The 71,295-nt window shown below is 47.0% G+C and overlaps 1 protein-coding gene and 4 long non-coding RNA genes across 37 annotated transcripts in view; 1 reads left to right on the top strand and 4 right to left on the bottom strand.

Moving 5' to 3' along the window:
* LOC127325562 (uncharacterized) overlaps positions 1-2,566 on the bottom strand; it is a 3,609-nt gene extending 1,043 nt beyond the window's left edge. The window contains exons 1-6 of one of the 10 annotated variants that reach the window (XR_011754510.1): positions 2,244-2,564; positions 1,204-1,370; positions 773-838; positions 488-683; positions 280-375; positions 36-192 (exon numbers count right to left, since the gene is read on the bottom strand). This is a non-coding gene — a long non-coding RNA (uncharacterized lncRNA). Of the gene's footprint in view, positions 1-3; positions 193-279; positions 376-487; positions 839-1,199; positions 1,371-2,243 lie in introns of all 10 variants that reach the window. The other 9 variants (XR_011754504.1, XR_011754511.1, XR_011754506.1 and 6 more) reach the window with 9 other exon arrangements.
* Positions 2,567-21,020: 18,454 nt separating this feature from the next.
* LOC127325563 (uncharacterized) lies at positions 21,021-29,321 on the top strand. 2 transcript variants are annotated; one of them, XR_007867250.2, is made up of 7 exons: positions 21,021-21,668; positions 22,391-22,634; positions 23,227-23,365; positions 25,000-25,442; positions 27,316-27,909; positions 28,117-28,393; positions 28,958-29,321. It is a non-coding gene; the product is annotated as an uncharacterized lncRNA (long non-coding RNA). The 2 variants fall into 2 exon arrangements; XR_007867251.2 differs by having other exon boundaries at positions 21,023-21,668; positions 25,250-25,442.
* Positions 29,322-35,156: 5,835 nt separating this feature from the next.
* On the bottom strand, positions 35,157-39,779 carry LOC127325560 (uncharacterized). 14 transcript variants are annotated; one of them, XR_011754499.1, is made up of 6 exons: positions 39,708-39,779; positions 38,678-38,744; positions 37,565-38,572; positions 36,937-37,481; positions 36,587-36,793; positions 35,157-36,339 (listed from the first exon to the last, which is right to left on the bottom strand). It is a non-coding gene; the product is annotated as an uncharacterized lncRNA (long non-coding RNA). The 14 variants fall into 14 exon arrangements; XR_007867238.2 differs by having other exon boundaries at positions 38,710-38,744; XR_011754500.1 differs by having other exon boundaries at positions 38,710-38,733.
* A 5,639-nt stretch (positions 39,780-45,418) lies between these two features.
* Positions 45,419-49,708, bottom strand: LOC127325561 (uncharacterized). 10 transcript variants are annotated; one of them, XR_007867247.2, is made up of 8 exons: positions 49,264-49,700; positions 48,509-48,663; positions 47,660-47,826; positions 47,229-47,294; positions 46,944-47,139; positions 46,736-46,831; positions 46,492-46,648; positions 45,420-46,341 (listed from the first exon to the last, which is right to left on the bottom strand). It is a non-coding gene; the product is annotated as an uncharacterized lncRNA (long non-coding RNA). The 10 variants fall into 10 exon arrangements; XR_007867242.2 differs by having other exon boundaries at positions 45,422-46,341; positions 47,656-47,826; positions 49,264-49,696; XR_011754494.1 differs by having other exon boundaries at positions 45,423-45,921; positions 46,249-46,341; positions 46,460-46,648; ... (1 more) ...; positions 47,656-47,826; positions 49,264-49,708.
* A 9,705-nt stretch (positions 49,709-59,413) lies between these two features.
* LOC127325583 (probable disease resistance protein At1g61300) lies at positions 59,414-65,099 on the bottom strand. Its single transcript, XM_051352363.2, has 3 exons — positions 64,427-65,099; positions 62,036-63,236; positions 59,414-61,929 (listed from the first exon to the last, which is right to left on the bottom strand). Exons 2-3 carry the CDS (start codon positions 63,215-63,217, stop codon positions 59,671-59,673), a joined length of 3,441 nt encoding a protein of 1,146 aa, XP_051208323.1. The 5' UTR covers positions 63,218-63,236; positions 64,427-65,099; the 3' UTR covers positions 59,414-59,670.
* Positions 65,100-71,295: the final 6,196 nt, after the last annotated feature.

Below are 71,295 nucleotides of genomic sequence, written 5' to 3'. Positions count from 1 at the left end.
AACCATGAACATAATTACGCTTGGAAAGCACCTACCCGGTACTCCGGGAGTAGCAACTTTAATACGAAGAATCACCCGTGTGCGTTGGCACGACGATGAAGCCGGTGACGCTCAGCTTTCTTTCTTCCCTCAGTTTTCACAGTTGCCATACCTCCAGCGGTGCTCCACCATCTTGTGTGCATGAGGCTCCACCTGCAAGATCACCAAAATCACAATCACATAAAGAACTGACATACCTAGTAAAGCGATAATCCACCTTAAGCACAACATTGATCTCACCATCACACTCAATGCTTGACGCGGCATGCAGATCACGAGCAGCTTCCTCCCACACGCGGAGCAAAGCATTAGCCATTCCACGGGTTTTGCAGCCTTCTGCAGAGTCAGGGTTGATCTTTAGATGCAAGGACTAGTTAATCACAGGGAGCAACTCTATAGGCTAATGAAAACCTGCTTAAGAACACCTGAAACTAAAGGGGATAGCTACCTGAGTTGGGCCATACCGATGACATTAGCAGTGTCCCCAATCCAAAGTGAGCAAAAAACTTCATCCTTGATTGTCTGCTCAGAGCCGACACCAATACCCTTGTATGGCTTAGAGAGCCAGCCAGACTTGATTATCTCATCCTCGTTCTGAATAAGCAGCTTAACACGCTCAATGGGAGCTGCAGCAGTCTTTCAAACTGCAGCTGACAACCCTCCCATGAGAAAACCAATCGCAAACTTCCACTACATGCTTGTGAGGACTGAGTGATGCAAATTTGGCAAGTACCTTCACTTTAGTGTTTTCTGTGGCCAATACTACTGCACATGTTCTGAAATCCTCCAAGTCATCATCCTGGTGCTCAACATTTAAAGAAAATGTAATGATATTAGTAGGCAGTAGCAACATAAATTCCACAAGTAACACTTAAACTCCTTTAACAAAAGTGTTAACAGAGACGGAGAGACCGCGGAATCAAACAATTTTTGTGGGTTTCCATCAAAGTATCAATCCAGGCTTGCCCATTAGCATCACATCTATGTTTCATATCACTAGTTGTTCATATTCTTGCTAGCATTCATCGATTAGCTCCGTTAATAGTTCATATCAGTAGAACTAGTGAAAATATTCATCACCATTGATATACACGCAAAGTTTTGCACATGAAAAGAACTCCACTCGCTGAAAATGAAAAGGCGAGGATGAGAGGTCTCACCTACATATGATCTGCATGGTGTGTTTGATGAAGCCAGTATGGTTGTAGCCGAAGAAGAACAACAGTGAGCACTTGAGGAGGACACCGTTGTATACAGCACCCATAACACCAAACAAATACACGGTTACTGAGTTCGGGTTCAGCCTTGGCCAACATCTTCTTCAAGTTTCCCTGACGAAAAAAGAAAAAGGCACGATTAGAGTAAATTCCACACAACAATTCAATCTTGTTGAGTAAAAGGGGAAGTTTATTGGAACAAGACATATCAAGCAGAATATATCATTAGTAAAAATAAACAGCCCCATTAATCAGCTTCCGCAAAGCACTTAATAAGAATTACCTTGAAGAAATAGTTTGCTGTAATGCATAGACAAGGGGGCGATCTTCAGAAAACGATATTCACTGTTCACTGTATATATCAGAAATTACACACTAGCATTTTTTGCAGCAAGGTTGGCTCCTCGAGTTAATGAACCTCAAAGCTTGTTCTGATCTAATATGTGGATTAACTAGTCCTACTGGACATACTGAAAAGATATTATTGACTACTCCTTTGAGTTAATTAAACAGGCAAGATTTAACGTTCCAGTTTGACAAAGTACTCACACTTAGCAACAGTGTACTGCTGCAATTTGAGTCAAAGCACACAGGAACCATTAAATTCAGAAATCAGATCATTTGAACTATTGATGCTTACTTGCTTTGCTTCTTCCAGTTAATTAACCTCAAAGCTTGAAATGATCTAATCTATGAGTAAACTAGTACTGACAACAAACAAAAATGCTTGCAGATGTATCATCATTTCAAGTTCAGGAAAACCACACCGCCATGCTTACCCGTATATCACAGCCACTCGAGCACTCAAATTTGAGGCCCTACTGGGTCAGTATGTAAAACACGCACTGATATTGAGTTTCTAGCACACACGGACAGCAATTCCCAAATCAGAGTTTCTAGCTCCAGTCAAATCGAGATGAGCAAAATTATTTACTGGTTCCTTCGTTTCAGGGATTAGAGAGAGGGAGAAGAGGAGGGGCGCCTCACCGGTCACTCGGGGGCGGACTTATTCCCGGCGAGGTCGTCGGAGGAGACCGCCAGGACGCAGCACGTCGGAGTACTGCCGCGGAAGGAGGACGCCGAGAAGGAGGGATCCCCGTGGCGCGAGCTGCGCGTGGAGGACGACGGCAGCCAAAGCCATCCATGGCCCTCGCCGGCGCGTCCTGGTGGCCGGCTCGCCGGCCTACAGCGGCAGCCGCCCTCGGCCACGCACGTGACGCAGGCAGGCGAGATCGACCGGCGCCGCCGTGGTTAGTTGGCGACCGGCGCCGCCTCTGTCGCTGGAGATGCGAATTAGGAAATGGGGGGAGGCGAGAGGGGGAAATTTCGTTAATTTGGGTGATTCAACTTGCCTTGCAATTCTGCAACAGAGGGCGCAGCACGCGTGGCATCGGCATAACTTCGTTGGTAGAGGTGGGCGGCGGCCGCTCGGCAGGCGAGCCATTGCCATTAACGTGGCGCAGACTGCCGAAGCGACGCCCCATCGTCAGTACTGGCGCGGCTGAGAAGACGCATCGAACCAAGGTCGCTGCCAGGCGGGACCGACGAAACGTCCGCCCAAACGCAAACGGTCACTTGACGCGTCCGCGCAGCGTCCACGAAGACGCATCCAAGGCGCATATTTGGGCCAAGTTTGCGTCTCCGCGGACAGGTTGGTCACTATGCGTCGGACCGCTAGGTCCAGACGCATTTTTCGACCGCGCGGACGCAAACGGTTGTTCAGCGTCCATTTGCGTCGCCTCGTTGGAGATGCTCTTAGGGTACACGGGACATGGCCCTCTTTACTTTTGCATATGACTTGGACCCATTTCCAGTCAGCTAGCTAGCACTTGGTTGCGTTTCAAAAAAAAAAAAAAAAAAAAGCTAGCACTTGGTTGCGGTGCTCTGTGGTGCTCTGTATCTTTTTAGCTCTTTATTTATTGTTTTGAGAAACAAGCTACTAGCTCGTGATCGTCGCGCCCTACATGTTGTTCAGGCCTCCGCGTCCAAACTGAGCTAGTTTCATTTTTAACATGGAAAAAGGTCGAGCTAGCAGCAAAGATAAGTTCATACCTGATTTTGTAGATGTGGTCGTGCATGCATATGCAAGTCCCATTCCGTCGGCAAGTCGCGAACTAGATAGAGGTGTTCCTATATATGCACCTGTGTATAAATAAATAGGCTAATTTTGGATGTGTCTCCCATGACGGCGCGCACACTTAATCGGCAATCTCCGGTGTGTTGGGAATGGTTGTTTGTCACCGTGGTGCATACCGTCAAGGTGGGAGACGACATCGGCCGGTTTATGTCCTCACCGGCTTGCCGTTCCTATGCTCAGGTTAGCAACCCGAGTAATACTAGAGGGTGCAAAGTTTCGAAAATATTTCAACCTAACTATAGTGAATCCTAAAAAATGAGTATCTCCATATTTCCCGACCTTTTTCTTGGATAAGAATCAAACATGATTTCAATTTGGTCAAAATCATTGAAATTACATTACAAACAGGAATTGATGGAATAGTTCCCAAATAATTTTTGATTTTTTTATTTCGAAGAGTTAGTACCTTTCTCTAAAACTGAAATTTAAAACATGGTATAACCACTTCTATACATATACTCCACATTTGAAGCAAGTATATCTAATTATGCATGCAGCCAATTAATCAAGGATACCATTTGAAATACTCCCCCGAATTGGAAGGTTAGAAGGTCACATCCCGTGAACCAGGAAAAAAATTAATTATCACCAGAAAATTTGGTTAGAATCGGTAGAATTTAATTCGTGCCTAAAATGTAGGAGAATTTACCAAGTGAGCAAAAAAAATCGGGGAATTAACTTTGGAGCGGAATTATAGGAGATCCAGGTTGGCGGTTATTCTCCTACCCAATCAACTAGCATGTTTGTAGGAAAGTAATAACGGAGATTAATTAGGGGCGCAGATATTTGGGGAATTAAACGTCTCTCCTACTTCCTCCTTTCCGATTTAATTATCTCCTTGTAAACTAGATTTAATTGCCTCTAATCGGCACCATGGTTTGCTCATTGTCTTCTCTCCCTCACGTTAACTAAATAGGACGCAATGAAATACCTTATATATAAACCCCCAAAAAGGGAAAATGCTCGGGAGAGATGATCAATTCGGGAGTAGTGAAATCCCTTTCACGTGCCAAAATGAAGGGTTATATTGCAGAAGGATAACTCAAGAAGGCAAACTCTTGGCAGTTTAAAAAAGACATAGTCATAGTATACTCCACTTAGTGGCAATTTAAGAATACTATGCACTTGCTCCTCACTGGAGTGGGTACTCCATCATGAATCTAGCAAATGAATATATTTTAGACCTACTTAAAAATAGAGATGTATTTGCTTGCACTTGTATTATGCAAATAATCTATGATACACCCTCCATCCTAAAAATGACGTCTGAACTTTGTCTAGATACGCATCTATTTGGACATGTTTCACTGTGTAGATTTTAGATATGTGGCGCTGATAGTGCAGCTCGGCAACCGGTGTCGAAATGCATGGCTCGTCCGAGGAGGGTGGGCTTGGAGGTTGGTGTTCAATGGATGGTAGTGTGAGGGCGGAAGATGGTTTATTTGATGGGAGGCCCCTTCCCGCACCTTGAAGGAGCATACACGCATCCTTCGAGGCTAGTAGTTCTCGTCTGTGGTCTCCTCGTAGTCATTGCGTGTGTGACTATCAACTGACACCGCCACAAGGTACTCCCAATATATCCACATCATTAGGCAACCTCGAGGCGACATCTCTAGTGTGAACGTGCTCGCTTCATCGCCGTCCCCACCCCCTCACGCCCTCCGCATTACCAAAGTAGGCGATGGAGTAGAAAATTTTGATATCCCGTTCTGATTATCATTTTGTATATTATTTAGTTGAAATTTATTCTTCTAGAAAAAAATTAATTAAATTTCCCTGGTTTTAGTTGGCCGGTCTAGGTAGAAACTAGCTTAGTTAGTGAGCCCTAGATGATTCTATCTATATCACTTACTAAGCTAGCCAGCTTCAAATTTGATGTCTAAGTTAGGCTTGCAGCTAATGAATACAAACGAGCTAGTCGGCCTCCTGCCCAACCTGGTCGCGTTCTGCACATTGTAACTCCCAGCAGCATGCATGTATTATCTCATCTTCCTTAGCTAACATGTGTGATTTAACTAACAAGAAAGTCCATCCACTTGAATATAGCTAGGTACTAGCACTTTTATTTTATGCGGAACGGGCCTTGGCCAGGTTGTTGATGCTTCTCCGATGGAACTTGTCCTGCCTGAGGGCTCTGGTGGTACAGGTGACAATGAAGCTTTGATTTGAGGAGGCAATGAGATTAGAGATGATAAAGAAGAAACCTGTCGAACTAGAGATGAAAGGGGTGGAATGAAGAGTGCATCCGGATATGCTGGGTGGCGTCGATGGTGACATGGTGAAAGGAAATTGGTGTCATGGGCAGTGAGCCAGGGACTAGCCATCCATCGCTATAGGAGGAGCCTAGTTCTGAACGATACTCCCCCCCCGGGCCTAACCCTCTCCACCCTCGTGCGGTGGTGCACTGAGCTGCACCGGGGTGCCCAACACCTTTAGTGGTATCAGAGGTTAAGCCTAAATAAGAAAAAAAATTTGCTAAATAATGTGAGTTTAATTGATGGGGTGACCTACGGACTTCTATGCCTTTTAGGTCAAACGGGTTAGGTTATGGCCAACGGGCATGCATAGTTTGCCGGAACGAGGCCATATCGCGCACATGCGTGTGCCCTGGGATGGGAATCAACGCTATGTGTGGTGTTTTTCCATCGTGGCCACGGAAAACCCGTTTTCCATTTTCCGATTGCTGAAACTGTTTTTTTGTGTGAAGCAGGTACATGGGGCGCGAACTAGGGTTGTGGTAAACCTGTGCACGATGATAGAAGTACACATACACAATGCGCTCCACACACCCGCCCCACGCGCTAGCTCTCTGGGAAGCCGTAGGATCTTCTGACATGTCTGTCTTGTCATCCACTCCCACTATGTTTCTTTTCCCAGAAAGAACTATGTGGCGCTTTGGCTCCTCCGTTGATGTATTATTTTGTTGATTTCTTTTTCTCGATTTGCTAGACATGTCCTTCACGTAGAAAACTTGAGCCACCTCGTTGGCTAGGACAAATGGCTCGTCCATGTACGCAAGATTGTTGGGATCCACTGTTGTCATACCGTACTTATCGTCTATATGTACACCGCTGAGCTTTACCCATTTGCACCGAAACAAAGGGACCTTAAAAGTGGGTCCATAGTCAAGTTCCCATATCTCCTCTATGTATCCATAATATGTGGTGGTTTGCCCATTCTCGTCTTTTGCATCGAAGCGGACACCACTGTTTTGGTTGGTGCTCTTTTTATCTTGGTCGATCGTGTAAAATGTATTCCCATTTATCTCGTACCCTTGGAATGTACATATGTTTGAAGATGGTAACCTGGCCAACAAGTACAGCTGCTCTACAACAGTGGTGTCCGCTTCGATGGAGAAGATGAGATGTCTTTGCAACCAACTGCCGAAGGTATTCATGTGTTGACGTGTAATCAAGGACTCGGGCTGGCCTGGGTTTATTTCTCGTAAAACATTCTTGTGTTTCTCGATGTACGGAGCCACCAAGCTGGAATTGTATAGAACTGTGTAGTGTGCTTGATTGAAAGAAATCTTGTCCCTGCACACCGTTGCTTTCCTTCCTAGTGTGCCTTTTCCAGTCAGCCTCCCCTCATACCGAGATTCAGGAACACCAATCGGCTTAAGGTCAGGAAGAAAGTCAACACAAAACTCAATGACCTCCTCAGTTCCGTAGCCCTTTGAGATACTTCCTTCCGGCCTAGCTCGGTTATGAACATATTTCTTTAATACTCCCATGAACCTCTCGAAGGGGAACATATTGTGTAGAAATACAGACCGAGAATTCTAATCTCTTCAACTAGGTGAACGAGGAGGTGCGTCATAATATTGAAGAAGGATGGTGGGAACAACAACTCGAAGCCGACAAGACATTCGACCACATCTTCCTGTAATCCCGACAAAGTTTACGGATCCATTACCTTCGAGAAATTGCGTTGAGGAATGCACATATCTTCACAATGGCTAGTCGAACATTTTCTGGTAGAAGTCCCCTCAATGCAACCGGAAGCAATTGTGTCATAAGCACGTGGCGCTCATGGGACTTTAGGTTCTGGAATTTTTCTCCTTCATATTTACTATTCCCTTTATATTCGACGAGAAACCGTACGGAACCTTGATACTGAATAGGGCTTCAAAAAAGATCTCCTTCTCTTGTTTGGTAAGAGCGTAGCTGCCAGGCCCTTCAAACTTCCCTGGATGATTGCCGTTTCGTCCTTTATGTTGTTTCTGATCCTCCCGTGCTTCTGGTGTATCTTTTGTCTTCCCATACACGCCAGAAAACCTAGAATATTCACACAAAGATTCTTGGTCAGGTGCATCACGTCGATTGCAGAGCGGACTTCCAAGACTTTCCAATATTCTAGCTCCCAAAAAATAGATTTCTTCTTCCACATGGGCGCGTGTCCGTCAACGTCTTTCGGAACAGGTCGACTGCCTGGACCCTTTCCAAAGATAACATTTAAATCCTTGACCATGTCAAATATATCACCACCACTACGGGGGACAGGTTTCGGACGGTTGTCTGCCTCGCCATCGAAATGCTTGCCTTTTTTCCTTAAGGGATGCTTGCGCGGAAGGAAACGGCGATTGTACGGGTAAACAACTTTTTTGCTTTTTCCCAAATATTTACCTTCAGTCTCATCTAAACAGTGTGTGCATGCGTTGTATCCTTTGTTCGTCTGTCTCGAAATGTTACTAAGAGCAGGCCAATCATTGATGGTTACGAATTGCAACGCTCGTAGGTCAAATTCTTGCTCGGTGTGCTCATCCCACACACGTACACCTGGTTTGGCCCACAACTCCAAAAGTTCATCAACTAATGGCCTTAGGTACACATCAATGTCGTTGCCGGGTTGCTTTGGGCCTTGGATAAGCACTGGCATCATAATGAACTTCCGCTTCATGCACAACCAAGGAGGAAGGTTGTAGATACATAAAGTCACGGGCCAGTCTTTGACTGCAGCTCTGCTCCCCAAAAGGATTCATGCCATCTCGTACTTAGACCAAAGTATAAGTTCCTTGCCTCACACGCAAAATCCGGGAACTCTCTCCCGATGTTCCTCCACCGCCGACCATCGGCGGGGTGCCTCAACATCGCGTCTTTCTTACGTTCTTCCATGTGCCATCGCAACAACTTGGCATGCTCTTTGTTTCTGAACAAACGTTTCAACCGTGGTATTATTGGAGCATACCACATCACCTTCGCAGGAACCCTCTTCCTGGGTGGCTCGCCCTCAACATCACCAGGGTCATCTTTTACGATCTTATACCGCAATGCACCACATATCGGACATTTATTCAAATTCTCGTACTTCTCACCGCGGTAGAGGATACGGTCATTAATGCATGCATGTATCTTCTCGCACATCTAATCCTAGAGGGCAGTACAAGCTTCTTTGCTTCATATGTCTTGACGGGCAATTCATTATTTCTTGGAAACAGCTTCTTTAATATTATCATCAATTTCTCAAATCCCGAGTCAGTCACACCGACCTCTGCCTTCCATTTCAGCAATTCCAATATGCTACCCAGCTTTCTCTGCCCATCTTCACAACCTGGGTACAACAATTTGTGGTGGTCCTCTAACATCTTGTCGAACTGCAACCTCTCCTTATCCGTGCCACACTCTCTTCTTGCATCGAAATGGCCCGACGAAGATCATCATCAACAGGATCATCTGATGCCTGTTCTTCACCTCCTTCTTCTTCATTGTCGTCCATTGCGGTATCATCGCATTCAGAGAACATAGATCGGTATTGGTCATCATTATCTTCTTCTTCATCGCCGTCTTCCATCATAACCCCTTCTTCTCCGTGCTTGGTCCAAACATTATAGCTGGACATGAATCCAAACCGAAGCTGTGGCTCTTAATGTCTCTTGAGCAAGAGTAATCCTTCTCGTTCTTACATTTTAGACATGGACAGCACATAAAACCTTGCTCCGACTTGTTGGCCTCGGCCACAAGCAGAAAGAATTCACGCCCTCTCTGAAAGCGGGAGCACATCGGTTACCGTACATCCATGGATGACTCATCTGCATCATAAGTACAATTATATATGTATCGGATGCAATCACCTTGCTAAAATTAGTATTGTACGGACTATGCATATATATAGTCGAGAAAATAGTTGCTAACCTTTTAGGATCAAAAAGAGGAGAAATCTTATCAAATAAAATCAAGTGGCATCCCTCTCACAAGCATTCCATCAAACACCTCTTGTGCACATGTAGAAAAAATGAGCTAGCATACACCTCCACCTTAACCACCAAGGAAAAAATGAGGTGGGGGGGGGGGCTGGCTGCGTGTCTATATATAGGCATGGCCTTTTGTCGCGGGCCGTATTACGACCCGCGACAAAAGGTGCCGACCCCTTTGTCGCGGGTCGTAATACGGCCCGCGACAAAAGGCCGCGACAAAAGCCTCTGCCGGCTTCGGAGCGACGTGGCCACCCCATTTGTCGCGGGTGCAGGCGCGCCCGCGACAAATGGCTCCCACGGAAGCCCTATTTTCCACTAGTGGGAGCACCGGGACGTCCGGTGCATCACATTCTAAGCACAACTAATTAAAAAAACAATAAAAATGTGAGACCTTCGGGAGGTATCATTTTATGTGACCAAGTTGCGAGGAAAAACAATTCAAACTTGGAATAAGACAGTTATTCCCGAAAAACATAAACGAAATGAGTTACACATACGGAGTTCTATGGCTTTTAGGTCAAATGGGTTAGCTTATGGCCAACAGGCATGCATAGTTTGTCGGAACGAGGCCATGTCGTGCACATGTGTGTGTCTTGGGATGAAAATCAATGCTATGTGTGGGGGGTTTTCCATCGTGGCCATGGAAAACCTGTTTTCCATTTTCCGAGTGCCGAAAGGTTTTTTTGTGTGAAGCAGGTACATGGGGCGCAAACTAGGGTTGAGGGAAACCCGTGCGCAACGATAGAAGAAAACATACGCAAGGCGCTCCACACACCCGCCCGACGCGCTAGCTCTTCGGGAAGCCGTAGGATCCTCCACCGTCTCCCGCCGATATCGCTGGTTGAACTACGTGTCCACTTTTCCCTGCCCTGATTTTCTTGAAAAATCAGTTTTAGCTCCGAAACGTGTCATTTTATGTGCCCATCTTTTTTGGTTTCACGCACCACCGAACAGGAGCACCGCTGCGCTCGAAGCGGCGAAACGGGACGTCCGGGGCGTCCCATTCCGAGCACAACTAATTGAAAATAAAATCGTGAAAATGTGAGACCTTTGCGAGGCATCATTTTATGTGACGCAGTTGCGAGGAAAAATATTCAAACTTAGAATACGGCAGTTATTCTCGAAAAACATTTACGAACTGAGCTATCACCTACGGAGTTCTATGGCTTTTAGGTCAAACGGGCAAGGTTATGGCCAATGGGCATGCATAGTTTACTGGAACGAGGCCATGTCTCACACATGCGTGTGCCCTGGGATGGGAATCAACGATGTGTGTGGGGGGTTTTCCATCGTGGCCACGAAAAACCCGTTTTCCATTTTCCATGTGCCCGAACGGATTTTTTTGTGAAGTAGGTGGCGCAAACTAGGGTTGAGGGAAACCCATGCACAATGATAGAAGAACGCATACACAACGCATTCCACACACCCGCCCCGCATGCTAGCTCTCCGGGAAGCCATAGGATCCCCCGTCGTCTCCAGCCAATGCCGCTAGAAACGGGCCAGATTTGAACTATGCGCCCACTTTTCCCCGCCCCTGATTTTATGGAAAAATCATTTTTAGCTCTGGAACGGGTCATTTTATGTGCCCATCTTTTTTGGTTTCGCGCAAGTCCCAACACGTTAACCGCCGCGCTCGACGCGACGAAACAGGACGTCCGGTGCATCCCATTCCGAGCACAACTAATTCAAAAAAAAATATCAGAAAAGTGTGAGACCTTCGCGAGGCGTCATTTTATGTGACCCAGATGCGAGAGAAAAAATCAAACTTGGAATACAACAGTTATTCCAGAAAAACATTCATGAAATGAGCTATCACCTACAGAGTTCTATGTCTTTTAGGTCAAACGGGCTAGGTTATGGCCAACGGGCATGCATAGTTTGCCAGAACGAGACCATGTCTCACACATGCTTGTGCCCTGGGACGGGAATCAACGTTGTGTGTCGGATTTTGACATCATGGCCACGGAAAACCCATTTTCCATTTTCCAAGTGCCGAAACGGTTTTTTTTGTGAAGCAGGTACATGGACACGAACTAGGGTTGAGGGAAACCCATGCACAACAATAGAAGAACGCCTACGCAACGCGTTCCACACACCCGCCCCATGCGCTAGCTCTCCGGGAAGGCGTAGGATCTCCCGCCGTCTCCCGCCGATGCCGTTAGAAACGGGCCGGATTTGAACTACACGCCCACTTTTTCCATGCCCCTGAATTTCTGGAAAAATAATTTTTAGCTCCGGAACATGTGATTTTAAATGCCCATCCTTTTTGGTTTTGCGCCTCCCAACAGGTGCACCGCCGCGCTAGACGCGGCAAAATGGGACGTCTCGTGCGTCCCATTTTGAGCACAACTAATTGAAAAAAAATTAGAAAAATGTGAGACCTTCGCGAGGCATCATTCTATGTGACCCAACTGCGAGGAAAAAAAGCTAACTTGGAATGAGGAAGTTATTCAAGAAAAACATTCACGAAATGAGCTATCACCTGCAAAGTTCTATGGCTTTTAGGTCAAACGGGCTAGGTTATGGCTAACATGCATGGATAGTTTCTCGAAACGAGGCTATATCGCGCACGTGTGTCTGCCCTAGGACGGGAATCAACGTTGTGCACGGGGTTTTGCATAATGGCCAAGGAAAACCCGTTTCCATTTTTTCGTGTGCCGAAACGGTTTTTTTGTGAAGCAGGTACATGGGTACGAACTAGGGTTGAGGGAAACCCATGCACAATGATAGAAGAACGAATACACAACCCGTTCCACACACCTGCCCCGCGCTAGCTCTTCGGGAAGCCGTAGGATCCACCGTCATCTCGTGTTGATGCCGTTGGAAACGGGCAAGATTTGAACTACGCGCCCACTTTTTACCGCGCCTGATGTTCGGGAGAATTCATTTTTAGCTCTGGAACCGGTCATTTAATGTGCCCATCATTTTCGGTTTCGCGCGCGTCCCAACAGGTTAACCGCCGCGCTCGACGCGGCGAAACAGAATGTCATGTGCATCCCATTTTGAGCACAACTAATTTAAAAAATCATAAAAATGTGAGAACTTCGCGAGGCGTCATTTTATGTGAAAAAATCAAACTTGGAATACAACAGTTATTCCGGAAAAACAATCATGAAATGAGCTATCACTTACAGAGTTCTATGTCTTTTAGGTCAAACGGGCTAGGTTACAGCCAACGGGCATGTATAGTTTGTCGGAACAAGGCCATATCGAGGACATGCATGTGCCCTGGGATGGGAATCAACGTTGTGTCCGGGGTTTTGACGTCGTGGCCACGGAAAATCCGTTTTCCATTTTCCGAGTGCCAAAACTTTTTTTTGTGAACCAGGTACACGGGGTGCGAACTTGGGTTGAGGGAAACCCATGCACAATGATAGAAGAACGCCTACGCAATGCGTTCCACTCACTCGCCCCGCAGCTAGCTCTCCGGGAAGCAGTTGGATCCCCTGCTGTCTCCCGCCGATGCCGCTAGAAAAGGGCCGGATTTGAACTACACGCCCACTTTTCCATGCCCCTGATTTTCTGGAAAAATATTTTTTAGCTCCGGAACATGTGATTTTAAATGCCCACCCTTTTCGGTTTTGCGTGCCTCCCAACAGGTGCACCGCCGCGCTCGACGCGGCGAAACGGGACGTCCCGTGCATCCCATTTTGAGCACAACTAATTGAAAAAATCAGAAAAAGGTGAGACCATCGCGAGGCGTCATTCTATGTGACCCAGCCGCGAGGAAAAAAATCAAACTTGGAATCAGGAAGTTATTCTGGAAAAACATTCACGAAATGAGCTATCACCTACAGAGTTCTATGGCTTTTAGGTCAAATGGCCTAGGTTATGGCCAACATGAATGGATAGTTTGTCGGAACGAGGCCATATCATGCACATGTGTGTGCCCTGGGACAGGAATCAACGTTGTGCACGGGGTTTTGCATCGTGGCCACGAAAAACCCGTTTTCCATTTTTCGAGTGCCGAAACGGTTTTTTTGTGAAGCAGGTACATGGGCGCGAACTAGGGTTGAGGGAAACCCAAGCACAATGTTAGAAGAACGAATACGCAACACGTTCCACACACCCGCCCCGCGCGCTAGCTCTCCGGTAAGCCGTAGGATCCCCCGTCGTCTCGTGCCGATGCCGTTGAAAACGGGCAAGATTTGAACTACGCGCCTACTTTCCCACCGCTGATTTTTTGGAAAAATCATTTTTAGCTCCAGAATGGGTCATTTTATGTGCCCATCTTTCTCGGTTTCGCGCGCCTCCCAACAGCTTAGCCGCCGCGCTCGACGCGGCGAACCGGAATGTCCCGTGCATCCCATTCTGCGCACAACTAATTTAAAAAAATCAGAAAAATGTGAGACCTTCGCGAGGCATCATTTTATGTGACCCAGATGCGAGGAAAAAAATCAAACTTGGAATACAACAGTTATTCCGAAATGATCTATCACCTGTAGAGTTCTATGTCTTTTAGGTCAAACGGGCTAGGTTATGGCCAACAGGCATGCATAGTTTGCCGGAACGACGTCATATCGCGCACATGTGTGTGCCCTGGGACGGGAATCAACGTTGTGTGCGGGATTTTGACATCGTGGCCACGGAAAATCCGTTTTCCATTTTACATGTGCCGAAATGGTTTTTTTTTGTGAAGCGAGTACATGGGCGCGAACTCGGGTTGAGGGAACCCATGCACAACGATAGAAGAACGCCTACACAACGCATTCCACACACCCGCCCCATGTGCTAGCTCTCCACGAAGCTGTAGGATCCCCCACCATCTCCCACCGATGCCACTAGAAATGGGCCGGATTTGAACTCCGCGCCCACTTTTCCATGCCCCTGATTTTCTGGAAAAAATAATTTTTTTGCTCCGGAACATGTGGTTTTAAATGCCCATCCTTTTCAGTTTCGCGCGTCTCCCAACATGTGCACAGCCGCGTTCGACGTGGCGAAACGGGACGTCCCCGTGCGTCCCATTTTGAGCACAACTAATTGAAAAAAATCAGAAAAATGTGAGACCTTCACGAGGCGTAATTCTATATGTGACCTAGCTGCATGGAAAAAAATTAAATTTGGAATCAAGCAGTTATCCGAAAAAAACATTCACGAAATGAGCTATCACCTACAGAGTTCTATGGCTTTTAGGTAGAATGGGCTAGGTTATGGCCAACATGAATGTATAGTTTATCAGAACGAGGCCATATCGCGCACATGCATGTGGCATGGGTTTTCGGTTTTGTGTATCTCCTATCAGGAGCACCGCCGCGCTCGACACGGCGAAACAAGACGTTCGGTGCATCCCATTCCTGGCACAACTAATTCAAAAATAAATAAGAAAAGTGTGAGACCTTCCCGAGGCGTCATTTTATGTGACCCATCTGCGAGGAAAAAAATTCAAACTTGGAATACGACAGTTATTCCGGAAAAACATTCACGAAATGAGCTATCACCTACGGAGTTCTATGGCTTTTAGGTCAAACATGCTAGGTTATGGCCAACGGGCTTGCATAGTTTACCGAAACGAGGCCATCTCTCGCACATTCGTGTGCCCTGGGATGGGAATCAACGATGTGTGTGGGGGTTTTCCATTGTGGCTACGGAAAACCGGTTTTCCATTTTCCGTGTGCCCAAACGAGATTTTTTGTGAAGCAGGTGGCGCGAACTATGGTTGAGGGAAACCTGTGCACAACGATAGAAGAACACATACGCAACACGTTCCACACACCCGCCCCACGCGCTAGATCTATAGGAATCCGTAGGATCCTCCACCATCTCCCACCGATGTCGCTGAATTCGAGTCAGATTTGAGCTACGCATCTACTTTTCCCTACCCGTGATTTTCTAGAAAAATCATTTTAGCTCCGGAACGTGTCATTTTATGATCCCATCATTTTCGGTTTCACGCGCCTCCAATTAGGAGCACCGCCGCGCTCGACACGGCGAAACGGGGCGTCCGGTGTTTCCCATTACGAGCACAACTAATTCAAAAAAAAATATCAAAAAATGTGAGACCTTCGCGAGGCATCATTTTATGTGACCCAGTTGCGAGGAAAACAATCAAACTTGGAATACGACATTTATTACGGAAAAACATTCACGAAATGAGCTATCACCTACGGAGTTCTATGGCTTTTAGGTCAAACAGGATAGGTTATGGCCAACGGGCATGCATAGTTTGCCGGAACATGCGTGTGCTTTGGGATGGGAATCTACGCTGTGCGTGGGGTTTTTCCATCGTGGCAACGAAAAACCCGTTTTCCATTTTCCGAGTGCCGAAACGGTTTTTTTTGTGAAGCAGGTACATGGGCGCAAACTAGGGTTGAGTGAAACCCATGCACAACGATAGAAGAACACATACACATCGCATTCCACACACACGCCCCACGCGTAAGCTCTCCGGGAAGCCGTAGGATCCTCCACCGTCTCTCGCCGATGTAGTTGGAATCGGGCCATATTTGAGCTACACGTCCACTTTTCCCTGCCCCTGATTTTCTAAAAATCATTTTTAGCTTCAAAATGTGTCATTTTGTGTGCCCATCTTTTTTCGGTTTCGCGCGCCTCCAACAGGAGCACCGCCGCGCTCTACGCGGTGAAATGGGACGTCCGGTGTGTCCCATTCCGAGCACAACTAATTCAAAAAATCATAAAAATGTGAGATCTTCGCGAGGCGTAATTTTCTGTGATGCAGTTGCGAGGAAAAAAAATCAAACTTGGAACCGAAAAACATTCACGAAATGAGCTATCGCCTGTAGAGTTATAAGGCTTTTATGTCAAACAAGCTAGGTTATAGCCAACGAGAATGCATAGTTTACTGGAATGAGGCCATGTCGTGCACATGCGTGTGCCCTGTGATGGGAGTCGACGCTGTGTGTGGAGTTTCTCCATCATGGCCACGAAAAACCCATTCTCCATATTTCCAAGTGTCGAAACGTGTGTTTTTGTGAAGCAGGTACAGGGGGCGCGAACTAGGGTTGAGGGAAACCCGTGCATAACGATAGATGAACACATACGCAACCCGTTTGACACACCCGCCCCACGCGCTAGCTCTTCGGGAAGCCGTAGGATCCTCCACCGTCTCCCGCTGATGTAGCTGGAATCAGGCTAGATTTGAAGTACGCGTTGACTTTTCCCTGCTCCAGATTTTCTAAAAAAATCTTTTTTAGCTCCGAAACGTGTCATTTTATGTGCCCATATTTTTCGGTTTTGCGCGCCTCCCAATAGGAGCACCGGCATGCTCGACGCGCCGGAACAGGACGTCCAGTGCGTCCCATTCCGAGCACAACTAATTGAAAATATCATAAAAATGTGAGACTTCGTGGGGCATCATTTTATGTGACCTAGTTGCGAGAAAAAATTCTAACTTACAATACGACAGTTATTCTAGAAAAACATTCACGAAATGAGCTATCACATACGGAGTTCTATGACTTTTAGGTCAAACCGGCTAGGTTACGGCCAACGGGCATGCATAGTTTGCCGGAATGAGGCCACATCGCACACATGCGTGTGCCCTGGGATGGGAGTCAACGATGTGTGTGTGGGTTTTCCATCATGGCCACGAAAACCCGTTTTCCATTTTCCGAGTGCCGAAATGGGTTTTTTGTGAAGCAGGTACATCGGGCGCGAACTACGGTTGAGGGAAACTCATGCACAACAATAAAAGAACATATACGCTACATGTTCCACACAAACCCGCCCCCGCCGTATCCCGCTGATGTCGCTGGAATCGGGCCAGATTTGAACTACGTGTCCGCTTTTTCCTGCTCCAGATTTTTTGGAAAAATCATTATTAGCTCCAAAACGTGTCATTTTATGTGCCCACCTTTTTCTGTTTCGTGCGCCTCCCAACAGGAACACCACCGCACTTGACGCGGCCAAATGGGACGACCGATGTGTCCCATTTGGTGCACAACTAATTCAAAAAATCATAAAAATGTGAAACCTTCGCGAGGCGTAATTTTATGTGACGCAGTTGTGTGGAAAAAATTCAAACTTGGAATATTGCAGTTATTCTCGAAAAACATTCACAAAATGAGCGATCACCTATCGAGTTTTATGGCTTTTAGGTCAAACCTGTTAGGTTATGGCCAACGGGTATGTATAGTTTGCCGGAATGAGACCAGGTCGCGCACATGCGTGTGCCTGGGATGAGAATCAACGCTATGTGTGGGGTTTTTCCATCGTGGCCACGGAAAACCCGTTTTCCATTTTTTGAGTACCGAAATGGTTTTTTTGTGTGAAGCATGTACAGGGGGCGTGAACTAGGGTTGAGGGAAACCTGTGCACAACGATAGAAGAACACATACTCAACACGCTCCACACACCTGCCCCACGCTCTAGCTCTTCGGGAAGCCGCAGGATCCCCCGCCGATGTCACTGGAATCGGGCCAGATTTGAACTATGTTTCCACTTTTCCCTGCCACTGATTTTCTGGAAAAATCATTTTAGCTCCAGAACGTGCGATTTTATGTGCCATTTTTCCGTTTCACGCGCCTCCCAACAGGGACACCGCCGCGCTCAACGCGGTGAAACATGAATACAAGGCAAAGAGGGTCTTTGTCGTGTACCGTTAAGAATACACACGACAAAGAGGGTCTTTGCCATGTACCTTCCAGAATATACACAACGCAGAAAAAGCATAGTTGGGCGGGAAATAGCGCGCCTTCCTGGAAATTTGTCTTTCCCGTGTAGCTCCAAAAAACACCCGGTGAAGACTCTCTTTGCCGGGTATCTAACTGGAGACACCCGGCGAAGAAAGGCATCTCCTGCCAGCCGTATGCTTTACTCGCCACGTGGCAGTTTTCTTCACCAGTGTCTAGTTGTGGTACTCGGCAAAGAGCCTCTTCGCCGTGTGTTTTTCTTTACCGAGTGTATTTTCCCTATTGTGTCATGTTCTTATTCTTCGCCGGGTGCTAACATTTAATTGGCAAAGTATTCTTCACCGTGTACTGGTTTTTGGCATACGGAGAAGAGCATCTTTGCCGTGTACCCGAGAAAAAACACCGTCAAAGAATAAAGTACACAACAAATATGTGTTTTCCTTTAGTGACGTAGATGTGTGGTTAGGCAATAATATGGATTAAAGTAGCATTGTTCCCAAACCGATTCATTATTTCTTGCATACATTTACATATAGATCATCAGTTAGAGTGAAGGGAACCTGCATACTTAGAGCATCTCCAACAGGCGCGCGCTAAAAAAATTATACAACGCACGTTTTCGCTTTTATGGGTCTGGGCGCGTCTCTAATTTTTCAGACGCGTGAAAATATACAGCGCAGAAATAGCTCTTTACCAGACGCTATAAAATACAGCGCCAAAAACAAGTTTTGCATACACATGATTGAAAATAATATCAAACATAGTACTAAAAATACATTTTAAAATGACGACAAGAACGACAATTAAACGGATACAATACATCAATACATCTAAAAATCTGGCAAGTTGAAGTCCGATCCCGATGACTGCGAAGGCTCAGTCAAAACCAAATCCGCCCAACGTTTATCGTTTTCGTCGATGGTCGTCGAGCCGGCTTCCTACGCCTCGATGAACCGCTTGCGCGTGCGAATGCCCTCCTTCTCCGCCCTGCGCTCCGCCTTCTTCTGCGCGAAGAAGGCGTGCTCGTCAACGACATCATGCGGGAAGGCAGCGGCCCACGCCTCCATGGTGCGTTCATCCGCCTGCATAATGGCGAGGCGGCGCTGAAGCTGCTTGCGGCGGCGCCGCTGCTGGTTAGGAGGCCGTCGAAGCCGGCCAAGAACTCTGCCTCCGCGAGCGACTCGTAGTCCTTGAAGTTGAGCTGCTGGCGGGGCCGCCCGAGGCGCCATGCCGCTACGTCGTAGGCGCGTGCCGCTTGCTCGACGGTGTCAAAGGTGCCGAGGGTGAGGCTAGCGCCATCGCCGCGGATCTCCGCATAGAACGTGCCGCTCGGGCGGGCGCGCACACCGATGAAACCGGAGGATTGCGCCGGGGTGGCATGGCGGCGGTGCGGTCTCGGCGGTGGTGGTGCGCGTTGTAGGTGAGAGGGTGGCGAGAGGGAGTTTTCAGCGGCGGCTGGGGACGCGTCGCACGCGCTGTTTCATACCGCGTGTGGCAAAAAAAATTAGCGCGCGCTATTTTGGCGCGTCTGTTGGAGCAAAAAATTTCAACACCAGCGCGCTAAACTGATGGTTTTTCCCGCGCGGGCATCTTTTGGCGCGTGTGTTGAAGATGCTCTTAGCTAATTAATCAGATTCGGGACGATGGAACAAAAAAAAATGCCACCAAGCCATATAGGAAAATAGCCAGCGATCATGTATGTCCAACCTAAGAACTTACCCACAGGCCACATGGTAGATGCATGCATGTGTTAATCATTTGACCCAAATCCATGCGACAATCTCTCCGGGATTAAAGCAACAAAGCAATTAAAACAAATCAGAACCAATTAAGCCCATGCAAGTCAATTGCTCCGGCCCCGCGTCTCTTTCCTTCCTTCTCCCGAGAACCCAGCGGGCAGCGGCAACCTGTCCTCAATCCGGCGAGGCGGCGATCCGATGGCTGCAACTTCACCTTGCGCTCGTCACACGGATCGTGCTCTCATCCGTCGTCTCTCCGGATTCCCCGCTGTTCCTTCCGTCTCGCAGCTTCCCGCAATGGCGCCCTATAAATCCCCCCATTCCTCAAGTGTTGCCTCATTCCTTCTCCACAGACCTCACGGCCTCCACCACAAATTCCATCATCTTCAGCTCAAGAATCTCATGTAGTACTGGTCATACGTACGTTTTCCGGCAGAGGCTGGAACACAGCCGTGCACGACATGGTGAGGAAAGGCCATGCCGGCATGCTGCCTAAGAACTTTGTTTTCTTGATCTAATTCTTGAGTATATCTGCCTTTCTTCGCTGCCATCGGCCACTTGATAATCAGTGTAAGTACGTGTGTTGCTCCTTCCTTCTTGGTATCTGATCTTCTGTTGTTGGTGTCTTTCTGCATACCGTCCTCTGAATTTTTCTAAGTTGGCTTGGTTGGATCTTGAGGTTCAGCTAGCTAGGTACATAGGAGATGACAGAGATATTCTAAATGGATCGAGCTTCATAAGGCATCAATATATAGGTGTAGGAACAAGTGGAGAATTGTGTATGTTTAAGAATAGATTTTATTTGGTTTACTAGCAGTACAAATTTTGATCTCTGTAAAATTCTAAGAACATATTCACTTCCCCAATCCTCTGGCGCAAATGTTGCAGCCAAACCACTGTGTTGGGCACTTCTGGTTTACTGATTGAATCTACACGTACGATTAAAGCTTCTGTCTCCTAAACATAGGCAGGCCATCTTCACCAATTTTGATGGAGGAGATGTAGTTCCCTAACCTGGACGAGATGAACAGCTAACTGAACTTCATCTATATAAACTTTGCATCTCTGAACCTTCTGAATCTGGTTGTCTTGGCGCTGCTGTCTTCGTCAGGAAAAACACCTCCGCTGTTGGGCCAAGGTCCAGCCACGGGAGTAAAGGTCCACCGGCCCACTCAGCCTTGTCATTCTCTTCTACTTCTCGCAGAACAACACCTCCGCCGCCGCTCCTCACCTCGCCGGCGTACCCTCCGCAGCCACCTCGTCTCCCCCCAACTCCGATACTTCATCTGCCCCTGTTCCTCCACCACTCGCCTCACCCGCATCAGGTCGACCGGCACCGCCCAAGACTCGCTGATGGGAGACGCGGCGCTGCCCAGGAGCCATGGCATTGCGCCCGGCCTGTTCGCTGGTGCTGCGCGCGGCGCTGCCGAACTCGCCTGGCCGATCGAGGCGATTCGGTCCGTCTGTCCTTCACGCCGGCGAGGGGTACGCGCGGTGCCGGCCACGAGGACGCACCGGGCGGCTGTGATGTGACCCATGGAGGTCCTTCCTCCATGGCAGCTGTGAGGATGGAGTTTTCCTGAGGCCTCGCTGCCAACAGAGTTTCTACTACTGCAGCATACTCGGCCATGGAGAACGGTGTTCTCATGTAGATGCCGTTGCAGTTGACGGCCAGCACAGTATTACTCTGAACCTGACCAGATCTGCTATGGATGCACTACTAGGTTCATTCAGATAAGTGAGCTAGATGCGCAGGTGATGTTTTTTGATTGGTGGATAATGACTAGATTGTGGCTTTTTTTTTTTTCTCTGTCAACACTGCTATCGTACCTAATTGGACCACACATATGCATATCTAAATCCAAATTGTCTTTTGCCTTAATCATGTGCCTTTCAGGCCTACTTATATAGTTGTAATGATCGTGTTTATGTGATAGCCTATTAAGTGATGAGATGTGTATGAACAATGGCACAGTGCGCCCGTACAGTCATTGACTTGCTTGGTACTACTTGTTACTCAAATGTCCTGATAATTAACTGCAAAAAGGATATAGTGTTTTTTTTCCTGTCTTTTCATAACCTAGTAAGCAAACATTAATAAACAAAATGTGATCTTTGCTGGAACCTTTATTATATTCAAGTTTTGTTATATAGCTCACGCGTCAAATAACCTTGTAAGCATGTTGTTTATTTATAGTTCATTCCGAATAAGAATGTAAAGAGTCATTTATTAGATGTACATCTCACAAATCTTGAAGACAACCCGGTTTCATTTTCAGCGGGATCCATAGCTTTTTATAATTGCCATGGTATTATAAATATTCTAAAGAGCCTACATGTATTACAACGCACTGTATGGCCTGCACGATAAGGTTTCACATCATCTCCTAGTCCTGCATAGAATAAATGTCTTCATTATCCTTGTTCTGAACCTGTGATCCTGTTGCTGATTGTTGTTTGTCTTTATGGTATTATAGGCTAGTTGGCGACTCTGGTTTCTCATTATCATCATCCGGTGCACAACGACCCCGATGGGCACCTCTGGTCCTCGCCGTCGCTAGGAACGTCATGCTGATAGCGGCCGCCTCCCCCGCTTGATACTCCCAAAATGCATGCGCCGGGGCTAGCTCTAGGCCGGCTAAGGTGTGGAATGTGATGGAGGCGTGCGGGATGCATGATGACGAGTGGGAGCTGTCTGCCAAGGTTGAAGCAAGACACGTGGTGAGCTACAAATTTTATATGTGAACTCCATTCCGTGTTTATTGCAGCAACTATCAGTTCTTATTCTATGTACGCTAATTGACTGTTATCCTGAAGTTATTTTTCCACACCAATTATATATTGTCGGGGTGTAGCACTAAGTTGGAATCTTGCCACGTGCTAATCATAGGTGTCTCAGATTTTTGTAGAGTAACTTTTGTCATCGTAGTTGACATTTTTGCTATGGTGTCTAGATCATGAACATTTTGTTTCTTTCAAGGTCATGTCATTTTCCATCTTCGTGCAACTAGCACCGTTCTTAGAGGTGCTACAGATAATCGATGATGATGATCTATAATTTCTTTGTTTGTAAAGAGCTAGCATATGACTCTGCAAAAGTTGAACTTTAATATATACATTCTAAAAAATTTCTACTTATCGATCATGAAGTAATTGATTAGAAATATACATTTGATGCCTAGCAATTTTTTCTTCTTTCATAAAAAAGATGTTAAGAAAAGCTAGCACGAGGCACATGGCTTTTATCATTAGCCAAAATTTTCTATTTATATTATGGTGTAATTTTAGTCTTTGTATTTGCATGTACACCAAGGTGGTTTTCGACTGCACCAAGTGGTGGTGTGGTTCCAGAACGTGCTCAAGGAGCCGCTCGCCGGCGACACCGCTACGCAGGTGCTCATGGATCAGATGTGTACAATAGCAGCTACAACATCAACAAGAATGAACACAAGGTGAGCCCAGACTTTTATGGAATCTGTGGTGAAAAGAGATACCTTTTACAAACCCAAAAGGCATTGAGGTCAAACAATTAAGCTCAACCCGGATATTAGATTCTTCAAACAGTTAGTTAGTGAAAACGAAAGATTTTTATGTGTTTGATTCTGTTGATTTGTCAGACAGAAATATTGTGTGTCTAAAAGTCCAGAACATATGTTGTCAAGTATGACATGTTGGTAGCTCATTATAGCATGTGGTGTTACAAGATTATCCTTACTTAGAATGCATAGTTATTCATGTGTTGCTTTTGGGGTAAGGTAACTCTAGGGCTTGGTGTATGACACAACCCAGATGTTTTGTTATCTTAAATCTTATTTCTTGCTTGCCAATGTGATGGTGTAGTGCCCGATGTTTTTCTGTCCTATTCATTGCTATATTTCTCTAGTCATCATGGATGTTTTTATTCCTTATGGGATAAACATTATGATATTTTCTGTTGATGCAGTTCTTATCTTTTTTTTTCCCTGGCGATGTTGTGGTTCGAATGCTAGCTTCAGTTGCTGCTACTATGTTAGTGTTCTATATAGATCCCTGATGTAGGTTGTTGGTTACCTTGCATGTTTACTTCCACAATAGAGTATTTTGCGATATAAACATTCACGGTTGTTGCCTTAGAGCTTTTGCTTTGCTCGGTTTGCGAGCTAATTCCGCCAAGTCCTTCCTTGGATGCCTGAGCCTTTTTATTTTCCCTAGTTCATATTGTCTATTATAAATCAAATATAGTATTTTCATTTGGCTTTTGCATTGCAAATGCTGATGAAATCAAGGCTTGTTTCTCAAAACTTTCGCAGTTGCCTCCTTGAGATAGATGAGTGGCGAACTTGCATAGGTAGCTGATTTAGATGTCAAGTCTAGTTCTAATGCTTTCTGGAGCAGTACTGAAACTGTCCATGTTGCTGATGGCTCCAGGATATGTATGAACGAGCAGATAGAGGCATATGTAGGCAGCCCCTAGCTTTCTCAAGTCTAACTCTTCGGCATTATTGATGCTTCTCCAAGTTGGGCCTACACTGGCTCAAAACTCTAAGGCTTGCACAATTCTTGATTTCCGTTCTGCTGTTGTTGTTTTCGCAGTGTGCATTATATACATCTAGCTATATCAACAAATGAAGTCATTAGTTTTTGTCTTTTATGGATTGCTCATAGACACTTTGAGCCAGGATATGGTATTTTTTAATCCACTTATTATATGTCCAACAATTCTTTTTGCCTTTGTTTCCATTGGCATACAACCGGGAAGTTGCATGAAGTAACCTGCCAGCCTTACTGGTGACATTTGGCATCAACAAATTGATTGCGAGATTTTGCATGTGTGCTTGAACTAGAGTCCTCGTGTAGGCACCGGTGAATCTCATATGTGTGTCATTAGTTATAATCTATGATTGGTTCTCCTGAAATCTGAGATAGTCAACGAAATATTATTTACCATAATATTGTATGGTGTACATGTAGCCATGTGGATTGTTCCTTGCATCTAGAGATTTGTTGCCGATATTGTGCTTAAAAGAATTTTGTACTGTTTTGATGAAAGCTTTTAGATTCACTACAAACGTTAAATCGCTAACGTTGATCTTTCTCCCTTGTATAGCTGTGCAGAAGCCTTTGTGTATAATGCATTGTATCAGTTACTCTGGAGAACTAGCACAGGGTAAAAAGTCACGAGGTGTTACTGAAGAAATTATTTTTTTAGTAATCTCCGATTTATCGTTTGTATTGTTATTTCACTTGTGTTTCCTCCTGCAACTAGGACTAGCGTCATGGCTAAGAAATTTAGTTCAGTTTTCAAGCATGGACAACTTCCACATTCTGTACCTTCTGATGCTTTTGGTCTTGTATAGTTTTTCGAGCAATATAAGGGAAGAAAACAGAGAGGCGGGCGGCTGGAGCTCGTCTTTCTTCATTTCAACCTCCGGTCATCGGAACGAAGAGCTTCACCTCGTACTGGTCCTCGCCATCTCTCTGTGCAACCATGACCCTGGTTGCGATTGCCTCTCTGTGGTGGCTTCAGGTCATCATCGCTCATTGCTCTAGGTGAGATTCCTCCATCCCTGCTCTTCCTATGTCTTCCTTCTCCATGTGTGCTTCTTGGTGATTGAAAATTTCTCATTTATACTCTACACAGAAATTGATTTGTCTCTGGATTGGTAGTTGGATGATGTTCCATCCCTCGATCTGATCTGTAGTCTGCGCGACAGGCTGCCCCTAGCTGTATATATTATATAGTTCTGCTCAAAGAAATGTACTTTAGTAGTTAAGCCTTTAATATATTGGTAGCGTGTGGACATACACGTACACACTTATCATCCACGATGTTGTTCTACTAACTTTGCTGATGCTATGTGATAATCCCCCCTATCAAGTGCTTAGGGCAGATTTTCTTTGGTAAGATGTGTGGAGTACTATTGAGCAACTTCTTATCAATAATATGTGTCCATTTATATCGATGAAGCGGACATTCGTTTTTTTAGTCAGATTACATGATCTGTGCTATTTTTACATACACAACTAAGTGTTTCATGCACTTTAGAATGTTCCGCTGCTATAATCAAGTATATGTTTCGGAATATTTTTGAAATTTGATTTCACAGGGAGTTATATCCACGGGCACCTGGTTGCAAATGCCAGTAGGTTAGTTAGAAGTAGAGTATGGTTACTCATGGAAATCATTATTGCTGGCATGTACGTATCTGCTTACTTTTCTAATATTGTTCCAAATTTTCTTGGGCTTACAGTCTCAAAATTTTACAAGCCAACCTTTTATTCGGCATGTTTGGTGTTCGGGTATTTTCGATGGGTGTGAAGTTTGAGCATGTTTGTGCTGGTTTAATATTTTCTGGTTGAATGAAAGCTCAGGGATAATATGGTGCTCTTCTAAACCTTTCTTGCAGTATAGGTGTAAGATCCTCTCGATTTCTCAGTTGCTTCCCGAGAGGAAAATCCTCTCGATTTCTCAGTCCGGCTTCTCATTTGCGCCACCAAAAATTCGTTCCCTTTTCTTAGTTACAGAGCCAAATCATTACCAGTCCTACAGGGGAAAGATTCATATTAGGTGCATACCAGAAGTTAACAATTTCTTTTGAAATAAAGATTATTCTTTAGTATAGGTTAAGTTACATACATAGTTTAGATACCCTTAGTGACTCTTGAGCCATGATTCGTTGTAAATTGCTAGTATTTTCACAACACATTTTTTGCATCGGAGATAAGAAAATTAAATGGAAGGCTGCCAATCTTCTAACTTAACATATATTGACAAGGTGTCCCATCATCTTCTAATTGTTTTTTTGGCAAGATTAAAAGGACATGTGCAACTTGTTCTCTTTCAGGAACATGATGTTTCTAACTGTATATTGTGCAGAAAAAATTACTTGGTAATTGACGATTGTAGGAATGCCTATTTTCTAAATAAAAGAATGTGCAATGATGGATGAGATACAGACATACAGTACTTAGTCGTCTCCTAGTAAACAGTTGTCTGACTAATGACCTTGGATTGCTAAATACATTGTAAGTATATGTCAGTATTTCAAAACACTAACAGAACGACGCAAAATTAGTACTTCTTAATAATTACTAGTGACCCTGTGTACGTGAGTTTCCTGATTGCAAGCACAATGAAAACTCACCTAGCGTTCTTGACAGTGGTGCCGGCTGTGGGAGCTTCTGGATCCACCATTAGTCTAGTAAACCAACCACACTATGCGGATTTCGTTACTTGGTTTCAGCCATCGTTACTGCAACCAGAATTGGATAGTTCACTCGTCAACTAAAATCCTTATCGACCATTATTTATTCTGCAGTAGTGCTATTTTCAAGTTTATTTGTGTCATTGGTTAGCTACCAGATGCTAATTTCAAGTTTATTTGTGTCACTGATCAGCTACAAGATGCTATGTGTATCACAGGTATGCACTCCACTGAAGGAACTTATGCAGGCGAGCCTGATGTTGGAGTGATAGACTTATGTGCATATTTGCATATAGCTAGAACATATCCGCAAGAGTTCACCCCGAAGGGCATCGTTGAGTCGGCTGTCTGTTGGAGGATCAGCTTTGCTGCTTGAGGACCTCTGCGTTTCATTTCGTTGATAAGATAGAAGTTTTTGTTACATGCCTACTAGCAGGAGCGGGATACAAGATACAAGCTAACTAATGCACATCCCAGGTCGTCGGCAGCACAAGCCCAAGGCCAGCTTTGGCCTAGAGAGCTGCTTCCTCCTTGATGCTTGCAAGCAGGCCAGCGGTCGAAGGTTGTTCGCCTTCAAACACACAACTGTTCATGTGTTTCTGCACCATCCATTGGAGTTATAGGGTTGCAGTAGCCAGCCCCTTGCACATGGTTTTAGGTGTGTTCTGACGCGCCTAGAACAACCATTCGACGACGAATGCCTCCTGTGCTGGTGGGGCGCATGTCATCCGGAGCCAAGACAATATTTAATATTTCCTACCAGATTACATTGGTGAAAGGGCAGGACGGAGTCTGCTGCCGCATCTTTCTAGGTGCTTTGTTCACCAAGCAGGCACACTATGTACCATTCCAGCTCGAGCAGAGGTTGGAAGCTCATCTCGAGAAGCTGGGCACAGCCACGTGTGAAATTTTTCCACTGGCTAGCTCATCCCGCTGCGGGCGAGATGAGCTTCCAACCTCTGTTAGCGAGCAGGCCATCGGTTATCGTCCTCACTTTTCGCCTTCTTTTTGGGTTGCAGGCATGGAGCTGAGGCGCAATCTCACTGACGGAGCGTTCGCCGATCCAGTGGTCGTCCCAAAACAACGCGGTTTGGACATTACCCACTGTCATCAAAGTGGAAGCGATGAAGAGGGCATGTTCCTCTACCGAGAATTGGAGTTCAAGGATGCTCCAGGCTCGGTCGGTTCATGTCGCTGCGGCTGTACAAGAGCCAATGAAGGCGGAGGGCAGGGCCGGCCTCTCTCTTCCTAAGGCCGCTCTGCCTGTCTTAATCTAGGTTTCTCTGCCATATGGAGGTAGACCCTTCATTACTGGACTTGTTTCAAGTGTTTTTCTGTGTACTATCTTGTAATAAGATATCATGGAATCAAACTACTAATGAGATGCCTCAGTTATTAGTTATTACTCTACACCTTGAAAATTTCTGGACTTCTTACAATGTTTTTCAAATGTTAGGTTCCTCGAAATAGCAGCACACTCCAAAGCATTACTTTTATTTAGTGAACTTCACTCTTGAGTACTCTACACATTGAGGTGTTTTTTTATTGTTAAATTTATTTGTCTGCTTGATATGCTCACTCCTTGGAACCTTGGGAGGGTTTCAGAACTCAACTTTAATTGATTGCCATTAGGTTTAGGTGATGTATAATATAAATGGGTTGCAATGCATGATTCAGAAGGATCCCATAGCACATCATGTGTTGTATGTGACCGTCGTAGGAATGTTTTCATATAAAGTTTGGCTGAATCAAGTTAATTTGCTTTTTTCATATAAAGTTTGGCTAAATCAAGTTAATTTGCTTTTACTTTTACCTCCCAATGTTACTTTATTGCTCTGTTTCTATTCTGCTGTCCTGCAGGTAATTGGCGAGTCGAGCCTTCTTAGGCCAGTGGTAGCTGTACGTGATATCGGAGCTGTCAGCTCCCGTGGCGCTCGCATAGGTAAAGTGGAGGCGGCCTTTATGTAGTGGCAGTGGAGAAGCAGAGGTGGCCACGAGGGAGCCTTGGCCGCGGGAAAGTATAAAGCTTGTTTTGGACCTGGGAATGGATAGTGCTTCTCTGATCTGATCTGGGCAGGCTGCCTGTGTTAAGTAGCTCCTATATATGTTGTCATAATCTTGCTTGGGCCAGTTTGGTTTCCGTGGCTGCTAGCAAGTTCGTATCATTACAATGTAACTTTCTCAGTTTTGCTCTGATCTAATAATGTGCACTCTTTTTTTCTAATGATTTGATTAATTTGTGTAGCTACCGGCTATGATATCTTCTCTTTGTGGAACTGTGTTTTTGAGGCATGGCATGTACCGACCTGGGCCTTATTTGGATGTTTTGAGCATTTCCACCAGCGTTGATGTATGTGCCAAAAAGGAAAAAATCTTGTGTGGTTGATAACCTGATTATTTTGTATGTGATGCTAGCTATGTATCAATCCAAGCAGTAGATTCTGGCAGTTGTGAAACGACGACCAGATATTTCCTCCTCCTATATGAGGAGCACCCCATTTGAGCTGGTTACTGGATCTGGTCAGGGAAAGTAATCATTGAAATTTTAGAAAAAACAAACGGAATAGCTGCATGAAACGTATTAAGGAAAAAAATCATGGTTCTTAAAATGAAAGAGAGCAAGGAAAGCAAGTCTCTAACCAAGCACACGGTGGAAACAAAAATCCCGTTTATCTTGCCTTAATGCGCGTGGCATAAATTGCTCTGGAGTTAATGATCTTCCAAGTAAACCCACGCCCAGTGCCAGGAAAATGAGGCGTCCAGCCGGCTATCCACGATTCCCGGGAATGAGATTAATTGGCCCACGTAATTAGCTAGCAGGTTTCCTATTTTACGTGCCATGTCACCAATCCGTGGCAACACACGATCTGAACGGTCCATCATCATCCTTGATGGTTTTGGATGGATGGATTGAAACAGAAGCTATCAGCAAGAAATGGCGGGAGGCGAAAAGCGGCGACGAAAAAGTGGCGCCAGAGTTCCAAATTCAAACAAAAACCTCCAACCTTGGCCTCCTCTAGTAGTATATAAATATGGGATGGGGTGGAACCAACGCGTGCGTCGTGTGTGACGACTTAGACTTTGACTCTTTACTCGTCGAGGAGAGGAGAGGATACTCTGCCTTGCCCATCCCAGCTTCGTGGTCCGTGAGGCGTAGTTGTAGGCGGTGGTTGTCATCGTCGGATGGATCTCAGGCTGTGAGCTGTTATTCACCCAGGAGGTATGCATGCACGCGCCTTTTGTTTCATTGCCTTGTTTGATCTATTGACGGATGGATCCGTGGAGTTTGCTGTAGTTGCGATCGATGCAGACTTGAAAGGCCCGTTGGAGCGGGAGGAGAAAAAATGAGAAGCGATGGATGGATGGATGGATGACGGCGTACGCCCGGCGGGCGAGCCGATCGCCGCGGTGCGTTTTACAAAGTACTTTTTTTCTTTTGCTTATGCTTCTGGCTACCGATCCATGGAACCTCGATCGATTAATTAGTTCTTGCGCGCGCGAGATGGAGCGATGCGATCCATTAGCAGCGCTTTTCATATGTCGCGGAGGCAGGCGACGAAGTCCTTGTACTCCGCCCTCGAGGAGAAGCGCGCTGCTGGGGCAGGAGTGGGCCGGAGTAGCGGCGGCGGCTGCGGGGCGGAGGAGAGCGGCGGCGCGGCGGGCGGCGAGGGGGGCCGTATGACGCGGCGGCGGTCAAGAGGTTTAGGCGAGTTCGATTCGAGGGGTGCGCCGATATGCGCTCGTTCCTGGCGATCGCACCGCCGAGGAGACGGATTATGTCCGAGGAGATCGGCAGGTTGGGCGTCGTCTTCTCTTTGAAAAAGTACAGTTTCGTTTGGAACGAGTAGACGACGCATCTGTCCTAATGGTTCGGTACCTAGCTCGTGGATCTCAGCAGCAGCACAATTACACAAGTTAATTAGAAGATTGTCTTTGCGCACAATTACACGAGTGGGGAAAACGAAATTCAGTTTGTTCAGTTTCAGCTGCTGGCCGGGTCTCCTCAATCCTAACAAAGTGGAGTCCGCTTAAAAAAAAAAGTGGAGCAGTAACTCTGATCCACTGTGATGTTGTTGTCTCCACGGAGCGGATCAATTAGCTAGCCTGGTCCGCGAAAAAAAAACACAAACAAACGGCGGCATCATTTGTGGCGTCGACATTTCGCAGCTGTGGAACATCCGACCGGGCCGGCGGATGACAGGCTCAATATTGCCTGCCTGCCTGCCTGCCATTGTTAACTCCAGATTGCCGGCCCATCCAGATCGGAAGCTGAACTTTAGTGCTATACTAATGCTGCCGTTCAACCGTCAGATGCCCTAATGTCCAGCAAGTAATTTACGGGATGTGAACTTTCGCAAAAAAAAAATTACAGGATGTGAAAAGTTACCAATAATCTAAAATGTATAATAAGATAGAGGAAATTCATTTGTTTTAATTCAAAGCTGGGGCTCGTTTGGCGCCATCTCGTTCCCTCAGAGGCTCACACGATGACAAGGCCAATGTTCCAAACATCCATGACACATCAGGCTACTAAAGATTTGCTACTACGTACTAAGTACCCTCACACTACACGGCAAGAGTTCCTCGGCAAGCTATCTAGTACTATCATAAAACATTCGCCAGTTTTCTAGAAATAAGACAGCAGCATATGCCCTGCAAAAAAAAGGGTTGCATCTGAGACTAGCACTATGCATTCAGTGAGAAACAACGTCCAAAGGGTAAGTTACAGAAGGCCGCTGTGACTCCTGCCAACCCAGGACCAAGCAGATTCACACAACACCAGCATAATTTGGGTCGTCTTGGCCAGGCACCATTCTGAGGACCTGCAATGACATTTAAAACCATCACTACAACAATATTCAGAGGCAGAAAGTCACAACCGATCTAACATGTTAACATACTGAGACTTAGCGCTGACCTTTTTGTATCGCTCGTATGAGTAGAAGCTCATGGCAGAATAAGGTAACCGATGTACAATTGTCACTAGGTTGCCTTTCCAAAATGCCCCAAAGCCTTCTTCTCGAACAATCCGTGAAGCCTAGTGCCAAATACTACACTTCTTTAGAGCTGCATCATCCGAATGCATACCTGCCACCTATCGGATCAGAGTATGTCACAAGCTTGTATAACATATTTTATCCTCAATATATACGATGGTTGACAGAAATTTAACAGTCTGGTTTATTCAAAAACATTTTGACGCAATTGTGATTTCATAACTACGAACAAGGTTTAGCTTCGGATGGTCAAACTACAACCTGAAAAATATGGGTAAATTCTGGTGTAATGTGCAATTCACTAGAAGAAAAATGAAATATTTGCACTATTTTAAAAAGTCTCGTTCATTGAAAATTTATAAGAAATGCAGTAGCTACCTAGGTTAGACCAGGTCTTTTCTTTTCTTTCCGTGCGCACTACTACTTGTACTACCTACTACTACTTTATTTACCATGCATCATCTCCTGAAATACACCCAACACACTACTACTCCCAAAATCAACGAAAACCACCAGATACGTATTACTACTTTTTCTTCTACTGTTTCGCCCCATGCATCTAATTAACGAACCAACGCACGCCCATGGAACCACACGAACGGAAACGAATCTGAGCATATATGCATCCGAATTAATATGGGGACATTAAAGGAGCACGGGTAAAATCAATCAGCCCCTACGAATCGAGATCGACTCCTTTAACCTTGAACAACGAATGGGGTTACCTGTTGGATGGATGGATCCTGCTCAGCTCGCCCGCCGCACGAACGAAGAACACGCGCCTGCCGGATGCAGCCGTCTTCTCCACCGCCCCGTCTGGATGATGCAGCACGGCAGCCTCCTCTCCTCTCCTCTCCTCTCCGAGTAAAGAGTCTGGATGAATCTAAGTCGTCACACACGACGCACGCGTTGGCTAAACCTCCCTTAGTATATATAGATATTTTGGAGCGATTCAAATTTTGACGGAGGGAAAGAGCATGGCGGGAAGAAGGAAAATATTTGGCCTCCCCGTGTGGGATTTTAGTTCTGGAGGGAAAAAGAATGTGAGCGCCTTCTCTAATCGGTCTGCTTGATGGTTGCGTTGTTGATGGGCCGGAGAGCCGTAGATGGTCAAGCTCCCATAAACTACGACATGCCACGTTTAATCATAGGGGTGGTCATACTTAATATAGCAGGAGTATACGCATGGCATGACAATCAATCAGGATAACTGCCTGGCTGCCTTGCCTTTCTAAGCGGCGACAGTTATGATGTTTGGCATTCTTAGGTAGGTCTATTTTTCAGGGAAAGTACATGAGGGGGAAGGTACGTAGTACTACCATATTTCCTCACCTTGTTTCTCGGTTTAGTCTAAGTCACACGCAACGCACGCGTTGGTTCAACCTCCCTTAGTATATATAGAGCTTTTTGGAGCGATTCAAATTTCGAGGGAGGGAAAGAGCATGGCGGGAAGAATGAAAAGATTCCCCCGCGTGAGTTTTAGTTTTGGAGGGAAAAAGGTGGACGCCTTCTCTATTCCGTTTGATTGCTGCTTGCATGTTCAAGGAAGGGAGATGGTCAAGCTTTCCATAAAATAGGCATGCCACATTTAATCATAGGGGTGACCATACTTAATCGTCGGGAGTATGTGAATACCATGGTAATCAATCATTATTACTGCCCGGCTGCTTACCTTTCTAAGCTGGCGTCAATTGTGATGTTTCGCCTATTTTCGGGCTAACATGGCAAAAAAGGAGCCGGAAGTGTGTGTGCTGGTCAAGCCTGGCTCAGTTGCCCGACGCGGATAACATGGCAAAAAAGGTTGCGACACAGCGCATCAACCCATGAAAGTTCTTGCAGCGATACAACTTAGGTTTCCTCCTACGCGGTCGATCGCGCCGCGCGGTCACATGACGTAGAGAATCCGGGGCGGGCTCCACCCTACCATGTCTCTTCCAACCACCCACCCCGTCTCCTTCTTCTCCCGATTTTTTCCCTCTCTGCTCTGAAACACATCTCATGGCTACCGCCCAAGCCCCTCGGGGAGTGGGTGGGGCGTGCATCTAGCGACGGAGATGGCCATCGCCCAAATCCTTAGAGGGGGGGGGGGGGGGGAGTGCGGTTGCCGACTCTGGAGAAGGAGTAGGGGGTCTTTAGAGGGATGGTTGACCGGGGGGTGGTGGTCTGGCGGGCGACGAAGGACGATCTCGACGCAGGGTGAGGCGGCGAGGGAAGGCGGTTCGCCAGAGTTGAGGAAGAAGAGGCGGCGGTGACTTTTTGTCGTTTTCCTGCCTGAAAGTGATCACCCAGATGAAACGGGCATTCAAGTGGCGGCGGCATCCAATGGACCCGCATAGGCTGCCCGCGAAAAAATATGTTAAGTCAAAGTTAATTTTTATTTACCCTTCGTTTTTATTTACCCTGCGTTTTGGGTTAAGTCAAAGTTAATTTTTTTTAAAAGTTTAACCAAATATACCTAATACCAAATTTATATAATATGAGAATACATTCTTATCGTATTTTGGATGTTGATACTTTTTTCTACATATTTAGTTAAATTTGAAAATGTTTGACTTTTACTAAATCCAGAACGTATGTTAAATAAAAATGGAGGGAGTATGTGGCTATCGTGGCTTGCCAATATATTATGTGTGTAAGTGTAAAGCGGACATACATAACCGCGTAATCCACTGGAGCCAAGGGTACATAATCGAGTACCAGCCTGACTTTAGCATCGGCAGAGCCGCTCAGCTTGCCAATATATTATGTACAAGACGTTGACGAACTAGACTAGTTGCGTGTGTTCTTCGGTGCGTTGGTCACTTGTATGAACAGAACAGCTTCAGCCACGAGAGAGCAGTAGAGCGAGGCGTGAGACAACACACGCACCATCTCTCATGACTTCGGCATCGATTCGAAAAAAAAGGCAGACTTTGGCATCGGCAGAGCCGCTCTACAGAGATGTACAAGACGTTGCCAAGCTAGACTAGTTGCGTGTGTTCTTCCAGGGCGCACGTATTAGTTACTTTGGTGTCGACACAGATGCATGTCGCTTATATTACAGCTGCAGCCACAGAGAGCAGTACAAGGGTAATTTGCAATATTCTACACAGATGCATGTCGCTAGGAAGCATTTACACAATACACGGTATAAACATGCACAATAACACACCCAGACGAGATGCCGAGCAAGTTCGATTATCATCAGGTTGCACACAACTAAAAACACCTCCAGGCAAGCAGGTAAGGATTATTTTACATACTCCTGCCAGTCAGGCAAGAATGCCAACACAAGTGGAGACACAAAGCTTTGCTATTTCCATTCAAAGAACAGAAAACCCGAAAAGAACACACCACGTCTCTGGCAATACTTTGATCCAGCTCACAACATAGGACCTGACGAAACTGAACCTCAAATAGAGGGAAAGAAAAATGCGGAGCGAAGACACAACACACCTCTGGAGCCGAAAGAAGCATTTTCCCTGCACGCTGTATAAACATGCCTGATAACACTCCACAAGATGATACCTTTGCCCATCCTTGTTTGAGCCCAGATAGAAGCATGGAATGTAATGGACAGACTGCTCATGTTATTTAAACTTAAGGGGCACAAAGAAAATAGAAACAATCAATACTTTTCCAGTTGCTTAGTTTATTTGGGCCCAACGAACAAAGTTCGGAGTGAATCAAAGCATGAGAAATATCAACAAAATCTTCCTGGTGCAACGATGACAACCGCACCTTTATCACTATATACCAGGAGTGAATCAGTTGCTTAGTTTCATTTTTTTATAGGCAGTATGTGTGTCAATCTAATTTAGAACACCCTGCTCTGCACTTATATCAGAACAGAACACAAAACTGTTTCACGATCTTCTGATGCCAAATTCTGGCCTTAGAAAGCATGGTCGGATACTGCAAGTAAATTGCCAAGCACAGATCGGAACATATTTTCAGAAAGAGCACTACTAGTATGATCAACACGGATCAAAGTGCTCTACTGATACAATCGTGCACATCAACAGAAACACCACATGTTAGCAGACATTTCATTAGTGCATCCATCTGGCAGCGACCAAATAGGTAAAGATACGGGAAGTTTGCAAAGGCAATAGAAATTACCTGAAATCTTTGTTTCCACTAGCACAAGTGGCCGAGTAAGGTGCAACATTGCCCATGTGCAGTTGGGTAGACCCCAAGTCGAATGAGCCAGGCAATAATTACTAGTCAACAGGGAATGGAGGTCATTGCCATGACAAGGATATGCTGGCACCACACGAAAGATACAGGTCAATATTAATGATGGCTTTAGTTTCCAGAACACTTCCAGGTCAATATTAACTATAAAGGAAGCAACGGAAATGAAGAGACACCATCACCGCGATCCAATCAAGGTGAACATTTTCTCATGATGAAGGCAATAGAGTCAAATTCTTGAAAACTTCTAGGGATAAACTAGTGATGCAACTGAGGTTGCTGAAGAAATGCAAAAATGTCACAAAATGGCTATTACCTGTACATGGGTGAGCTCCATTAATGACGTGTAACCTTCTCTCTTGAACTCCACATCGGGTAGAATTGACAAATGTCACTTGTCAGGCGTTAGCAAATAACCCATGGCACCAAATTGTATCTGGTATAACCAGTAATATCATAAGCCTTGTGGAGGATAACCATTGGCTGTCGATGAACATGGCTGGTAAGACGACTCGTATACATCCTGCGAATATTGATGCAGTTGCTAAATATTTTCATAAAAGGAATTTCAGGATGCACATAATATTTAAGAGAAAGGAGAAGGCAAAGGAGACTACTTGAAAGAAAGGAGAGGTCTAACAAAAGCAGTGGAGCATATTAACTTACATAATAAACTTTCTGGACGAAATAGTACTCCCTCCCCAGAATATAAGCCTTTTTCGGAATTTCCGACAAACTCCAAACAACAGCGATTGGACATGTCTGCCCCTGCGGAAACAGTGATCAAGTTACAAACGGGAAACGAAAATTGAATCATGGAAACTAAGGCATCGAGCATATCGTCGCTGCCCAACCTCGACGGCCCACCAGCGCCCCACCAGCGCCCCACCACCGCCCCACCACGCCGGATCCATTAGGTCGCTGCTGCGCCACCAGCTCCATCCCAGGCCGTCGCTGCGCCCATAATCGCCTCCTCAGGCCAGATCCATCTCCCCTCGATCCCCAGGTCACTAGTATCCCCAGATCAGCAGGAAGCCAGGTCAATCTTTGACTCTGGCCCGGCTCTTGCAGCCAGTCAAGCAGACACACGCTCCGGCAAGCACACACAACTCGGTCTAGTTGAGGTGCTGCTCCAGGATCCTGCCACCAACAAGATGAGTTGTTGCTCCGAAGCCTCCACCAGGTTCGTTTCCGGCTCTGGCCCAACAACACTCAACATCATTGAAAAATCAAGATTAGTGACCTGTCATCTGCACCATGACCGCATTTATATTGGATCTCAATTGCACTCCACCTTTGTTGGATCTCAATTCCACTCCACCACTCGATTGCACCCCACCTGCAGAAGGTGATGCTCCCGCTCAGAATGCAGGTACAAACCATTGGTTATCACCCTTATTCTTGCATTTCTGTCAAAATCACAAAAACTGTTTAAGCAAAATCACTGGAAGTAGTAGTAGTAAAATTTGACAGTTGAAAGTGCTCATGTGTATATTCAGTTAACTGTCCAAAGTCAGGTTTCAGTTAACTCTCTGATATGACATTAGTTGTCAAATATTAAAGACATATAAAGTCAGGATTACAATATTGATTCAAAGATTGTGTAGCAGCAATCAGTGTGTATCCTGATTCAGGGCATAATCCAGGGACAAATAGTCTAATACAGAAAATGCAATGTGGTGACAAATTGAATACAGAAATGTGGTGATTGTTCCAAAGGAATAAATCAACCTTACTATGTGGCATATATAATTACTCCATAATTAACAATCGAGCTTACCATCTGGCATGCAGAAAAGTATCCATAGTTGATTAATTGTTTGTTTTGATCAATAGTTAATCAACAAAATCTAATATATACTCCTAGACTGACAGAAAGCTTTTAGTAAAAGCAAAAGCATAACCAGTTATCAAGTCTAGGAGTATATGACAGGCTTTCAGTACAAAAAGAAGATACTAAATCCTAGCACAATTTATCATACTGGAATTTATCAGCGGTAGTGATAGGAAGCACAGATATACTCCTAGCAGTTTTTGGATTTTTATCATAGGAAGCAGTCGAAGAAAATCTACAATTAAGTACTCCTAGCACAATTTATCACCAACGCAGAATTATGGCTGCCTATTCTGTATTTATGAAATACTCCTAGCACAACTTGTCAAAAAGGAACTAGAGAAATTTATAACCATTTGACAATGAGAATGAAGTAATGAGAGCTCAAGTCTCATGCCTAACACTGCCTCATTTATATCCTGCTGGAGCTAAGGAATCTTGATCATGAGGCTTACAAAACATGAAGTCCTACAATGAAACAGGAGTTAAGTAATCAAGATTGCATATATCTTGTTTCACGTACCGAGCTTTCTTCTCTGTAATTTTGCAAGCTAATGAGCAAGCACTACTTGCATGATGGCCACTGATCCCGTGATGACACCAACCTCTATCATGCATCCTGATTTGTTCTGTGATGACACTGGAATTAGGACAAAAAAATTACATTCTAGTAATAGAAAATAATGCATTAGCTCCTCTATTTGAGTAGGAATACGGAGCTCATTTTCACTTAATTGAGAATATATACACACGACATTCGAACATTAAGCTAGCCAAATTCCTAGGTAAAAAGAATATGAACTATAGAATAAAGCTAGAGTTGAACATGAAATTTCACATAATTCATCAACCGTGATGCTCAGAACGATCATTGATACATGTGCAGAGTCGTGCAATTACTAAAATATGATCAAGAATTAAGTAGTTGATCCAGCATGGTAAATATAAGTATTTTCAGCGACTGCAATTTCTAGAAAATGACCCAAGGCATGATTTTTTTTAAAAAAAATAGTACTAGGTTCAGGTTTGTCAAATAAGACTGGTTGGTCAATTAAGGGTTACATTTACGCAAAAAGAGAAACATCAACAACACTGAACCCTTAGAATTGTCTTGCTTCTAAAATGTTCGAGCTACAAAACATACATCCCTGTGATCAGCAAAAGGTCCCTATACGTGACCTCATTGCTGGCATACAGAGATGAACAAGTTGGCCATTCTACTAGGTACACCAGCAGCAAATAAATAAACCGTATGAAGCCAAATATTCGGAACATGGCTACAAATTAAGTGCCCAGCGCCGCCAATCGGCAGCGGCCTAATAACGCTAGCTTGGGGCAGCGGCAGCGCCGACGCCACCGGCATATATAGCAACACACGGGTGCTGCGCCGCGACGGCTCTCCTCGGCCATTTGGATATCCACCCCGTCCGCGAATGCACGGACCGGGTGAGCATGCATACAGTTGGCCGCGAAGCGAAATGATACGAGGTGGAAATGAAAATGCTGGGGCAATAGATGCGGACACAGAGAGGCTGGCTACTTTGCAGCTGGAGCGATTACGGGGAAAGGAAATTACAGCCGAACAGGGGGGCAAAGAAAGGACCTTTAATTTGGTGGGTGGAAGAGCTCCTCCTGGTCGAGGTCGGAGTGGTCGTCGGCCATCTCCGGACGCCGGTGTAACACCTGGCATACTTCCTGGGCCGTGCTCGAGTGAGGGGCTTATGTATGTGGGCTGGGCTAAACCAATTAAGCATGAAGAGGGGAGGATACATATACAGAGGAGGTCAGCACAAGAGTGCATGGAACCAGTCCTGGATATTGGGGAACAGAACCAACTCTCGCTCGCTCCTCTCTCTCTGCTTTTCTCTCTGTGTTCCTGAGTTCAGGCAATCGATCAAGCCTCACGACGGCAATCATACCGTCAAGGGGGCAAGTGTGACAATTGGTATCAGATTTCAGTCTCGATCCGCGGGGCTAGGGTTCGTGCGATTCCCAATTCGCGAGGTCCTAGAGCTGTCAATTTCAATTCCAATCACCCGTAGCAGCAGAATTGGGTGCTAGATCTCGATCTACTTCCGATTTTGCAACTGTGGGAGTTGATTTGCTCGGATTCAGGGAGGAATTCGCCACAGGGCCCTCCAAGCCATTACCGCAGCCGCAGTTGGTGGAGTCGATGGTTGAGGCAGTAGCAACCATGGAGGAGCGACTGGCGTCAATCACAGCGAACCTCAACGATTCGCGCAGGTTGCTTGCTTCCTGTGCGTGGCGATTGGGTGCCAAGGAGATGGGAGGGAAGGCGGCTAGCACGTCATCGTTTGCTAGCTCGACCTTGCCGTTGTTCGTGGGGACTCGCGCACCAGAGCAGGCAACGACCAAGTCTTCCCCATCCTCGACCCTCTCTGCATATCGAGTAGTGGCAGATGGTGCTATCTATGCGGATGCAGCCCTCACTACCACCACACCCACAAGGTGTTCGACAGTTGGCTCCGCTGTGAACGGCAGTGGTAACCATGCCGTGGTCGCGTTCCCAACTAGTGGCACGAAGTATCTTGCTGCTACGGCCTGGACAGATAATGGGAACAACAAGCTGCAAGGTGAAAGCGGGATTGGGATGAGCACGCGTGCAGGGTCTTCGACACATATCCTCGCCAACCCATTGGAAGGTTCTATTGCAGGTGCTCGCGCTGTCCACACTGACCTGCTGCGCAACACCTCATTCCCTCGTTTTGATGGCACAAACCCAAGCCTCTGGCGAGTTCAGTGTCTTGAGTACTTCAACCTCTTCAATATAAATAGGTGCCTGTGGGTTATCGCTGCCAGAATGCATATGGATGGTAAAGCCAAGGAGTGGTTTGAGGCATACAAGTTGTGCCAAGTGGTTAGTGATTAGCCTGAGTTCATAGATGATGTGGAAGCACACTTTGGTGTTGGGGATCTGCCACCATCGACACTAATTTTTGGTGTTGATCATCTGAATGTTACTGTTGATTCTAGTCGGGGCATCTCTCCAAATGTGATGGACAAAGCTGCAGAACCCACGGAACTAACGACTGTAACTCACTTGGCAGAGCCAGTTTCCCCAAGTGATGAAATGGTCCTAACCAATGTTGGAGGTGTATCTATGTTCCTTGAGTCTTGGGTGGAACCTGCAGAGACAGTATCCTCAAAAACAACCATGATAGAGCTTACTGAGGAGACGTCCATTTTTGTTGGAGACTCGTCACTTTTTCTGGAGTTGGATACCGATTCATCCAACAAGGTGTTTAAGGGTGACGTGCTCACTATTGTTGGATGTGTCTCCCTATTCCTGGAGCTGGATACGGATGTAGACCATATATATTATGATGCTGAGGTGCTCACTCAGGTTAGCGCCTTGTCACAGTTCCTAGAGCAGATTATGGATTCTCACCATGAGATAGACAAGAGCATGTGTTTGGATCATGGAGTAGGTGGAGTTCGAGTGGTACCCCTTGCAGTACCATCGACAGAGGGCAAACTGCAGCAACTACCCTGGAGGGAGATGCAAACTGGCACTAATAGGGCTACACTTTTCTTGCCATGGGATCCTGGTGTGTGGATTATTGTTGCAAAAATACCAGAGCTTAGTACAATATGGACAAGTGCAACGAGAGGACTTAATCAGCAGCAGGTAATGTTGCCTGAAGATACATTTAGCATGAAACTTAAGAAGAAGCTATCTCTTCAGGTCACACAATTGACTACACAGCAGTGGGATCCTAGAATTTTTATGCTTACAATTGAGAAATTACATGAAGGATGGGGGCTACTTTATAGAGTGTATATCACAGTTGTGCCTATGCTGCGCCACTCACCATTACTTATTCTAGCTGATGTCGCACTCAGCGGAATAATGGTTAATCTTATTCCCCAAGCATTCAATGTCAAGCTATTGAGATCTGAGTTTGCTGAACAATGTTGTGAGCTTACAGCAATTGATCAATCCCTACGTTTTGAAGATTTGAATTGTTGGAGTGGTTGGTTCTCTGTTTTCCAGTGCGACATGTGGGCACACTTATACAGATTGTTATTTGCACCTGACCAGCGTACTTGTTTAAGTTCAGTCCGTATATATATGGCGCATGCTGGAAGTTCTGGTGTGCTTACTTGTGGTAAAGAACCAATGGAAGCCCTCTATCTTATGCAAACTTGGTGTTTGTGTATAATGGAGTGCATTCAACAACAAATGCTTGACACGGACAGCTGCAACCTCTGTCCAACAACTTTATATGCAGAAAAACTATTTTGGTTGGCTCTTTGGGATATAATGCCTTTTACGGAATGCTCTGTGGAGGTAAATTCTGGTTATGTATCCATTATCCTGGAATGCTTTACTTGCTCGGTTGGGCTTCTGGATTCATGCATCAGTTTGCTCTCAGCGTTCTATTGTCTCTGTGGGATTTACCGCACTCAAGTGCATACTTTTGGCAAGGTATCACTCTATTTTCCATCACGGCACCCTTGGAGCAGGATAATTAAGGTTGTTATTGTGAGCATTTGGGATGTTCTGGAGTTACTGAGTGCTGCCGAAGGTTGCATGGAGGTGCTAGCATCGGCATGGATGAGGTGTCAGCATAATCTAGGCCACCTGGAGTTAGTAGTTCACATGAATCAACAAGATGGTCCAAGATGCGACTTCCATCTGCAATCTAGGTTGATACTGTTCAATGTTTATCAGCTATCAGAGATGCCAGTGCTGGTTGGTATACCATGGGATCCTGGAGGTGTTCATGGAAGCAAACTTGAGCCATTGCTTGGGGACAAGCAATGTTTTGCCGGGGCGGTAGTGTAACACCTGGCATACTTCCTGGGCCGTGCTCGAGTGAGGGGCTTATGTATGTGGGCTGGGCTAAACCAATTAAGCATGAAGAGGGGAGGATACATATACAGAGGAGGTCAGCACAAGAGGGCATGGAACCAGTCTGGATATTGGGGAACAGAACCAACTCTGCTCGCTCCTCTCTCTCTGCTTTTCTCTCTGTGTTCCTGAGTTCAGGCAATCGATCAAGCCTCACGACGGCAATCATACCGTCAAGGGGGCAAGTGTGACAGCCGGCCGGCCTCTCCTTGGCCTTGCAGCAGGAGGATCTGCACGGGGCAGGGGCAGGGGCATGAGCATGACGAAATCGAGGTGTGGACGCGGAGATCCGGAGTTTACCATGGCGGGTGAGGTCAACGTGGTCGCCATCTGCAGCGCCCGATTCAGCCTCGGCTGTTGCTGCTGCTGGCGCGTCAAGCCTCGGATGCGGCGGATGGGGAGCACATCTGCGGCGGGCGGCGGCGCCCGCCTCCAGCCGCTGCCGGGAGGATGGTCGCCGGAGCCAGGACGGGTCGCATCGCCGGCGGCCGGCAAGGGTTCCGCGTGTGGGCGCGATTGAATGCGTGAGGGAAACGTCGTCAACGGGGCGCTGGCGCTGCGGCGGCGAGCGGCGAGCGGCGCGGACATGGGTGGTCTCCGACGCTGCGGCGAGGCTGGGAGAGAAAATGATCTTCGGAAATTAACCCCTAAACCTAATTTTGGCAATAACTAACCTTCCCTCATCGCGTGACCAATAATAAATTTTTAGAGATGGGCAGACTGCGTATATATATTTTCGGAAAGAGCCTGATTTTCGCGCAATGACTATGTTAACATCCTGACACGGCGATTAGGGAGAGGTTGCAGCAAAATTATTACTTTCCATTCTTAGCTCTCCTTAAAATCGTGGTTTCTAGCTGCATGAAATTTCTCCTCATCAAGAGTCACAGAAAGTCATTCCTTAATTCACGAGGCCAATCAAGAGCCGATGCTACACAGCTTGGGAAGGGAGAGATATTCTGGGAATTTGATTCACGGGGAATACCAAGGAAGGACGCCGTCCACAGCTTTTAACTCCTCCCGATTTTTCACGACGGTGGAAAACGGAGGAAGCGGTAATTTCGCGAGGACAAACCTATACTTAAGCTCCTACTAATTCCTTTTGCTGCAAATCAATTCATTTGAACCAGACATTAACCGTTATTAACCTAAACTGTTTATTAATACAAACCAAATACACAAATGTAACAGATAAATGATTCGAATTCAAATCCATCAATAAAGGCACAACCAAGATTCTGCATATGGAGACACCACCGATGCGTATCCTCGTTCATAATCATTAACATATATGCATGTCCAAATCGTCCTCCTCCTCCCCCTCCGAAGAAGAAGAAGAGAAAAGACTTGTCGAAGACCATCTCCCTAGCTCTACCCCTTCATCTATAGTTGAAATTCATCGTTGAAGCAGTCGGTCGCAAAGAAATTTAAAAAAACAAGCAGAATAAAAATAGACTCACCTGGTTATTCCGTAGAACACCTCGGCGGCGCAGGAGGTGGGAACCACGGCCGACGGAGTTGGGCCGGTGCATAGGGTTGAGAGAGAAGACCGCCGGGGCTGCGCGATGATCGGATGCTGATGTAGAGGTCGCGGAAAAGCGGTCTTAGCGGTCGTCGCTCTTCGCCGCGTCTGGATACTAAATCGTCGAAGAAGAAAAAAAACTTGGGGGTATGTTCCAAGGACGAATATCTCCGCGCCGGTCGGTGGATTCGATAACGCGGATTGGATGAGCTCCCCGTCCTGGGTGGCGGTGCGGAGGGCGTACGAGGCGGCTTCGGCGCGATTAGTGGGTCTAGGCTGGCTCCAGCGATACACGAAAACTGATCAGGAGCAATACAGGGAACGATGGATCAATATTTCGCAAAAAAAAAAGGGAACGATGGATCAATATGTGTGCGTCGGTGCACACGCGCTACCTATAAACGATTCTACCTCACGCACCCACTTGATAGAGTAGCTTTTTCTTTTCTTTTCTTTCCGTTTCGTTTTTCCTCCTACCGACTTTGGCTGATCCAAACTACAAGGATTTTTTTTCTCCTACCCATTTTGGCTGATCGCTACGTTAAATGATTCTGGCTCAAAGGGAAGTAATCCGTGCTCCCCTCCATATGTTTCACCATGAGAAAAAAGAATAATGTTAGGACATATAAACGATCACAAGTACTCCCTTCTACCCGTCCATGTGGATCTTTTCTTTTCTTTTTTCCCTTCAGTGAAGCAAAGGCGGGTTTGTTTTGCTACGACAAAGGGAAATCAAAATTTTGGCAGCAATTGGGCACGTGTTATCGTGTGGAGTCGGTGGCTGGGAGAAAATTAGCCTACAAAGGATTGTCGGCACTTTCTGACAAAAAATTTCGAATTTTCGATATGACCTACCCTAATTATTTACACAACTGCCAAGTACACTTGCTTGACTTTGCAATTTACACAAATTCTACAGTTCAAAAGATTACCTTAGCAATTCAAAACAAAAAATCACGGCTACCACCCCTATTTTCTGGACTTTGACAGCATGCATCATTAGAAAATATATAAAAAAACACCTCTCAAGCACATTTTTTCACATAGCTTCTGGACTGGAGCATTACGATACAAACCCGACACGAAATATTACAACCAATGAAGCATTTTTTCACACAGAAGAAGCTGCTACGACTGTCGACACAGCCAGACCAAACCACACGGCCTTGGCCTCCTTGTCCTCAATGGGTTTAGATGCATTCAAATTTTGGCAAAGTACCATTCAAATTTTTTTTTGGCAAAGTTAAGACATGCTTTTATAGACAGAGGGAGTAGTATACTACAACGATTCGAAACATTACTTTAAATAAGATGAAGAACCAGCAGCACAACCCGAGAAGGACGCCTGACTGAATCAGCCAAAGATGAGCCACGGCACATAGTCAGGCCATGTCCTCCTAGCCGGCGACTCACCATCCCCTGCACCAGACGACCAATGCAGAGTTTCAGCAATGCAGCGCTCAGACATACGCTTTCCTATTACGGACAGCCTAACATTACCAACAAGCAATCTACTTAACACCATATTTCAAAAGAGCTTCATGCACATACAACATATTGTAAAACACACAGGCTCTTTTCTTTTTCAAAACCAAAACAAAGCTTCCGAAGATCGACCAGCAATGATGTAGACACAAAACTAACCTGGAGTCTCCAGGCCAGCAATGAGCATGTTACTCTTAACATCACAGTATTCTTCTCCTACTTAACAATAAAACATAAAGATTCTGTACGGCCTAAAATTACCAACAAGCCACCCTGGCTCAGCGTCCCAGAAGCTACCTACCAGCACCAGACAATGCACAAGGCTCGGCCGCTAGCACGTCCTCTGTCCACCACCTGCATTGATTTCATAAAGCCCAAATAATCAGGTCAGGAAACAGAGACAGACCGACCACATCAACACTAGTTTCACACATCATGCTACAAAGGCACAAAGAATGGATTCAGGTCTAACCATGAACATAATTACGCTTGGAAAGCACCTACCCGGTACTCCGGGAGTAGCAACTTTAATACGAAGAATCACCCGTGTGCGTTGGCACGACGATGAAGCCGGTGACGCTCAGCTTTCTTTCTTCCCTCAGTTTTCACAGTTGCCATACCTCCAGCGGTGCTCCACCATCTTGTGTGCATGAGGCTCCACCTGCAAGATCACCAAAATCACAATCACATAAAGAACTGACATACCTAGTAAAGCGATAATCCACCTTAAGCACAACATTGATCTCACCATCACACTCAATGCTTGACGCGGCATGCAGATCACGAGCAGCTTCCTCCCACACGCGGAGCAAAGCATTAGCCATTCCACGGGTTTTGCAGCCTTCTGCAGAGTCAGGGTTGATCTTTAGATGCAAGGACTAGTTAATCACAGGGAGCAACTCTATAGGCTAATGAAAACCTGCTTAAGAACACCTGAAACTAAAGGGGATAGCTACCTGAGTTGGGCCATACCGATGACATTAGCAGTGTCCCCAATCCAAAGTGAGCAAAAAACTTCATCCTTGATTGTCTGCTCAGAGCCGACACCAATACCCTTGTATGGCTTAGAGAGCCAGCCAGACTTGATTATCTCATCCTCGTTCTGAATAAGCAGCTTAACACGCTCAATGGGAGCTGCAGCAGTCTTTCAAACTGCAGCTGACAACCCTCCCATGAGAAAACCAATCGCAAACTTCCACTACATGCTTGTGAGGACTGAGTGATGCAAATTTGGCAAGTACCTTCACTTTAGTGTTTTCTGTGGCCAATACTACTGCACATGTTCTGAAATCCTCCAAGTCATCATCCTGGTGCTCAACATTTAAAGAAAATGTAATGATATTAGTAGGCAGTAGCAACATAAATTCCACAAGTAACACTTAAACTCCTTTAACAAAAGTGTTAACAGAGACGGAGAGACCGCGGAATCAAACAATTTTTGTGGGTTTCCATCAAAGTATCAATCCAGGCTTGCCCATTAGCATCACATCTATGTTTCATATCACTAGTTGTTCATATTCTTGCTAGCATTCATCGATTAGCTCCGTTAATAGTTCATATCAGTAGAACTAGTGAAAATATTCATCACCATTGATATACACGCAAAGTTTTGCACATGAAAAGAACTCCACTCGCTGAAAATGAAAAGGCGAGGATGAGAGGTCTCACCTACATATGATCTGCATGGTGTGTTTGATGAAGCCAGTATGGTTGTAGCCGAAGAAGAACAACAGTGAGCACTTGAGGAGGACACCGTTGTATACAGCACCCATAACACCAAACAAATACACGGTTACTGAGTTCGGGTTCAGCCTTGGCCAACATCTTCTTCAAGTTTCCCTGACGAAAAAAGAAAAAGGCACGATTAGAGTAAATTCCACACAACAATTCAATCTTGTTGAGTAAAAGGGGAAGTTTATTGGAACAAGACATATCAAGCAGAATATATCATTAGTAAAAATAAACAGCCCCATTAATCAGCTTCCGCAAAGCACTTAATAAGAATTACCTTGAAGAAATAGTTTGCTGTAATGCATAGACAAGGGGGCGATCTTCAGAAAACGATATTCACTGTTCACTGTATATATCAGAAATTACACACTAGCATTTTTTGCAGCAAGGTTGGCTCCTCGAGTTAATGAAACTCAAAGCTTGTTCTGATCTAATATGTGGATTAACTAGTCCTACTGGACATACTGAAAAGATATTATTGACTACTCCTTTGAGTTAATTAAACAGGCAAGATTAACGTTCCAGTTTGACAAAGTACTCACACTTAGCAACAGCGTACTGCTGCAATTTGAGTCAAAGCACACAGGAACCATTAAATTCAGAAATCAGATCATTTGAACTATTGATGCTTACTTGCTTTGCTTCTTCCAGTTAATTAACCTCAAAGCTTGAACTGATCTAATCTATGAGTAAACTAGTACTGACAACAAACAAGTGTACTGACAAAGAACAAAAATGCTGGCAGATGTATCATCATTTCGAGTTCAGGAAACCACACCGCCATGCTTACCCGTATCTCACAGCCACTCGAGCACTCAAACTTGAGGGCCTACTGGGCCAGTATGTAGAACGCGTGCCTCGTCTTCCCATCCTCCAGCACAAAGGTCGGGAGCCGCCGTATATCCACCACGCCACATAGCAGTGTCGATTCTTTTGGGCTCAGGTCTGAAAGAAAATGCACCGCAACTTCACTGTCAACCTCAAATTCAAGTTCGGAGTGACAATAAATATGATGGCAAGAAAATGAGATATTAAGAGGTGAATTGGACAGAAACAAGTATAGTGCTTGCATAGCACAGCACCCAGGTTGCATCATGGATTTAACCAGGTACTCCAAAAAAGAAGATACTAGTAGCATCTTTTTTGCACCAGGCTCCTCCAGTTAATTAACCGCAAGAGCTTGTGCTGGTCTAATCTATGGAGAAACTAGTCCTCCTGGGTAAACGCACTGACATCACATACATACGTGTATGCTGATATCAAACCGTCTAAATGTATTTTCTTTGAACTGAACCAACATGCATCAATCTAGGTAATTTACGTATCACATACATGGACAACCAAAGGCTCCCTAGTTCTGATCTAAAGATTATCTACGCACTGATATCGGGTTCCTAGCACACACGGACTACAATTCCCAAATCAGAGCCCAGCTCCAGTCAAATCAAGATCGGCAAAATTATTTACTGGTTCGTTCTTCTAGGGAATACAGAGAGACAGAGAGAGAGGGGGGAGGAGGGAGAGAGAAGAGGAGAGGCGCCTCACCGGCCACACGGGGGCGGACTTTTGTTCCCGGCGAGGTCGTGCGAAGAGACCGCCTGGACGCATCACGTCGGAGTACTGCCGCGTCGGAACAGCCTAGTGGAGGACGCCGGGAAGGAGGGATCCCCGTGGCGCGAGCTGCGCGTGGAGGACGACGAAACAGCCAAAGCCCTCCATGGCCTGCGTCGTCGCCGGCGTGCAGCGGCAGCCGCCCTCGGCCACGCGCGTGACGCAGGCATGCGAGATCGACGGATCCGCGCGCGACGTCCACGCACGCGTGCGCCGGCAAACGGCCAGCCGCGCCACCGTGGTTGGTGGCCAGCACACGGCGGCCAGTCGTGGCGGGGAGATGCAAGGCAAGGAAAGGGAAGGCGAGAGGAGGAAATTCCGGGGCGCCGTTAATTTGCCTGATTCAACTTGCCTTGCAAGTGTGCAAGTTTTTTTTTGTGCAAGTTAATTTCCGTTCTTAATTAATCGACGCGGGTAACGCCAGAAGTAAACTATGGCTAGGCAGAGTGCGCATCGATTAATTCACACCAGAGGTAGTATATGCCACGTGCAGATCTCGACCAAGAGATCTGGGAGCCGCCTCCCGGCATAACGCCAACCACCGGCATAACGCCACAACAACCTAGATCTACTACTACTATACACTAACCTAGCTAGCTCCGACGCCTCTCCTAGCCCATCTTCGGCCGGCATCGTTCATTAGTAGCTAATCTAGTAGCTTGGTGTAACACACTACTTTTGTTGATGATTTGACCCATTTCCATCACCTAGCTAGCTGCATGGCACTTCCTTGCTAGCTAGCTCGTGGCCGTCGCGCGTCTATATGTTGGTCGGGCCTCGGCGTCCAGACTGAGCTAGTTTCATTTTAACATGGAAAAAATGTCGGGCTCGTACTTGATTTTGTAGACGTCATCTTGCAAGCAAGTCACATTCTGTCAGCAAGTCGCGGCCTAGATAGGTGTTCCTATATATGCACCCCCTCCGTGTATAAATAGGCTAGTTTTGAATGCGTCTCCCACGATGCATGGCGCCGCCGACGCTTAATCGGCAATCTCAGAGTGGTTGTTTGTCAACGCGTCGCATCACCGTCAAGGTGGGAGAAGACGTTGGCCGGTTTATGTCCTCACCGGTCTACAGGGTGCAAAGTTTCGACAATATTTCAATCAAACTATAGTGAATCCTAAAAATGAGCATCTCGATATTTTCGGACACCCGCAGCACAAGCACACCGGCCACCACGCCGCCGGCGAGGAGAGTGGAAACCAGAGCCGATCACCTTCATCAGAGGTGCCTTCATTACCGATGTTGGTATATATCATCTAGACAAAGGTGACATACACGTTGCAGCCTCAAATCTCATAGGCATGAGGTACCACCTCTCTTTCAAGATCATAGTGCTCCCCGTTTTCCATCGTGGAGCGGGATTTGGCCGTGCGGAGTTAGAACGAAGGATTCGAGGGAACAAGACCATATATATACATGCATATATATAGCAACAAGTGTACACCAATAAGGAGGCATTGCTAATTTTATTGCTGGTTTTGGATAAAATGAATTTGGCTACGTGTACAACTTAGAGCATGCATGTCTAACAAGCCCCCTAAAACGCCGAAACCCGTAAAATAACCTCCGGAATACGGGTTTCGGCGCTTCCGCGACGTTTATTAGGCCCCGTAAAACAGTCAGCCCGTATCGAAAATTCCCAGTTCCGGCCCGGGTCGGCTCCTCGACCCCTACTAGTGGGGGTTGGAAGGCCGAAATGGAGGCCGACCCCCACTCATCCCCTTCACAGCGCGCGAATGATTTCAGCTCGCCCAACCCCCGCCAACCCGCGCCGCCGCCGCCCGGATCTCCAACGCCCCGCCTTCTCCGGCCACCATGTGGCCCGATCTCGTTGCCATGGACCTCCCGCAGGCTCCACCGACCGTTGAAGGTGTATCGCCGTCGTCAACGGTGGTGGACGTCCCCGTGGCCGTCATGGGAGGTCAGCCGAGCACTGGCCATGTAGCAGCCATTATCTCCTCCACCATGCCCGGGACATGGACGAGGATCAATTGGCATGGTGGAAGGAGATCATGGCGAGGAAGATGCTCGCGCGTCAAGGTCGTGGGGCAAGCGGTGGTGGAGCGTCGACTCCGAAAGGTGAGTCTCCGATGAGTGGTGGTGGTGGCGATGGACTCCTCGACCACTCTTTCGATGTTTGATGCTTGATCGTGTTGTGATGGCGAGTTGCAACTTATTGGGCACCGCCGTGGCTTGAACATTGCCCATGATCGTAACGATTTGATGTAAAAACTATAAACTATGCGTCACATGTTTTGTATTGGTCATGTTTGATCTAAAATATCTGTATAAACCCCTGTTTTTACGGCCGAAATCGCGTGAGAAATAGGAGTACCCGTATTCCCAACCCATACAACAGAATATTATGTTTTACGGGTTGGGAATCTATTTTCCACGCGTTTTCGGCCTGTAAAAACCTACTCGCGCGATACGAGCCAGATTTTTAGGGACCTGTTAGACATGCTCTTATTGGTCGTCAGGTTTGGCTCATCCAGCCACCTGAAGGTTTATGTATTATTGCAAACGTTTCTGATTATAATGAATAAAGGACGGCCAATTTGTCAAAAAAAGTAATGTCCTCGTTCATGTATTTTTTGCTGGTCAACATTTCGCACGTGGCAAACTTATTATCCTTGTCCATATATTTGCATGGAGCAGCAAGCTACAATACCCGGCCTGACTAGCCTGACATATCTCTAAAGCGGTGGTTTAGCCAAAAACTGCCACGTTTCTCACAGCAAAGCCACGTTAGCCAAAATAGTAGGGACCCAATTTCACCATTTAGGCTTTAATTTAATTACAGAGAGATTCACATATCCATACAAACAAAAGCTGTGGCCACAGCCGGTTGCCGGTAACCTGCTAGCCTAAAGAAAATGAAGAAGGAAACCCCATATAGCAAAATAGGCAATGTGAGGGACACGCGTCAAAAAACTGTTACAGTAAAACGTACGAAATTAGCACTTCTACAGTGTCTAAATTGCTGTAGAGGGCACTAATTTGAAAATCTAGCTATCTACAGTATATACTGCGCATCATTTATACTACTGGTTAGCGACGATACCCGGCTTGACAAGCCACGTACTAGCTAGCTTTGATACTAATTAAAAAAGAAACCGCACTCATCGTTCATGCAAAAACCTTGCTAGCTATAGCATATGACTAGGATAAAAGCAAATGTAAAAGATAGTTATTTGTTTTCATTTGATATTTCACGTGTAGATAAAGGAGATCGATGGATCACTCGTTTGCAACGTGCAAAATCAAGTTTCTCTCGTCTGGCCGATGACTCCGAGCTGATGACATTTCGTGTGATGTTGGCCCAAAAGGTTGTCAGAAACGGTATCCATGATGAACGATGTCTGCCATATATTTCATCTAGCTTGGAAGGCTAGAGCATGTTTCTATCATGGTTTTAAAGGCTTTGCGTCTGCGTGGATAAAAAATACGCTCCAGCGGCTAGACGTAAAACGTCCGCAGCGTCCGTCCTGACGCAAACGTGAACCAAATATGCGCCAGGAATGCGTCTGTGCGGACGCGTCCGCGCGTCCGTTTGTGTCCGGTTGGGCTGCATGCAGCCCTCTCTCTCCTCCTTTAATCACGCATGCGCTCATTCCTAGCCACACAAAAAGAATCTTTCCCTCTCTCTCCTCTCTAATCACGCATGCGGTCAAATAGTCTCTGCCGCTGGAGAAAGGGCAGGCGCATGCGGACATGCGGACGTTTTTTTGTGTCCATGCCCGACGCAAACGGACATAAATATGCGTCGGCCCGCTGGAGATGCCCTTAGGCGTCAAGGCGATCCTCCTCCGCCTTGGAAAACCGTCTTGGAAAACCGACGGCCTAGGCGTGTACATTGGTTGAGACGCCCGCTGTCTGTACGGTACCTCCACGTCATTTGCAGAGAATACTAACGACACAGTCTACAATAAGCTGTTTATTTGGCTATCTGTAAGCACCACCAAATCAGGAAACTCTGTTAATCAATTGAAGATTAGATACACACACGCCGGATATCGTCGGATAACTGGAGACTACACGTACTGTCCTTGGAGCGCAATGCGCATGCATCATATTGGTTAGGTAGGTGAGATGAGAACGAGCCAGGACGGCAAGGAGACGCCATGACCATGAGGTTGACGAAGAAGAGCTCGAATCAGAGCGAGAAGAGAGATTGTGCGCGGCGGCCGGCTAGCTGACGGCCAGAGCGCGTGTTCACCGTTGGGCTGTAGGCATGAAGAAACTAGTGGCCTTGCTCGCCTGCTGCTATAATCAAGTATATGTTCAAGATATTTTTGAGCTTTGATTTCACATGGAGTTATATCCACGGCACCTGGTTGCAAATGCCAGTACATTAGGTAGAAGTAGTGTACGGTTATTCATGGAAATCATTGTTACATTCCTCCTTTGTGCAAGAGCCGGTGCACTTGGCCTGCGTGCCCTTTTGCCGCCCACCTGGTATGTTCACTGATTTGTAACTTTTATTCTCGGTTCACTGACCTCCTAGGAGGAATGTAACAAAAACCAAACTCTCCTTCTTTTCAATGAATGAAACGCAAAGGCTTTTTGCGTTTTCTTGAAAAAAAAAAATCATTGTTGCTGTCTTGTTCATATCTGCTTTAATTTTCTAATACTGTTCCAAATTTCCTTGCGCCTACAGTCAGAAATGTTAAAAGCCGACCTTTTATTCAGCTTGTTTGGTGTTCAGAGATTTTCGCTGGGTGTGAAGTTTGAGCATGTTTGTGCTGGTTTAATATTGTCTGGTTGAATGAAACCGACAAGATCTGTAAATTCTTGCAGGGTCAAGCACAGGGGAAGGCCTGCGCGGAGGTCGTCGTATGGATGCGCTCGGGTTTGTCGCGCCGGCGCCAAGTGCGCTTGGCCAAGGTCAAGCTACCCGAAAGGTTAAATCATCTCGATTTCTCATTTGATGCCCGTCAAGCGCAGGGCCATCCGACTTCTCATTTAAGCCACAAAAAATTCTTCCTTTTTATTAGTTGCATAGCAACATCCTTACCAGTCCTACAGGGTAAAAATTCGCATTAGGTGCATACCAGAAGTTAACCATCTCTTTTGAAATAAAGATTATCCTTTTGTATAGATGAATGTATGTAACATAGTTTAGAAACCCTTGGTGTCCATTGTTGTGACTCTTGAGCCTATAGTTGTCAGAATCATGATTCTACTATGCGATTCTACGACTTTACGACCCATTTTGAGAGGAACGATTCAACGATTCTGCTAAGTAGAATCTAAGATTTTACGATTCTAAAAGTTAAGATCCTATGGTTTGCGACCCTACCATAGATGTTCCGATCCGATCCAGAATCACGATTCTAACAACACACGATTCGTTGTAAGTGGCAAGTATGTTCACAGCATGTTTTGCATCATAGATGAGCAAATTAAATGGAAGTCTTCCAAACTTGTAACATAACATATATTGACAAGGTATCCCATCATCTTTTAAATTTTCTTGCCTAGATTAGAAGGACACGTGCAACTTCTTTTCTTGCAGTAACATGACATTTCTAACTATATACTGTGTGGATAAATTTACTTGGTAATTGGCAACTGTATGAATGTTTTTTTTTGAATCAAAAAATTTGTAATTATGGATGAGATACATGCATATAATACTTAGTCCTCGCTTACTAAACTGTTGTCTGACTAATGACCTTGAATTTCTGAGTGAACTGTATGTATCTGTCGGTATTTCAAAACACCCATAGAACGGCGCCAAGTTAGTACTTCTGAATACACCCTAGGTAGTGATGATGTTAGTGCAGTGTACCTGCTTTCTTGTTTCCTCTTAGTATATATTTCAATAATATTTCTTCTCTGTCATTCATAACTTTCATGTTCTATTTTGCCTTTGGGGGCTTGTTATTTTAATGGATGGTAATGTATGTCCATACTTTGCAGGGTTGCAGGGTAGCAGGGTAGAAAGTGTAGCTGGAGTTGGCTGGATCCGGCGTGACCTGGCCGTGCGTTGTTGCGGCTGCTGGGCTGGCTGTGGCATCCCTCGCCTCGCACGAGGTGGTAGGCCCTGTCCTCCCTTGGCCTCTTCTACCTCCCATTACCTCCAGGGGTCCCTCTATCGTGCGATGGCGGCGAGTTCAACGCACCTCTGCCATGGTCTTGTTCTACGCCCCGGTATTTTAGGTGAGCCCCGACATGGAGCACTTAAAGGAGGTGCTAGGGAAAGTTGGAGAAGATCTAGGAGCCCAAGATGTCCGGTCTTGGACGATATGCTTGCACATCACCTCTAGGTAGAACTTGAGCAGCCCTTACTGCTTGTCAACTATGTGTGTTGTACGACTGCCATACTTATTTTACTCATAGGAATGTTAAGAATTTGTGAGCATTTCTTGTTTGTTGTCCTGTAGGTAATTGGCGAGCTGAGCCTTCTTCGACCAGTAGTGCCGTGGCGCTCGCGAAGGGGAGAAGTAGATTCGGCCTTTATGCAGCAGCTGCAGCAGGGGAGGAGCATTGCTGGTTAGGAGGGAGAGCCATAGCTGTGGAAAAAACTAATGCTTTTTAAAACCTGAATGGATGTTGCTTCTCTGTTCTTATCTGGGCAGACTGCCTGTGTTAAGTAGCTACTATATATATGTTGGAATAGTCTAGCTTGGTTAGTGCTTGGGTCAGTTTGGCTTCGGTGGCTGCTACCGTATCATTGCAATGTAATTTCCGCGGTTTTGGCTTTGGTCTGATATGCACTCGTTTTATCATGATTTGTCATCAATTGTGTAGCTATCGATTATGATATCTTCATTTTGTAGAACTGTCATTTTGAGGAGTGGCCAATACCGACCTAGGCATGATCTAGGTATTTTGGGCATTTCCTATGGCATTGATTTATGTGCGAAAAAAACTTGTGTGTTTGATAACTTGATTCTTGTGTATGTGATGCTAGCTGTGTATGGATCCTGTATAGGAGGAGCACCCCGTTTAAACTAGTTACTGGATTTTTAGGAAACTAATCACCGAAACATTTTCAGGAAACTAATCACCCAAACTTTAGAAAATTGAATAGGTGCATAAAACGCATGAATTGCGGTGGGAAAAATGCTAGTTCTTAAAATAAAGGAAAGCAAGGAAAACCAGTCCCTATCCAAGCACACGGTGGGAACAAAAATTCCTTTTATCTTCCATCCTGGGCGCGTGGCATAAATTGCTCTGGAGTTATTGATCTTCCAAATAAACTTACGCCCCAATAACTGGAAAATCAGGCGTCCCTCCGGCCACCCGCATTTTTCCTCTGAACAAGATTAATGCTCCCCATAATTAGCTAGGAGGTTCCTTATTTGAACTTTCTCCACATCACCAATCCGTGGCAACACACGATCTTGACGGTCCATCAGGTAAAAGCATCTCTTTCATTGTGATGGATGGATGGATTGGAGCCGAAACTGCCGGCAAGAAATAGCGGGAAGTGAAAAGCGGCAACCCAGTATAGAACGAAAAAAGTGGCGCCATAGTTCCAAAATTTTGAAAGATACCTCTACCTTTGGCCTCCTTTAGTAGTCTATAAATATGAGATGGGGTTGAGCCAACGCGTGCGTCGGGTGTGACGACTTAGACTTAGACTTAGACTTAGACTTAGACTTAGACTTAGACTCTTTACTCTTTACTCGTCGACAAACAGAATTCTATGGTGTGCACATTTGTGATTTGGACAACTGAATCATCCCATAGAAAAAGCATTCCCCCTCTAGTACCAATGGCTGGGCGTGCAGCGAAACTTTTCAGCCGGTTTCCTCCAATGTAAGAGGTGTCGAAGGAGGAGATGGAGCTCAACTTCGTTTCTTGTAGACAGACGATCTGACAAGAGGAGGAGGCGATGGTTTCATGTACAGTATCCCGGCGGTCTTGGTCGTTAAGCCCCCTTACATTCCAGCCCAAAATATTAAGGAGTAACTCAATCATCAAACAAATGAGGCCCTTGACAAATAGCACAATTCATAGAAGATAGCATTGGAACAACAAGCAGCAGCAATCTGGGACGCCTAGCAGCGAACATTTGCAGGCCCAGGCAGCAGAAAGCTGGAACAAACTCAAAACGACAACCTTGCCGGCGCCCAGGGACAAATCCCAAACCCTGGAACATCCTCCAGAGGTTGGGAAGGGCAAAGCCAGAGCCACAACTACAGACTACGAACTGACAGAAACATGGAAGGCAGACTAACATTGGAAACTATGGGGCCACAAGCACAGGAGCAAGCTGATCAAACAACAGCAGTTGCGTCGGCAGATTCTGCCTCGGCATCTTGATCGAGAGCCGCCACGCCACCCTGCATCAGCAGCGCCCTGTCCACCTCCTCTTCCTCCGGTGTATCCACCTTGAACAACATCCGCATGGCCTTGATCACACATCCTCATGAACCTGCCCTTTGAAGTGCGCCACGAACTCCTCCATCGCCTGCTCAGTCACCTCCTCGCCATCCTTGATGATGCCCAGGCCCCTACAGACAACTGCCTCAGCCACTTTGGCCACTGGAGCAGCCTTGCGCTTGGCCTTGAGGCGTGCGCTCGTGCGCCGGAGCGAGAACGCAACAGTGCGCATGATGCCCACACCAGCGAGCGTCTTGCGGTGGCGCTGAGTCCTCACCGGCGGCGAAGACAGGGGCGGAGTCAGCAATGGCTGCTGCCCAGCCCTGAACAAAGTCCCAACCGTCGATGAGAGGCGCGTAGGTGATGGTTCTGGTGTGCGAGTGATCGGGCCCTCGACAATGAATGGCGGTGTCTGCTGTTGCGGCGAAGAGCCGAAGCCAGGTGGCTGGGATCCTGCAGAAGATGAGGATGAGGGCGCCAGGAAGTGGAGAGCCCTCCTTGCTCCTTCACTTGGGGACGCCGCCGAGAATGGCGAGAGCTGCACCTGCGTGACAGCAGCACCCCTGCCACGCGAGAGCAGCAGCAGCGGAGGGCAGCTGCCCTTGGATGTTGGTGGAGAAGGGCAGACCGCGGTCGGCGAGGAAGGAGGGTCCGGAGTTGTCGGCGGCGTCCGAGCCGCCCTGCAGCGGCGTCTGCTGGCGCGCGGAGAGGCAGATTAGGCCCTGTTGCGGCCCCTGACATGGGCTGCAAGGGCACCCTCCATGTCCTCCATGCCCTCCTGGTCATCGCCCTGGTCACCGAGGGTGCTGTCGTCGCCCACATGGTCGTCGATGGCGCCGTCCTCACCCTCCAGGACGCTGTCAGCGTGCACAAGGCCCGGCGCCACGAGCACCATGTCAAGCGGCATGCCTAGAGCAAGCTCCTGGGGCTACGGTGCCTGAACCACAGGCAGCGGCTCCACCTGAGCCAGCTGGAGCACATGCTCAGCACTGGCGCCTCTGCACCTCCATCCATCACGGTCATGGTTGCTGGAACACTCTCGTTCATGCCCCTGGTCTTGTCACGTCCCCGAGCGTTGCGCGAGAGGCTGCGCCTAATGGTCTCTCGCCAGCCTCTGGAGCTGTTGCGGCCGCGTCTGTCGCGATCATCATCATCATCGTCCATGTGGCCCCTGCCTCTGCAATTGTCGTCGTCTTGGAGGCGCTCCGTGCGATCCCTCATCGTCCGGTCACCGTCGACGACGCCCCAACGCCAAGTGAACTTCCCAAGCATGGGAGTTTCCTCCGCCATCATGTCCTCGACAATGTCGAGGTGCACGAACACGATGCACCTACGCTGCAGGCCACGCCGGCCACGCTCCCGCACCCCAAGCGCACCAGCAGGCCCAGGGGGCACCTTGAGCGTGGCCTTGGACCGCTTGCTGGAGAGGAGCGGGTCGGCGAGATGGAGCAGGCGAGGCGGTGTTGGGGCTCGGAGCAGGTTCTTGCGGGTGGCTGCAGAAGCGGGCGGTGACCCGAGCGGAAACACCGACGGTGGTTGGGATGGGCGGAGAGGCCGGCGGCGCGCGGGTCACGGGGCGGCTCCAGTCTTCCATCCGTCCGTGAAATGAAAAAAAAAGAGGTTCGGAATCCTATCAAGGATTATCCCCGAGCAAGTTTGATTATCAGGTTTCACACGACTGAAAACGCCTCCAGGCAAGTCGGTAAGGATTATTTGCTATTTGCATTCAAGAACAGGAATGCCAACACACAAACCTTTGCTATTTGGATTCAAAAAAAAAAACCCCGAAAAGAACACATCACGTCAGTGGCAATACTTTGGTCCAGCTCACAACATAGGACCTGACGAAACTGAACCTCAAATAGAGGGAAAGGAAAATGCAGAGCAAAGACACAACACAACACATGCCTGGTAACACTTCCAGACGAGATGATGATACCTTTGCCTATCTTTGTTTGAGCCCAGATAGAAACATGGAATGGAATCGACAGATTGCTCATGTTATTTAGATATACGAAGCTTGGGTTGAAGGAAATATTTGACACCTTCTTCCAGTTCCAATTGCTCCCAGGATTTTGTATCCATATGTAGAACCTTCAGACTTTGTGGCAAGCTGACCATGTCAAAAGGAAGCTTCTTCAGCTTCGGACAACCTTCAATCTTCAGCACCTCTAGGGATGGGAATGTCACATTGGGATCTGCAATAGTGACCAGCGAATTGCAGACCCAAAGAAAAATGTGCTTGAGGCAAGGAAATGTCTGGAAACTCTCTTGTCCACTCCACACGTTGTCAGCATGATAACTTGTAAAAGCCTTGTGCATGCTATCATTGATTCGTACATCGAGTTTTTCAAGGCAAGGCAGATACATCGCCCAAGACAGGTGCTCTAGCTTGGTGCAGGCTATCACTGTCAAACAAGTGAGTCTTGGAAATACAGATGCTGGAGATGTTCCCATCCATTTTGCTGTTGTCAGTGCTTCCAAACGAATCATGGTCAGGTCACTGAGAATACCAAAACTGTAGGGTTGTTGTCCAGGCCTCTGTATTAATGTTATATCTATCGCATCTATGTCGCCTGCAATAGTCAGTTCACACAAGGTCGTTTGTGCGAAGTTCAATGATAGAATATCATAGAGATGGAATTCCCCTTTTTTAGCAGATGGTACCAGACTTAAAGACCGGATGGGTAGGTCAGCCACATCATGAAGTGATGTCCATGCATCCAGAAGTCCTACTGATGTACCAACAACTTTCAAGTGATTAAGTGTGCCCAACTCTCTAAATACATTAGATCTGATAGAATCAGACACCCACATAAGATCCACGTGTATTATTTCCAATGCTTCAAGTCTAGATATGACCTCCTCTGGTATTATATTTATGCGAGTGCGCTGCAGGTACATGAACTTGAGCTTAATGAGGTTTCCAAAGCTGTGAGGCACTTCCTGTATCCCTCCATTAAATGACAAATCGAGATGCTTCAATTCTGTCAGGTGACATAAGCTTTCAGGTATCCCCTTGAGTTCATTATTGCTCAAGTCCAGATATGTCAGTTTAGTGCAATTCACAAGTACTCCACCTATTATTGTTTCATCCAAATTATTTCTATGAAGGCATAACACCCTCAGTTCCAGCGGATAACCAACAGAAGGAAGTTTCTTCATGTCATTGAACATTAATGAAATGTATTCTGCACTCCTCCAAGGGATGCCAAAATTTTCATCTGGCCCAACTCCAGCACTGACAAACCACTTGCCATTGTTCTTACCGCAGCCACAAGAGATCCATAAAGACATATCACGAATCACATCATGTAGTTTGACACGATAATTCAATTCTCCAACGCCCTCTAACAGACATGCACCTGTAAGGTCGCTCATCAGACTATAAGCTTTTGTGTAGGGACTTTGTATGTCCCCCACATCCACTAGACCTAAGCCAATCCAGCATTGAGCGAGCTCTTCCCTATGAATCTTATGATCCTCTGGCCATAGTGCACAAGTCAAGAAACAGTTCTTCAGTCTCTCGCTTTTCAAGTTATCATAGCTAAACATGATCTTTCTGAAAACTTCTTCCTCCATCTTCAGTGGGTCTTCATTTGTGTCAATGCAGCATGACTTTTTCATATGCTGGATGGCAGAATCCCATTGATCCGGACGAAATTTTCCATACATTGCCCTTCCCACAGTTACCAAAGCTAAAGGCAAGCCCTTCATTTCAGTCACAAGTATTCTTGCACGATCTTCAATACCAGGAGAAAAAATAGTTTCGTCTCCGACCTTCTCTCTGAATAGCTCCCATGCCTCAATCTCCTGCAGATATGGAACTTGAATCTGTTTTTTCACCTCCATCCCACCACAAACGGATGTAAATCTTGTTGTGAGCACAACTTTTCTCTTGAGTTTGCTCAAAGGTTCAATTCCAAGGGGAAGTGGCAAGCCAACTGTTTCCAGATCAATTCTTTCCCAAAGGTCATCCAACAGTAACAGAAAGCTTTTATTCTCCAGAAAGTCATGAATTATACCACTTTGGTTTCCCACATTACCATCACCTTTCAGTTTGAGCTCATCTAAAATTTGAGTTTGGACCTTCGACACTGAACACTGGCTGGAGGCTGTCACCCATATAACAGTCATCCTTCCTCTGAAAAAGCCTTTGATTTTTTTCAGAAGATGTGTTTTTCCCACTCCACCTGGACCCCAGATTCCAATTACACCCAAGATGGGATCATCCTCAATGAGACGGAGAGTTTCTTCTATCTTCAAGGCATAAAAAACCAGACATAGGTTAGTACTCAGAAAATGGGTTTATGACCAGGCTATATATTCCAAGAAAATTTGAGTTTTTACACAAATCAACACTTACCGAACGTGACCTAGAAAATTTACTTGCTGCATCATCTATAGCACCTTTCCAGGACCTTGCATCCATTATTCGATGCATTGCCTTCCCATAACGTACCAGTTCCGATGGCAGCCCATTTATTGCCCGTACCAGATTAGTAGCATGTGGCCCGATGTTGGGATTAGAATAAAGATCCCCTTGGTAATTTATTGAATGTCTAAATAGCTCGCGCGCTTCCTCCTCTTGCAAAATAGGCAGTTCAATATCTTTGTCCACACCCATCAGATTACCTACGGATCTGTATCCTGATAGTGACATGATTACCATTTTCCTCTTCTTCTCTCCCACGAATCCAAGAGGATATGGAACGCCAACCGCTCGAAGGTCCAGATTCTGACAGAGGTCATCCACAATCAGTAGGAAATTTTTGTTCTCGAGCTGTTCACGTATCCTGGTGGCTCGAGTTGCCACATTACCATCCTGCTTCATACCGAGCCTGCTTATGATTTCAGATTGAATATTTGTTACCGAGCAATCACTAGGGCTTGGAACAAAGATAACAAAATCGAAGAGATTTTGTTCAAGAAATGAATTGTTGATCTTCTTGAGGAGATTTGTGTTATCATCTTTGTCTGGACCCCACATTCCAACTATCCGCTCATTGGGATCATTGCTCTTAATGAACCGGAGAGCATCCTCAAGAATAACCTCTCTGCTTGGCGGTATTGGAGCAGGATCTACAAGCATACGCTCGACAGGACATGCATCTGGCGCACGTGTGATATTATTATCATCTGGTACACTACCAAGAAGTGATTTCACCTCTTCCAGTTCCTCAACCGCTCGCTTACTGATCTTATAGTTTCCCGAGCAATTTGGGGAGCAGCACCCACACAATCGGTACCTCTGAGTGTACCGCAGACGGTTTGCCGCTTCATTAGATACAACTCTATCCGTTGATTCCAGCCATAATCTTGTCTGTTCTCTTAGCACGGCGTCCAAGGAATTCCCGTTAGCTCGAAACGTCTCTTGGACCCCTGCCCGTTTGCGTATCAAATCCTCAGTTTTTATCCTGTGCTCCCTCACGCTTGTGCCAGCGGTGAAGCAATATAATACATGTTTTGCAAAACGATTATAGAATGGAGTTATGATCGTGTTGATAGCAGCTCCGCACCAACCACCGCAAGGTGCCACTGCTTCCATTTTAACCGAAGAAGAGACACTGCAAGACAAATGGTGTGGTTCAGTTATCGATTATACAAAGAAAAACAACCAATCAATAAACGCTATAAAAAATATGGAAACAACATCTAATGGAAAATAAATGCAGGTTTACAATATAGTGCAGCATGCAGAACCAAAGGTACTCAAGTTAAAATTTTCATTTCCTCCATGAGTTTGATAGTGGCAATGAGAACATGGAAAGTCGTTAGCTATTTATATAGCTGGAACCTATAAACATGAAAAATAAATACATAACTGAAAACTGTAAAAAGAAGGACAGGTTGTTCTTATACATGCGACTAGATCACAGGAAACTAGAGGTAGTGGTTGTCTGAAGCAGTGTGCTAATTTCTCTGAAGTTAAGACAGTAAACACCAACTGACAGAAAGCAGTGAACATGCTCTGCATCAACTAGATGCACCAAATCAAAGCTTCTTTCTGAACTAAAAAAATCAGGGGACAACGGCATAAAAAATGATATCCCACAGAAATCATAGTCGCCTCAAACCGCGGTGCGATGAAAACGGTCAGGCCGTAGGGGTTACTAAATCCAGCATCAAGCAAATGCAAAATATAAACATGGCACTTTGCCATGCTAAACAACTGGAAGGATGGCAAATTCTCCGGATTTAATTCTCAAAAGGCAAGACACTAGAAACTACTAGAGTAGCTGTTTAGGTTCCAAACTCCGACTAATTCATGTTGCCTACAGTATATCTCTAAGGACACACAAGTTTTCTAGAAATAAGACATCAGCATATGCCCTGCCAAAAAAAAGGGCTGCATCTGAGACTAGCACTATGCATTCAATGAGAAACAAAATGGTGTCTTTGCATGAGTTCTACCAAGTTAAACTTGATCTACAAGGTCGGTTTGCGTCAGCCCCAGCACGTAGCAGCAGCACAGTAACATAAGCAACACTAGCAATCCATAAAAAAAAACAAGACCACCAGGGCGGAGCCTGGGGCATCAGTATTAAGGTAGAAGGTATGTGAGAACCGTAGCTAAACCACGCGAAATATTGCGTCCACATGATTCGAACTGTGGCCAGCCAAGAGACGCCACTGAGCTACTAGCTCATCCACAAGACTAGCAATCCATGGAAGGAACAGCATAACGAAATGCAAATCTGGTATCACAGACCTAGCAAGAAGAAGGAAATCACGACTGTTAACAACAGAAGCTTACATAATCTGCCCCGATTCAGGCTGGTAGGTGTCGCTGGGCAAATCAGTCAAACAGAGGCAATCTGCCGCTGGGCGCAAGAATACTCCAGGCCGGCGGTGCGGAGAACGTCTCCCGGCGGTGGTTCTCTGCCGGGAAGGGCGTGAAGGTGCTGACGGCCCCGCAGTACTACCACCACCTGTCCGCCACCGCCGGCGCCGGGCCAATCGCCGGTGTGCTAGTCAGATCGATGGAGAGGGGCGGCCTTCCGCAGCTTAGCTGCGGCAGCTAGCCAGCTACTGGTCGTTTTGGCCCTGACGTCCCCGAAGGGCGGCACGGTGGCGGCGAGCCGGCGACTAAGAAATCCTATGGCGGGGAGGAGAGGAGAGGAGAGAGACAATATGCGGAGGGATTCACCGGAGAGAAGTGCACATCGTCACACAGCAAGATAATAGTATGGTCATATCGAGTTGTCCTAACTGCTGAAAAGGATGATCAAACATATACTCCTACAATAGTTGTCCTAACTCCTACGCCGTATCTGAAATAATTAACCCTGTTAGATGGAAACGTATGCTTGATTAGACTAGCAGGTTGAGAAGGATTAGTTTCATGACGCTAGTTGCTGATTAGTATACTTCTGAATCTGGTAGGTTAAGCGTCTTCGTCCCTCATCTGTAATTGATGCTAGTACTATATCAAACTATTACCTTTATCGAAAAAAATCAAACTATTACCTACCAATCAGTATTGAGCATCGGTGGACAGCATGTGACAGAGACGGGCAAGAAAAATATTACCTGCCTGCCATTCACTACGGGAAAAAAAACCGTTGCCGTGCGACGCGCCTTTGCCATGCGGCTGTGCACCTTTGCCGTGTATCAGCAAAATAGGGCGCACAGCAAAGAACATTGCACGGTAAAACTACTGACGACGCACGGCAAAGAAGGTTGACACGGCAAAGACATAATTCGGCGCACGGCAAAGAATAAAATCACGGCAAAAGTCAGAAAGGCACACGGCAAAGGGATCACACGGCACTGCAGGGCTTTGCCGGGAGCATCAACCTCACGCACGGCAAAGTATTGAAAAAATGCATGGGGATTGCTGACGTGGTTTACCCCACGTATCACCTGACCCACACCAACCATATCATTGCTGCCCACCCATTATACCCACGCTCAGGCCAACCACACACCCTTTATCTCCTAGCTCTCACCACACACACCAACCGTATTATACGAGCGGGGGTACTGAGAGCCCTTGCGCGCGCCGGCGTCCTGGAGCATGGCCTCGTCGGCCAGCTTCGATCTCCGGCGCCTACGCCTTCTGCCCCTCGGCGGATGCTTCTTCCCTGCCTGTCCCCGCCGGCCCCTGAACCATCAGTCGACGTCGACGAGCCGGCTAGCGCCGGCACTCCGTCTGTGCGCGCTCTTCTCCTCGACCGGCGTGGCCGCGGTGGCGAGCGCGGGGCGGAGAGCGAGCGCACGGCGGCGCGGCGACATGGCGGAGAGCGAGCGCACGGCGGCGCGGCAAGTGGCCGCGGTGGCGAGCGCGGGGCGGAGAGCGAGCGCACGGAGGCGCGGCGACATGGCGGAAAGCAGCCTATGGCCTCGGCACCGGCGGCTCGCTGGTGTCGGCGCATAGCCATTTTTTTTAATTTGCTTCAAGCTCTTTGCCGTGCAATAGAACCAAAGCGCACGGCAGAGGCACTAGACACACGGCAATGAGATGTTGCATGGCAAAGGGGATGGGCGCACGGCAAAGGGAAGAGTGCACGGCAAAGACGTTGCCGTGCAGTTTTGGCGAGGCACACGGCAACGATGGCGTTGCCGAAACAGACATTGCCGTGCGGCCTTTGCCGTGTGGAACCGCACGGCAAAGGCTTTGCCGTGCAAATAACACCCTTTGCCGTCCAATTTGCTTGCACGGCAACGACAAGCTTTCCCGTAGTGATTGTTGACTCCACATTGGCAGCCGATACCTTCAAGTGGTTACTGGTAAGTGGTAATACTAAAAAAAAAGTGCTCAGCAGACGTTTAACTTAGGGACAAGAGGGGCCCAAGATAACCAGATTCCACGAAAATTTCTCTGAAACGGTGGCTCAGCTCATCGTTAATGGTTGCCCCTCGGTGCTTAACGATGAAGGTCCCTGCATCATCTTCTTCTTCTTTCTCTTCGTTTCCGGTGGCCTCACTGCCTTCATCGTGCTTGCAACGCCCATTACCTTCATCGTGCTTGCAAAGATGAGGTTTAGGCTGCTGCCTTCGTCCATAAAGACTTTGCTCGTATTAAACCCGCCGATATGTGCTTTGAGTACCCGCGTTGTGTGGCCTGGCCTAGGAATAGCCATCGGATGGTCGGCCCTGCTGAACAGAACGGTTTGCTCAGACCAGTCGATGTAATCCGGTACGTTCGCCATGGTAACCTCTGCTAAGTTTATTTTCTCTGTGAATTTCTTCATCTCCCTCTTGGAGACGCCAGTCTTATGGATCATGCTCATCTGCCCTCCTGGAGGGGGGAAAGATTCAGTTGGAGCACGAGGCTTGACTTGTTGTACATGGTGCTGCGGTGCTGGCAGTGGATTGGGGGCGGGTGCTCCCTGTATCATCGGATACGCCTGTATGTTGGTACTGGGGTTCATGGTTTCATAAAATTTCTGAAGCTCGAGGAGCTGCCGACAATCCCTGAGCAAATGAGTCAACTTCATGACGTTGTCATTCGAGTCGATGTAAGCATGTATGTAGCGGGGAGCATTCAGCTGCTCTGCTATCGGTAGATCGGGCACACGCGGGGGCGGTCCCGCCAGCTACCTCGGCAGCCTCCAGACCCACCGCGATTGTTATCCCGACGGTCATCATATCGGTCTTCACGTCGATCGTCAGTGTAACCAGCTACGAGCTGGCTGTTTTGTAGCCGTGATCTCTCCTCTTTTTGCGGCGATCTCGTCGGCTTCCTGAATCATTCGGGTGTCTCCAATCATCTTCTTTGTCGTCGCTTCGTGGGCGAGGTTTTCGCACGTGACCTTCACCACCGACCCAACTATTGGCAATTTCCATCAGCTTGGTAATGGCCTTCGGTTTCAAGCAGCCAAGTTCTTCAACATATGATTCTCGACGGATGCCACCGCTAAAAGCGTTGATTGCTCTGTCAATGGAAACATCTTCGGTCGCGTTCAAGAGTTTGGTAAAGCGCCCGATGTAAGCCCGCATCGACTCCTTCGGCTTCTGATTGCACTGGCGTAGTTCCTCGATTTCTACTGGCCTTTTGTATGTGGCCCGGAAATTCTTGACGAAGGCGTCGACTCGATCCTCCCAAGACCTGATAGATCCTCGTGGCAGGCTCTTTAGCCAAGCTCGTGCCGAATCTTTGAGGTATAATTGCAGGCACTGCATTGCTGCTACTTGATTTCCTTTTTGCAGAATTACAATTTGCAGGTAGTCGTCTACTTCTGGCTGTCGTATTTGGCGGCGTCGACAGGAGTTGGTTTGAACCTTTTAGGTGGCATTGTCTCTCGAATCCTGTGACTCAGGAAATCAGCTCCACGAAGCTCGCCGTCATGCTCTTGAGATTCTTCAGAGTCGTCGTTGTCGTACCCATTGCGCGTGGCGTGTCGACAACGGGCTTTGTCAACCTTTCTCTGCGTGATATCATCTTGGGCGTCCTTAGCCGGTGGCCTTCGTTGGGAGCGGCCACTTCGGCGCGTGGATTTATCGGGAGATCGCGATGATCTGCGTTGAGACCCACTGGCGCGGCGTGGAGACTTTTCTGTGTTGTGCGAAAGTTTGTCGCCGATGATCCTGAGGCTTTCCAAGGCGACCCGATGTCCTGATACCATCGGATCTCCAGCTGTTGGTGGATTGTTAATCAGGTATGCCGCGATATGCGCGGTTTCTCCTTCGATTGCTTTGGGCCTAGGGATGCCCACAGTGTCCATCGTCATGAAGGAGTTGGAGAGGTTCGAGGTGATCTCTCTTGCATCAACTTCCGATAGGCATGGAATGCGCGGGTGATATCTGCTAGGGGCCTGGTTGCTTTTAGAGGCGCTGCCGAGGGAGGAGAGTTCCCTTCAGCGTTCGCTTGATTGGTCGGCTGCCAGCCGATGTCGGTCGAGTTTGGCCCGCTCCTTGGCCAACCTAGCGCGATTCTTCTCGAGGATGGCATGATAAGCATTGAGGGTGCCTTGTGACACGCCGACGGGGAGGCTAACGTTGTTGACAATGGCATTGCTCGCAGCGGTCCATTCCTCCTGGGTGACGGAGAAGGTGTTGTGGGCGTTGCTGCCGCTGGCTTCGCCCTCTCGCCGTCTTCCGGTGTTGGCGCGCGCGGAATTGCCACCCGCGGGAATTTCGGCTCATGTGTCTAGGTCGAAGGTGACGGAAACTTGATAACGTGTGAGTCGAGTTGCGGGTAGGGGGACGGTGCTGTTGCGGTTGTCGACACCTCGCCGCCAGTGGCCATTCCCCACGCGAAAAATCAAAGTAGACCGGCGCCAGCAGTCCAGAAGAGATGGACATCCTTGCCGCCGCAGCCACCATCATGGATTTCGAGGGAACCCTCGCACCCGCCGCCGCCCCAGACTCCCCCTTAGCCACGACCATAGCCCCAATGGAGGTCGCAGCTCCGGCGGAAGCAAAGCGTGCCGCCACCGGCGGCCGGGACGCTAAGCCGAAGGCGGCAAAGAAGGTGTTGTCCAAGGAGGAGAATGGCGTCGAGGCCGCGAAGCGTCGCGGCCAGCGCAAGAACCAAAAGGAGAGGAATGCAGCGGCCGCCGCCCTGGAGGCCACCCAGCAGGCGTGGCAGATGCAGCTGAAAGCCGGCGCCGCGCAAGTAGGCCTCCATCCGACCATAGCGGAGGCCTACATGTTCGTCAAACGAGAGGGGATCGCCGGCGTCGCTCCCTCGGCCTCTTCGGTGAGCTCGGTAAGTTCCCACCTGCGTCCTGGAACGCCCGCTCGCTTGCAGGTCCACGCGGCGTCGCGGTTCGCCTCCAGCGTGGCGCCGGTACAGTTCAACGGGGTGCCGGTTCCTGACCTCAACCGGACACCGAGAAGCGGTGACTCGTGCCCGAGCGCGACACATAAGACGCATCTGGGGCCGGAGGAGAGCATGCCGGTGCCCCGCAACCTGTTTGAGGAAATGGCACCATCTGCCCCGGCGATGGACGACCCGGTACGTAAGCTCTCTCACTGTGTGCGACTGCCGTGTGTCATGCGTCTGACGTCCGGTGATTCGTAGGCTTATTGGAAGGGACGGCATGACAGCGACATCGAGGCCATGATCTACGGTGGCGGCTTCGTTGGCGACGCCGGGGCCGAGACAGGGCCGCATGATGAGTGGGCATCGACGCAAGATGGGGAGGACATCGATGGCGCACGGATGTTCTCCACCCAGCCCACGCAGGCAACAACCGTGTGCGTTGACGACTATGAGGACGCGCCAACAGGGCATGTCCTCACCACGGACGATGCTAGCAAGAAGAAGGGGGAGAGCCACAGGACACAAATGATTCAACGACGACGAGGACAAGTGTTTGTGCGACGCATGGCTGGCGACCAGCCATGACTGTATTAATGGTGCCCAGCAAAAGGGCAAGGAGTATTGGGCCAAGGTGATGCAGGAGTACAATGAGAGAAAGCTCCACGGCCCCTTACGAGATGCGCATCGAACGCACGGAAGAGTCCATCAGAAAAAGATGGAACTACATCAAACAAGAGACAATCAAGTTCTGCTCTGTCACCAACAACCCCGTTAGCGACGCTGGCATCATTTCAGTGGTAAACAAACGAGCATGATCATTCTATTCTATGTACATCATTCGCAAACCATGATCCGGGCTTTAACCCATTGCAGGTATCCCGAGCCTTGGAGAGGTTGAAGGCAACACATAAGAAGGGCTTCCATATGGTCTATTGCTGGGACAAGCTGAAGGGCGCGCAAAAGTGGCAGACAAGTTTTGCGGCCTACGATGAAGCTGTGAAGAATGGGACAGTGGTTGTCGTCGACGGCGAAGATGACGATCATGGCCGTCATGCCCTTCCACCTCGTCCCCGAGGCCATAAGGCTAGCAAGGCCGGTCTAGCCCGGGAGGCTGCTGCCATTGCCTTCACCCAGAGCTTGGAGAAGTTGATGGCCGAGAATCAAGCCTCCATGGCGAAAAGGGACGAGAAGAAGCGTCTGAAAAAAGAGGCCGCAGCTGCCATCTACCTCAACCTCACCAAAGAGGTCATTGAGGTCCAAAGGATGGACGTCGAGGCCAAGACCGGTGCAGAGGACACAAGGATCATGCTAGCCGACTTGAGCAGCGTCGACGACGACACCAGGGCCTGGTTCATGAAGAGTCACGACGAAATCCGCGCGCGAGACGTCTGATCTGCGACGCCAACTTCTAGCACCATGGCCTCCTTTTAGACTTCATATGTTGTTCTGGCTTTGTTGTGCCCCTTTTGGACTCCATTTTGCGTCGTACCATGTGCAAAGTGTGATGAACTTACGTCAGACCTCAATTTCAGCCTATTTTAGACTATAATTTCGTGCAAATTTGAGGCTACAACCTGTTTTCTAAATTTTCTAAACCTAAACTGACCCGCACGGAAATGCGTCGGCTCGCTAGAGACATCCCGGCGCAAACAGACGCATGACCATTTTCGCGAGGCACGCGAACATTTTGACCTTTCAAAATGGGTTGGCGCGCTGAAGATGCCCTAATTGGGACGCGTCTAGCGGCCGCACGGCCGCCCTTCCGTAGTCTTGCGTGTAGTCCCCGCAAGAAAGGGAACCAACAGCTGAACAGCAGCACGCAGTCTTGATCCAAGAAAAAAAATCCAACGAGCACGCATTGGATCCAGTTATGAGCTTTTCTGCTCCTGGAGCACTAGTAAAAAAATGGCCTT

Source organism: Lolium perenne, chromosome 3 (genome assembly GCF_019359855.2).
Source record: "Lolium perenne isolate Kyuss_39 chromosome 3, Kyuss_2.0, whole genome shotgun sequence".
Taxonomy (NCBI): domain Eukaryota; kingdom Viridiplantae; phylum Streptophyta; class Magnoliopsida; order Poales; family Poaceae; genus Lolium; species Lolium perenne.
Note: the sequence above shows the minus strand (reverse complement) of the source record. Positions and strands in the feature narration are given on the sequence as shown.

Excerpts from the sequence above, each read along its gene's own strand:
- LOC127325583 (XM_051352363.2), bottom strand. The coding sequence starts at position 63,217 with ATGGAAGCAGTGGCACCTTGCGGTGGTTGGTGCGGAGCTGCTATCAAC. Across the intron at positions 61,930-62,035 it reads AATTTTCTAGGTCACGTTCG|ATAGAAGAAACTCTCCGTCT; the intron begins GTAAGTGTTGAT and ends TATGCCTTGAAG.